Source organism: Diospyros lotus, chromosome 5 (genome assembly GCF_014633365.1).
Source record: "Diospyros lotus cultivar Yz01 chromosome 5, ASM1463336v1, whole genome shotgun sequence".
In the NCBI taxonomy this organism is placed as follows: Eukaryota; Viridiplantae; Streptophyta; class Magnoliopsida; order Ericales; family Ebenaceae; genus Diospyros; species Diospyros lotus.
Window position 1 is genome coordinate 15,600,207 of NC_068342.1, and position 71,164 is coordinate 15,671,370.

Here is a 71,164-nt window from a genome sequence, read left to right on the forward strand (position 1 = left end):
GGCACTCATGTTTGTGCATGCCCATGTACATACAAGTGCATGTCACACGCATAAACAAAAAGCATGAACAAGATTTTGACATCAAACAGTACATAATTTTCCTATGTACCCTAACCCTACAGTTTTTAATACATGAAATGGGCACCAAATTGCTCCTAGGTGAATAATTCCTTAATTGACAAAAAAACATGCCCCCGAGGAAAATCAAAAAATAGGTAATGCAAGTAAAAGCAACAACAAGAAACCAAACGTCTATGAGAAACTACATACCGTAAAAAACAAACAACATTTACATTGAGTAGACTATCCCCTTACATGTATCAATAAACGAATTCATGAACTCAACCAGACCCTCTTACCCCTTTGAATTGAACTAACTACTCAGCAAGGAAGTAAACCGTACAAATACAAGCACATTTGAAACTTTCTTAATTGGTTGTTCAGCTTACTGAAACAAGATCTCAAGCATGTAATTGTATACCTGGGAGGAGCTTGTCCCAGCTAAGCATGTCCTCTAGTATTCCCTCGCACTCCCTCATGTCCTTAAGAAAGCCATGATCAGTTGCCTCCTTAATCATACCTTCCCACTTCTTTTCATCCATGTTGAAGTACTCATCTTTCATCATCCTCTTCATCACAATATCCCTTGCATTATACAAATCATCAATTTCTTCATCAGTCTCATACAATTCCTCAAAATCAGATTCAAATTCTTTGTCTTTAACATCATCTAGTGGCTTCATCCGAAGCTCATCCATCAATTCATCATCAGTTTCCTCATGCTTTCCAGTTAACTTCCTTGCCAAAATTGCTTCCATTATTGATGGGAGTGCCTCTTCATCACCTTTGAAGTACTTCTCTAAACGCATCTTCAGCTCTGGACAAAAAGAAAAGCAACAAATAACTATTTTGATCTCCAAAAACTCACGGGTGAATTTGCATATAATGGAAATTCAATTAAACATAAATCAAGCAGCCTGTATCCAGCATACGAAATAAAAATGCAAATAGAAGGAAGCCATAACCAAGAACCCGTAATATGCACATTTTAAGTATTGCGGGTAACATCCACTACAAAACGATATATTACATGATATATAGAAAAAATAGAATTTTCAGAACAAAGAAAATGTAAGAAAATAAAATACAAATCCAAGATTTACACGTTCATATGCATGTGCATATGCCTTTACTTTACATGCATCAACATGAAAGAAATGTAAACCCAAATTCCGCTTTCTGCAACAGGACTATTCATCTACCTAAAAAAAATATACAGCAAGCTGAAAGTAATGAAACTATTTCGAACGCCGGCCGCAAAAATGCGCATAAGACACTCCTGCTAATTTTATATTTTTCTACAATCAAGGGTTAGAAGACAATTACAGAATTTCTTTTCATTTTCTCTCTTTTCCCGGCATTTTCTTAGGAACCAAACAAGTACCTTTGTTACTGACGTCCTCAACGTTAATGGAGACCTCTTTCTTCTTCTCGGCTTGAGGCGCCAAGCTCGTTTCCTGTTGAAGAGTGCTAGGGCTAGAGTTGGGGTTTTCACCGGAGGAATCGTTTTGGGAACAGAAAAGCCTCGTGAGGGACGAGATTGAAGAAGTGAGAGCTTGGCGGTCGGCATTCGGATTCGGTCTGAAGGTCTGATGAGTGAAGAGATGATTTCTCAGTTGAAGCGCTCGCCTCATTGTGATGACGATAGCTTCTTCTTCTTCTTATTCTTTTACTTCTTCAATTAGGGTTCGAGAGCTTTGAACTCTGCTCTCTTGGTTCTGCAAATCCTGCCATTACAGTGATACTGAAGGTTACTTTTGGTATTTAAATTTCGCCAGCAATAAATTGTATTAAAATAAAAAATAGTTAATTATAAAAAAAATCAAAATTTACTGTATTTATAATTATGTATTCAATTTTTAATTTTTTTAATATTAGATTTAAAATTTTAATTTTTATCAAATATATACTATCATTGTTCTATCGTTAAAAAGAGATTATTAATTTTTATTGTGTCATTCTAAATTAAAATAATATAATTTTAAAAAATAATCGATTGAATAAGATATGCTTAAAATATTATATTACTTCTCTCAATAGCTCTTATTTGTTAAAAATGTTGGATCTAAAAAGATATTTAAGTAATATTAATTAAAAATTTAATATATATATATATAATATTCAAGATTGTTTGATTTTTAAAAAATAATTTTAGCAAAAGATAACCCGTCGCACAAATTTAAAATAAATTGAAAGTTTGGTCTTAATATTAAATAAATTAAAAATTCAATACATAATTGACAACATAGTCAAAGATGAGCCTTTTCGTAATTAACCTAATAAAAAATAATAAATTTTATGTAACAATTTTTAGATTTGGTAAAAAAAAAAAGCATCCAGCACTCCTATATTTGGAAAATAACATCAAGCCTCCCTTATGAGTTTAATGTCGTTAAAAAAACTAAATTACCCTCTACTTTATAATTAAAAGATTATTAAAAAATTATGGTCAAAGCCATACTTCTCTCCCTTTCTTATTTGAATTCAAAATTATCCCCCATTTTCAACTTGAAACCTAAACTATACTAAACTCGAATCGAAACTCAATGGCAATTTTGAGTTTTGATTGAAACCCATGAAGCAAAAAGAAAATTTATCCATGATTGATCGACTTTTTTGACAACAAAAATAAGCAATAGTCGATTTGAATAGTTTAAAATGTGTTATTTGACTATTCACCAAATTATAAATTGGATTAATTTACTCTATCCAAGAGCCTCATCGAGAGACTAATCTAAGGGCACAAAAATAATAAAAACACCCTCATTTAAATTACAAATTTATTTCTCCTACCTCTTCCTTACCCGCCTCCTCTCTCTACCCTTCCATGGCCACCTTTAGCAAACGTCTATCACCGTTGCTTTGGTGAGGTGAAGGCGACAGTCTACGCTTGTTAGAGGCAACCATGGAAAAGATAAGAGAAGTAAATTTGTAATTTGGATGAGGGTATTTTTATTATTTTTGCACCCTTTGATAAGTCTCTCGATAAAGTTGTGGGGTTGTATAACCTAAACCTTATAAATTAAATTACTATGTGTTTAAGTTATCTAAATCATAACTAAGCAATTTAGACAGTTTGAAGAAACGTAACATATAGATAATTAATGTTCATGTATAACATGGAAAAATATAAAGACATATACAATTAATTGTGAATGTACGTGAATAAATGAAAACAGTTAAAAATTATCTAATCATATGTAAGAAATATGTAGTGAAAGTTATCAACAATAACTAGTGTTTATAAAATTTCACGTACATCTATAATCTTATAAGAAGTGAGAGCAAAGAGGAGAGTGAAAAAAAAGAAAGAAAGAAAGAATATGACGTTTAAATGTAAAGACAAAATGGTCAATTTTCGTGGTTAATCAATAATAAAGAGAGATATGTTGTTTTTAGTTGACAAATCGCTAAGCAAAACTAAAAAAAAAATCATCATAAGTCCCAATTGTGGAAATTTGTTGCAATTGAGGCTTTTTAGCTTTTGAGTTAATGAAACGAGTTTAGAGATATTATGACATACAAGTAGAAAGATATAGAAACATTAACAATTGAAAACCTTTTTATTTTGGCTTGAGATCCATCCTTTGATTTAGCTGGGGAAGGGCAGGGTAGCTTACATTTGACTGGGACAAAAGGACATTAAAATCCTTTCATAAATTCAACCCACATATCATTGTTCTAACATCAATGCTTTTAACTTTTAACCCAACTCTTTTCCTCACCTTTTTCTTCTGGCTCACATCACAATAATCACATGCCTCTCTCCTCACCATCCATTCTAACTTCAAGACTTGTTTTTTGAAAGTATTTTCTACTTTATATTTTATAACTCCAAATTAAAAAAAAAAAAATCAATGAAAGAGTTGTCATCAATCCAGTGCCCAAAAACCAAATGATTAACCAACATCTAGACAATAGAATCTTACTTTCAAGCTTTAAGCAAAGGCAGCATCTAGAATGCACAAAACCCTCAATTTAACAAGGAAAGTGGTGTTTCTATACACACCATTACCTTGCTTGGGAAAGTAACTGTTTTCACACTCCAAACTTGTGACCTTCCAACTACAAAAAACAACCTTATTATTACTATCAACACTCACCCTCAAGCTTAGCTAAGAAAAAATAAAGGATCCTATTTCAGGCATAGCCCCAAAAAAAACCAAAAAAAAGAATGAATCCTACTTTAAGAGAAATAAATCCCCAATTCCGATACATAAGAATCATATAAATGGGAAGAACATGCCAAATAAGCCCAACTGTGCCCCTTTCTAGTGACTTTTGTTGCACCACAGCTTCACCCAGGCTTTAAGTAATGCTCAAATTAATGAGAAACTAGTTCAATTAGAAAATACGAAGAACATTTAATGTCTAAATGGATGCTCACTTTGAATATAATCGAAAGTGATCCAGTTTTCCCATCTCTTCTTACCTATCCCCACATTCACCACAGTGCCAAGGGTCAAATTTTCTACTCTGCAGCCAACACCATTTATATATATATTATAACAAAATAATCATCAAATTCTTTTTCTGCCTATTTTCAATTTCTATTTTGATATTTATTATATTTTATTTATTTTTTTTCTTACCCAAAATAAAATATTTGTAGATCATTAATTAAGCCTAGATTTGTGAAAAAACGTGTAATTCTTGAAATTTGTAGATAATTTTTTTTAGTTGAAAAATGCTTGGAGAATATGTAAGCATGGTATATGAAGAGACAAGATTTAATTCATATTATTAATTATTAAATATTAATATAAAAATTTAATTGAAATAAATTATAGAAAAATAATTTTTTTTAAATCTGGAGAAATCTTGAGATATCAGATAATACCATTAGATACCGACTGCCAAGTAATTTTTTTTAAAAAATAAATTTAATTTTTTATTTTATTTAACGTAATTTATCTCTTATTCTCTCTCAATAAAACCACTACTCAAAACTCTAAAACCCTTAATTAGTTTTAAAATCATGCAAAAAAAAAATACAAATTTTACATATGTTTATGTTATTACTTAATTTTGAAAAATAATTAATTGGTAGGTTATGTTAAATTAGTTATTTAGGTAAAATTGAATTATTTTAAATAAGTCGTTTAAGTTATTTTGACAAAATTAATATTTTGTATAGGCTATTTATATTTATCATGTGTTGTCATATTTCTTTTGAAAAATTTATTATGTTTTATATTTTTATCACTGACAGTAGGAATATGTGAAGTCATATATGGATAATTAATTTTGAAAATTTGATTATTATCATTTATATAATTAATTGATTATTTAAATTATCTTTATTTTTTTATATATAGTTTAATTAATTTAAATTTATTTTTTATAATTTTAAATGTTATAATTTTATTTTTTAACATTTTTTTTATTACTTTATTAAAAATTTGACCTGTTTTGAATGTGGTAATTGATTGTCAGAAATATATGAAGTCATGTATAGATAATCAATTTCAAAAATTTGATTATTATTATTTATATAATTAATTAATTATTTAAATTATCTTTATCTTATAAATATTTAATTTAATTTAATTATAATTTTAAATATTATAATTTTAAATATAACTTAATTAATTATTATCTTTTATTTAATTAATTTAACCATATTTTCTTATTTTCAACCAATTAGTTTTAACCGTGTTTCTAGTTTGTCAATGTAAACGAATTTTGTATAACAGTTTAATTATTTGGAAGTTGTCCTAACATTAAAATTTTCAATTAATAGTTATTTTTTAACTTTAAATTTTTTAAGAGAAATATGTAAAATCATGTATAGATAATCAATTTTGAAAATTTGATTATTATTATTTATATAATTAATTGATTATTTAACTTATCTTTATTTTATATATAGTTTAATTTATTTATTTTTTTATAATTTTAAATGTTATAGTTTTATATAATTTTATAGTTTAATGCTATAATTTTATATATAACTCAATTGATTATTATCATTTATTTAATTAATTTAGTCGAGCTTTTGATTTTCAATCAATTAATTTTAATCATGTTTTCAGTTTGCCAATGTGAACAAATTTTTTGTAACAATTTAATTTTTTGGAAATCGTCCTAACATTAAGTTTTCCAGTTAATAGTTATTTTTTAATTTTATTTTTTTTGTTCTTTCAAAAAATTTTGACCTATTTTGAATATGGTAATTAATTGTCAAGATGTGAAATCATATATAGATAATTAATTTTGAAAATTTGATTATTATAATTTATATAATTAATTGATTATTTAAATTATCTTTATTTTATATATATAATTTAATTAATTTAAATTTATTTTTTTTAATTTTAAATGTTATAATTTTATATATAACTTAAATGTTATAATTTTATTTTTAACCTTTTTTTTGTTGATTTTTTAAAAATTTGACCTATTTTGAATGTGATAATTGATTGTCAGAAAGATTATGTGAAGTCATGTACTATTAATTAATTTTGAAAATTTAATTATTATCATTTATATAATTAATTAATTATTTAAATTATCTTTATTTTATATATAATTTAATTAATTTAAATTTATTTTTTTATAATTTTAAATGTTATAATCTTATATATAACTAAATGTTATAATTTTATTTTTAATATTATTTTTTTTTGTTACTTTCTTAAAAATTTAACCTATCTTGAATATGGTAATTGATTAAAAAGAATAATATGTGAAGTCATATATGGATAATCAACTTTGAAATTTTGATTATTATCATTTATATAATTAATTGATTATTTAAATTATTTTTATTTTATATATAACTTAATTAATTAATTTTTTTAATTTTAAATGTTATAATTTTATATATAACTGTCGACGTTCGATTTCGACCAACCGTGATTCGTTTTGGGCCGCGGTGAGTCAATCCAAAAAAATACCGAGAAGGAAGGAAAACCTCCCTCCCCCAAATTCCAAGCGTGTACACCAGACTCTTTTACGTGGTTCGGCCAGAACGATGCCTAGTCCACGGCCGCCGTCTGATTATTCTCTCAGAGTGGCGGTATCTGATTGTTCTTTTTTGTCCCTGCCCCTCATGGTCTCTTTGATTCCCATTTATATTGAGGGGCTTTTATAATTTAGATAATATATAAAAATACAGTGATTGTATAATGGGGGACAAACAGTTCTTATCGCCTTCAGTGGGATTCTCATTACGAGGGGCATGGGCTGTTACAGATAAAGTGATCGGACCCTATCTCTGACTTCTCAGCAGCTTTGCCACTTATGCGAGCTGGAGGTTTTAGGCCAGCGACCTGGATGGGCCAGCGATCTGGAGGATATTTCAGGAGCTCGTTAGTCGATTGCTTGGAGCTCGTTGGGGGATTACTGGGAGCTCGCCATATGCTCGCTTTACGAGCTCCGGATCTTTGGTGGAGGCTGGACTTTCCTTGACGAGGTCGTCCGGGCCTTCTTGGCCTTGGGTGATTGGGCCGGTCTATCGGACCGAGTCTAGCCCATGCGGGGTGATGCGGAAAATACATATAACATAAGCCCCCCAGTTCGTGGCGCGATCTTCACACTGGGAACTGACGCGTGCCAGCTGTTCTTCCATCCCTCCGACTTCTGCCCAATCACTTTAAGTCTCGTCGTTCCACGCAGCACGCTTTGTCGGCAGCGCATTTAATGCGCGCCCCCTTCCTATTTCTGCTCATGATTATGCCCGTGGGACCCACAAGCTGTTGTGCGGCCGCTGGATGCGGAGCATGTGATAAGTCGTCATTTGATCCGACGGTTGGGATGGACCAGGCCGTCAGTATAAATAGTGGGGAGTGTCCACCCGCTTCTTCTTTCACGCTATTTTGAAAACTCCCTCAAACTTTTACCTCCCTGCTTTCTCTTCTCTCTCGAGGCCTCCATTATCGCCGTGCTTTCAGACGTCTGCCGTTTTCGTCCGGTGCTTGGTACAAGTCTCCATCCAGACGTCAGGCGCAGCTTTTAGGTAAGTTTGTCGTGACTTTCTTTTTCTTCTTGTGAGGCCGTCCACCGTCGGTTAGCCGTCGGTGGTTTCTCTGGCTTCGTCGGTCGATGTCGTTCTCATTTTTGGAGAAACAGCACGATTCAGTTTGGCATTTGCTGGGCCTTTGGGTCCAATGACCTTAGGATTAGCTTTTCATGGAACACCGGGCTTGCGGCTGCAGCCCCTCCGCCCTAGGCGGTACCCCTTTTTGCGAAGCACTCGGCCTGGAAGACCTAGGGGACGTTTTAGGGTTTTTCTTCTAGTTTCTTGAGGTCTGGTTCGCGACTTGCGACCTGACTGTTCTCTCTTTTCCTTTGTAGATGTCCGACCAACACCGTGGAAATTCAGGTCAAAAGCGCTGCAATTATATCGTAGGAGAAAACGACACTTCGAGCTCCGAAGATTGTCTCATTATGGAGGGCCAAAATCTTGGGGGTGCGAGCTCGGGGTGCAGGGAGGTCGCCATCCCGACCTCTCGGGAAACCGAGCTGAAGGTTCAAGATCAGATCGCTGGTGGGAGTGCTGATCTTGCGGTCTTCAAGAGATTCTCATCCAAGGCCAAGCCTCACGAGGTGATGACTTGTGCTCAGGAGTTTCGTCTCCCCAGGACCTGCCGAATATACATCCCTGCTTCGAGCTCCCATGCAGCCTACCCGCTAGCCAATTTCATAGCTATTAGCCCCCAACACCTCGAGTCTGGCTTTAGGTTCCCAGTAGCCCCGTACCTTATTGCCCTCTTAAACGACGTCAAGCTCGCCCCCTTCCAACTAACACCGAATTCGTATGCCCAACTCACTTCTTTGGCCGTCTTATTCCTTATAAATAAGCTTCCTCTCCCTTCGCCAAAACTGATAAGATTTTTATTTTCTTTCAAAAATGCCAAGGACGGGCTGTATTACCTGGCGGCTCGTCCTTCCCCGTACAAGGCCGCCCTTCCTCAGGGTAAAGCAAAGGGGAAGTCCAACGTGGGCGATTACAAGTCCAGTTGGTTCTTCGTGTCTTGCCCTTCCCTTTCTCTACTTAGGAATTGTAGCTTCGCACTGACCCCTGGTAAGAGAATATGAGCTCTCATAAATCTTTCCTTTGTTTCGAGAGTGCTTGTTTTAACTTGCTCATGCTTTGATGCAGATTTTGGGGGGAAGAAACCGATTTTATCGGCCGAGGAGACTGATATCCTTGGCAAACTTGTGGCTGCGGAGTCGAGTTCGGAAATTCTTGAACTTTCGGACGAGCTACTTCGCGAATACGAGCTCGCCCCTCCTCTTGGCACCGAGACTATTGAGGGAGATCATTTCAGGGACTTGGGTGCGGAGATTCTCCCTTCCGGCTTGCAGCTCGCTAAGACGAACAGTTCAAGAGGGGAAGCCGACCAAGACGATAATATGGTTGATCTCGAGCTCCTCCAACCGAAGCGTCATAGGGCGAGGTCGAGCACTACGTCCTCCATGACCCCGAGCTATAGCTCGCGGGATGGCAGGTCGGAGCAGCCGCAATCACGCCCTCAGCAATAGCAAACCCAACAGTCGCCGGGGGGGGGCAGCAGGAGCAGCGGCAAAGAACACTGCCCCGTCAGCCCCAACAGCCAAAGCAAGCTCATCTGCAGCTGGGGCATCGGCCCCCTGCCTCCCGAGACCATGGTTCGAGTGGAGCCCGTGGGAAGGAGGTCGCAGTGGAGGTTTGAGACGCTCCTGCCGCCAGCTCGAAACGGAGATCGGACCAGCTGCAACAGGGGGAGGATATCATGGCCAAACGGGTCAGGGTCCGTGAGAAGGAGCTGGCCGTGGAGGACCTGCCAGGAGGGGTCTTTGTTGGTCCCCTCCTGGATTCCGTGCCCGACTTCCTGGGTCCGAACTCGAAGCCCCTCGACGACCCGAAGTTAAAGGGAATCCCCCTTTGTGATTTTGTGGCCCGTCACAGCCCGGTGGTAAGTGGGAATTCTTCGTACCTTGGTTTTTTAGCCTGCTTTTTTAATGAGCTAACATTTCTTCTTTTGCAAACTTCTCTTGCTGCCGTGAAGCTCCGAGCTCAGTACAAAGATTTTGAGGAGCAGCTTCAGTCGGTGAGCATGTCCCGTCAGGCCGAAATAGCGAAGCTTGAGGACGAGAAGAACACCCAAAAGGCCGAAATAACGAAGCTCTCGGACGAGAAGAAAGATCTCCAGGTCGAGCTCCTTGCCACTCAAAAGGAGGTGGAGGGTTGCTTGACGCGTCTGAGGATGGAGGTCCAGAAGAATAAAGATCTCGACGAGAAGCTTCGCAGGTCGAAGAACATGTGGGAGCAAGCCAACTCCGGGCTCACCGGTGAGCTAAATGGAGCGAAGGCGGAGTTGCGGAGGGCTGAGGAGCGACTCAGATCAACCGAGGCGGAGCTTAGGGCGGCAAAGGAGGAGCGGACACGGGCGGATGATCGTGCTGTTCGATGTGAGGAGCTTGCCAAGAGGACCATTGACGATATAAGGGCGGAGGTCGGAGAGCGGATGGACGCGGCGCGTAGGGAGAGCAGATCCGACACCTGCTCGGCATTTCTGTACACCCTTTGGGTGAACCATCCTGAGATGAATTTCTCTTTCTTTGGTGCGCAGGCTGTCGAGGAGGTGGCTCGGTACGCTGCCGAGGCCGCGGAGGATGCTGATGATGCCAGTCCCCTCGACTCGTTTTTGGTCGCAACGCAAGCTCCTCAGGTCGGGGCCGAGCCATTCGGGGTCGCCGCGGCTCAGTCTAGTGAGACTGCCAAGGAGCCTCCTGTGGAGGTTGCCGAGGTTTGTCCAGCCGGGGCTGTCGAGGTTGATCTCCAGCCGACCCTATCTACTGAAGCTCGCCTTGTCGAGGTTGATCCTGTAGAACCAAACGCCCCTCTTAGCTAGGATTCCCACTTGTATTTTTTTTTTTTTTGTAACGTGAGCTTCATCTAATAATAAAAATTGGCATTTTGTGCACGCTGCCTCAGATTTCTTCGCGAACTCAAGTTAACTCTGACGAGGTTTTGGCATGACGATTCTTGAATCAATTTTGATGAGGTGACTTGAAAGTAACTTCTTCATGGTATAACTTGAAAACCATTTCAACAAAGCTCCCGTATTTTTGAAAGATTCACTGATAAGAAACTTTTGAGTATGTAATTTGATAACGAACTGTTCGAACATAGGTCCGGGTAGATCCAGAGTTTTATCAGCTCGTAGACTAACGCTCTTTAACTAGCTCGTTGATGATAGTTGTAATAATCAGCGCGAACACTCATACTTAGGCAATTTCCAGGAAACCCCATTCAGCATATTTTTGACGAAATAACGAGAGCCTTCCCGAGATATTAAAGTCGGATGGCCTTGTGATCTCGTCTAACATGTAGTGGCTGAGAAGCTCATTATAGGGCGTGTGCCTGGTAGGTTGCGAATGGTCTTATTTAGCCAAGTTAAGACAGACCTCAGCTGATAGGGTCCAATACGCAAAATTTGCTAGGATATGAGATTATGCCATGGCCTCGGCCGGCATGTTGAGGCTTTAATAAGTTTTCAATAAATTGGGAGCGAACACTCAGGTAGGTCGCAGACCATGGCTTTAAGCCAAGATAGGAGGACCCCAGCCAGTGAAAGCGCAGCCTGTACCACCAAGTTATATGTTCAGGCGGGTCATAGAGTGACCCCAGCTAACACACCATGGCTTGTTATCTCGTTTGACTTGTACGGCCAGGATATGTGTCCAGCTAGGTCGCGTTACGGCCTCAGCTAACACCCAGTGGCTTCTACAAGTTTTATTTGAACTGAGAGGGAACACCCAGGTAGGTTGCAGACCATGGCTTTAAGCCAAGATAAAAGGACCTTGGCTAGCGAACCCAAGCTCGGGGTTACTTGTGGAAGCGGTTGCTCAGTAGGTTCCAAACCATGACATAAAGTCAAGATGATTGGTTCTCAGCTCGCAAACCACGACCTGAGTGAGGGACCAAGGTGAATGCTCGGTTAAGCCGTTGACCGTAGCGCCGCGGCTAGGTTATTTAGGCCTCAGCTCGCAAACCATGGCTTCTCGACCCCTCGTTACGGGGGCATTCAATCGAATACCAATAAGAATAAAGTGCAATGAAAGTTCATAAATTCTGACTAGAATCATGAAAGTCATTCGTAATGAAAAAGACGGAGCATAAGTAAGAACGATTACATTTATCTGAAGTAAGGACGAAGGTGTTCTGCGTTCCAAGCTCGTGGGAGAGGGAGACCGTCCATGTTTGCCAGATGATATGCTCCGTTATTCAAATTTTCTTTGATGATAAATGGACATTCCCAGTTAGGACCTAAGGTGTCATCGCTTGCCACCCGTGCTCCTGGCAGTACTAGGCGTAGTACCAGATCTCCGACGTTGTAACGTCGGATTCGGACCTTCCTGTTATAGTATCGTGCCACCCTTTGTTGATAAATGGCGATCCTCACGCGAGCTACATCTCTTGATTCCTCGAGCAGGTCCAGATTAGCCGCCAGTAGCTCGTTATTGCGATCTAAGCTGAAGGTGGCCCTTCGGTGGCTGGCCACTTTATTCTCAGCGGGGATCATAGCCTCCGACCCATACGCCATTGAGAATGGGGTTTCTCCAGTGCTGCTTCAGGCTGTTGTCCGATAGGTCCATAGCACTGTTTGCAGTTCATCCACCCAAGCCCCCTTTCTAGCCTCAAGCTTTGTCTTCAGGGTCTGCTTGATTATTTTGTTGACTGCTTCGACCTGCCCATTGGCCTGGGGGTGATCAACGACGGTGAAACTATTTTGAATCCCCATTGACTCGCAGAATTGGATGAATTGCTCGCTGGTGAATTGGGTTCCGTTGTCCGTTACTATTTGCTGCGGCACTCCGAATCTGCAGATTATGTTATCCCATGTAAAAGCTTGTGTCTTCGCACTGGTGATCTGTGCGAGCTCTTTGGCCTCTGCCCATTTGGTGAAGTAGTCAACTGCCACTATGGCATGTTTGCATCCTCCGCGAGCCGTGGGCAGCGGCCCGATTAGATCCATGCCCGAAATGGCAAAGGGCTAAGGGCTGCTCGTCTGCTGCAGGTAAGCCGGTGGAGCTCGCAGAACCTTGGCGAACCTTTGGCACTTCTCGCATTTCTTGACCGTCTCTATGGCATCTTGCTTCACGGTGGGCCAATAAAACCCTTGTCGGAGGGCCTTTTGTGCCAGAGAGAGTGCCCCTGCATGATTACCGCAGTGGCCTGCATGAATTTCTTCTAGCACAGCCTGGCAATCGGTGCCGTCAATGCACCTCAGGAGCGGGGCTGAGAACCCCCTCTTGTACAGTCTTTCATCGTAGATGCAATATCGGGCGGCTTGAGCTCGCAGGCGACGTGCTTCCAGCTTGTCTTCCGGTAGTTTCCCGTCTTGCAGATACTCCAAGATGGGGGTCATCCATGAGTTTTGTGGCACCGTGATCAGTAGCGTTTCATCTCGTTGTTCCGTGCTCGGGGTGGCCAAAAAATCGACAGGTATGTCCCCCAAGAATTCTGCGTCCCGGGCAGTTGCTAGGCGAGCCAGAGCGTCCGCATGAGAGTTCTGGGAACGGGGGATTTGATGCATTTCATATTTTTCGAAAGTGGCTAAAAGTTCGCGTACCTTCTGCAAGTATGCTGCCATCTTCGTGTCTCTGGCCTGGTATTCTCCCCGCACCTGGTTGACAACTAGCTGAGAGTCGCTGAAGATCTCCAAGAATTCAGCTCGTATTTCCTTTGCCAGGCGGAGTCCTGCTAATAAGGCTTCATACTCGGATTCATTATTGGTGGCCAAAAAATCGAACCTCAGGGCGCAGAGGATTTTGTGACCTTCGGGGCTTATTAGCATAACCCCGGCTCCCGCTCCTTGTTCGTTCGATGATCCGTCGACGTATAGTGCACAGGACGGTCCTTTCAGGTTTTCTGGCTCCTCGTCAATTGGCCCAGTAAACTCGGCAATGAAGTCTGCCAACGCTTGACCCTTTATCGCCGTCCTTGGTTTGTACTTTATGTCGAATTGAGCGAGCTCAATAGACCATTTTAGTAAGCGGCCTGAGGTATCTAGTTTTTGGAGGATTTGTTTCAATGGGTATTTGGTCAAGACTTCAATCTCATGAGCTTGAAAATAGGGTCGCAGCTTCCTTGATGCCACTATTAGACAGTAAGCCAATTTTTTGATTGGTGCGTACCTTGTTTCTGCATCGATTAGGCTTTTGGAGACGTAATAAATGGGGTGCTGCACCCCTTCTTCCCCCCGAACGAGGGCTGCGCTGAGAGCCTGTTGGAATACTCATAAGTACAAGGTCAACCTCTCTCCCTCCTTAGGTTTGGCGAGCACTGGGGCCCGTCCCATGTACTCCTTTAGTTGTTGGAATGCGAACTCGCATTCTTCTGTCCATCTGAAGTCTTTCTCCTTTTTTAGAAGCTCGAAGAACGGGGCACACTTGTCAGTTGCCTTTGAAATGAAACGGCTCAGAGCCGCGACCTGACCATTGAGGCTTTGCACCTCCTTCTTTCTTATGGGCGACCTCATGTCAAGCAGAGCCTTAATTTTGTCTGGATTGGCTTCAATGCCTCTGTTGTTTACCATAAACCCAAGAAATTTTCCAGAGGCTACACCGAAGGCGCACTTGAGCGGATTGAGCTTCATCTGATATTTCCTGAGGACTCCAAACGTTTCTCCTAGATCGGAAACGTGGTCCGTCATTTGCTCGAATTTTACCAGCATGTCGTCAACGTATACTTCCATGGTTTTTCCGATCAGTGTTTCGAACATCGTATTGACCAGCCTCTGGTAGGTCGCGCCAGCATTCTTCAATCCAAAGGGCATGACCTTGTAACAATAGAGCCCCCGGTCGGTTATGAACGAGGTGTGCTCTTGGTCCGTGGGGTTCATGGGGATCTGGTTGTAGCCTGAATAGGCATCCATGAAACTGAGGAGGCGGTGACCAGCCGTTGCATCCACGAGCTGATCGATTCTGGGGAGAGGAAAGCTGTCTTTAGGACAGGCCTTGTTCAGGTCGGTGAAGTCGATGCAGGTCCTCCACTTCCTGTTTTTCTTTTTTACTAGGACCGGGTTGGCCACCCAGACCGGATAGTGGGCTTCCTTGATGAAATTATTTGCCAAGAGTTTGTCCACTTCTTCTTTAAGAGCGGTATAACGCTCCGGAGTCATTGGCCTCCTCTTCTAGCGCACTGGCCTGTAGCTTGGATCTACGTTGAGCCTGTGTGACATGACTTCTGGGGCGATTCCTACCATATCTTCGTGGTTCCATGCGAATACATCAAGGTTAACTTTAAGGAAATCTGTAAGTTGGGATTTTACCTCGGGGGCTAGACTCTTGCCTAGCTTGAGGTGCCTTTCCTCGTCTGCCTCGCCGACTGAGATATCTTCGAGCTCTTCCATGGGACCGGTGGGCTTTTCGCAATCGACCTCGCGTGGATCCAGGTCCTCCCATCGGCCGGTTGATCGCGGGCCGACTTTTGCGATGATATTTACTTTCTTTCCCTTTGTTCCCATTTTCAGGGCGTCCTCATAGCAACGTCTTGCGAGGTACTGCTCGCCTCGTACACACCCTACACCGTCGGGGGTCGGGAATTTCACCGTAAGTGACCTGGTTGAAGTGACTAGATCCAGGTCGTTCATCGCCGGCCTTCCGAGTACGACGTTGTATGCTGAGGGGCAGTCAATTATTAGGAATTCTGCCAAAGTAGTGGCCTGGCGGTTCGCATCCCCGATGGTGAGGGGAAGGCTGATCCGACCGACGAGAATCACTGCGTCTCCCGTGAACCCATAGAGTGGCTCTGGGGACGAGCTCAACTGTTCCGGTCCCAAACCCATCTGATCGAAGCATGCTCTGTACATTACATTTACCGAGCTGCCCGTGTCCACCATTATCCTTCGCACTTCGGAGTTGCCGACCTGGGCTCGTATAACGAGTGCGTCGTTGTGCGGCCAATGGACGTCTCTGGCGTCTTCTCCGAGAAAAACATCTTCTCTGGGATTGGGTTACCCCTAAGCCGCTTCGCGGGAACCGGCTGTTCGCCCGATCTTGCTAGCAAGACATGGTTGGCCTCTCGTATGTATTTGTCGCAGGATTTGTGGGAGGATCCAGCGAGGTGGGGCCCGCCATGGATCGTGTAGATGGTTCGTACAGCCGGTGATTGGTCATCATCGGTGGGAGGCTGCTGCTGTACCGGCGGCTGGCTTGGTTGATTAGTCGGCCGCACCACGTAATCTTTCAAGCGACCTCTTCTTATCAGATCTTCGATGGCGTCCCTTAGGGCCCAGCATTCCAAGGTGTTGTGACCCGCCTCGTTGTGGTATGCGCAAAATTTTTCTTTGTTTCGGAATTTGTTTGGGGTTCTTAACGGGTTGGGCTTTCCGAATTCCTCTTTGTTCCTTTCGATGGCGAAGATCCTTTCTTGGGGGTCTAACAGGGCACAGTAGCTGTCAAAGCGCTGTGATCTACGAGGTCGCTCATTTCCCTCTGCCTTCCGAGCTCGCTTGAACACTTCATTGCTCGAGCGCTCCCCCCGAGCTTCTCTTCCGGCGTCTCCGTTGTGCCTTCTCTTATTCTGGCTGGAGCCCCCAGCTTCTTCTCTCGACCCGACGGGTTTCTTCGTCCCGAAGGCGTCTTCCCATCGGATTTCCTTGGAAGCTCGTTCATAGAATTCCCCCAGGTCTTTGACCGGGGTTCGGTAGATGCTCTCGTAGAGCTTTCCGTCTTTTCGGAGGCCGGCAGAGATCGTCGTTAGGATACTTTCATCCGAGGGATCCTCGACGTTGCTCACCTCGCGCCTGAACCTGGCGATGTAATCCCTCAGTGGCTAGTTTGCTTTCTGGAATACGGTGGCGAGGTGGCAAGGTGGCGCGAGCTGCCTCCTTAGAGCCCTGTATTGGTTAAGGAACCTCTGTTGGCACTCTTCCCAGCTGTTGATGCTACGAGGCGGAAGGCTCCTGAACCAAGCTCGGGGGATGTCTCCTAAGATTGCTGGGAAGACGCGACATTTAGCCAGCGAGCTGGTTGTATGTAGATCCATTTGCACGTTGTACGCATCTAGGTAATCATAGGGGTCGCTGTCCCCATTATATTGTGGCATGCTCGGGACCTTAAACCTCCGGGGCAGGGGTTCGAGCTCAATCTCTCTGGTGAATGGCGTCATATCCCCACGGCCATTATTCTGGCTGCGGACTCCTTGTCGTTCTTCCAGCTGTCGCACCCTTTGATACAGCTCTTCCACAGTTGAGTCCGGTCCTACTGATTGCTGGGCTTGCGATCGCCTGCTTCTTTCTCGGACTGGGGAGCGGTGAATTGGGGACGAATAGTTATCCCCGATATCCTCTTCCGCGGGTGGGTGTCTCTCCTCCCGCGGTTGGCGGACCCTGCGAGGCGACGCCGGTGGGTCGTGGACTGCCCGTGCTTGAGCTTGGGCCAGAATTCTGACCGCGTCAGCGAGTTGCATTACCGTATTCTCCAATGCTTCCTGGCGCTGCTGCCAGTCCCGGATCGTCCCTGTCCCAGTGATTTGGACAGTAGGCTGGACAGGGACCCGTGGTGGTATGCTGGGAGCGTCTCCGGCGGGCGGCGGCAAAGGAGTATCGGCTGTCGGGGCAACGGGTCCTCCATTTGGTGGTAAGTCTCGTGGTCGGTCGTGGTGATTTCCAGGTGGGTCGACCGCCGCCTCGGAACTTCTAGTATTCCTTCCTCTAGCCATGGCTATTGATCAGAGCGGCCCCTTCCTCTAGCGCCAAAATGTCGACGTTCGATTTCGGCCGACCGTGATTCGTTTTGGGCCGCGGTGAGTCAATCCAAAAAAATACCGAGAAGGAAGGAAAACCTCTCTCCCCCAAATTCCAAGCGTGTACACCAGACTCTTTTACGTGGTTCGGCCAGAACGATGCCTAGTCCACGGCCGCCGTCTGATTATTCTCTCAGAGTTGCGGTATCTGATTGTTCTTTTTTGTCTCTGCCTCTCATGGTCTCTTTGATTCCCATTTATATTGAGGGGCTTTTACAATTTAGATAATATATAAAAATACAGTGATTGTATAATGGGGGACAAACAGTTCTTATCGCCTTCAGTGGGATTCTCATTACGAGGGGCATAGGCTGTTACAGATAAAGTGATCGGACCCTACCTCTGACTTCTCAGCAGCTTTGCCACTTATGCGAGCTGGAGGTTTTAGGCCAGCGACCTGGATGGGCCAGCGATCTGGAGGATATTTCAGGAGCTCGTTAGTCGATTGCTTGGAGCTCGTTGGGGGATTACCGGGAGCTCGCCATATGCTCGCTTTACGAGCTCCGGATCTTTGGTGGAGGCTGGACTTTCCTTGACGAGGTCGTCCGGGCCTTCTTGGCCTTGGGTGATTGGGCCGGTCTATCGGACCGAGTCTGGCCCATGCGGGGTGATGCGGGAAATACATATAACAATAACTTAAATGTTATAATTTTATTTTTTAACTTTATTTGCAAACGTAGTGAAATTTTTAGTGTAATTAAGTTGATAATTAACCTTAATTTGATCTCTAAGTGCACATGTATGCTAGAAGCAAGTCAAGTTAGTATAGTGCTTAAGGTTTGCAATGTGTTAAGAATAACTATGTGCTAAAACACGTTATAACGTGTTATGCCTACCTTTCTTAATAGCAAGAGTTTGATTTTCATTGAAAGATTGAAAAAATCAAAATTGAGGACGAAAATGTGTTTCATCATTTTTCAGAATTTAATATCTATATTTGTAACATAAGTTTGGGGTTCCTAATATGTATGACGTAAGTACTAATTAATGACATTATATTCTAGATTTCTTCATCTAATAATAAAGTTACTGCGTTATTGAAGTCGAGTTGTGAGTTATACATACATTGAAAAACTATAAAGGGTGTTTTGCCAAAAGAATTTTCCTTGGCAATTTGTTAACTAATACAACTAAGAAAATTCAATCGATGATCAAGAAGGAGGATAACTGAAAAAAGTTTTTTTTTCAAATTACAATTTTTTAATTTTTTTTTTTGTTATGACCTATTCCTATAAAATTTTTGAGGTTGTTTTGTTAATTGCTACTAAATTTTATTTGTTAGCTTTTGTTATAATTTCTTATACAAGGTAAACTTGGTTCACTAATTTTTTATTTCTAAATATTTTGGTTGTTGTTGAATTTATATCTAAGCAATTTGTTTGATCTACATGTTTTTTGTTTTCTTTTATTATTTAGTTTTTTTCTTTCTTTTTTTTACTGATTCACACTAATGTATTTGCTCATTTTTTATATTCTTTCACTTCTCTTTATTTGTATATTTTTTTTAGTCCACTAATTTATAGTGGATGTTTAGCGTTCCTACATTCTTACCTGCATTCTTTTTTTTTTTTTCACTGCACAAATTATTTTTTTCAGCACAAGAATTTATCATAATTAAGCTATAGTTTAATAACATACACGATATTGAAATCATAATGAACGAGAAATATTTTCAATCAAATAATTAATAAAATGAATCAAGAAATCATCATTTATACTGAGTAATCAACTACCTTGTTACTGAGAGTTCAGAATAAGACATGCCACATTTTTAGTATTTCGTGCATCAAAGTGAAAATAGTGTGTTAGAAACGGTAGACGTTAACCTCACTCTAACAAGTCACAAATACTATAGACGTTGAATACAATCTTTTATTAAAGACACACATATGTGTTAATAGAAATATCATAATAAAAGCATAAAAAAGGTTAGAAAATAAAAAAAAGTCAGACAAAAAGAGGCATACATATTCCGGAATAATTGAATAACTAATTTTGTTGTATGTTTGTTCATTTCTCATGATTGCAACATAATTATTTTATTTATTTTCTACTTATTTATTATGATATTAATTTGTTATAATTACCGAATTATGTAACTTTCGCTTTAACGATTATTTTCTTTCTTGCAATATCCATGCATCGCACGGGTGATGCACTAATTTTTTTTATTCAGTCTGAAAACCACTGGACATTATGCATCAAGTAAAAATGCCCCCACAAATAATTTTAGCTGAGACAGGGATGTTGATGTAGAGAAATTGGTTTGAATGTGCAAGAGAAGTATTGGTAATACGTGCATTATCAAAAAAGCACACCAAAAGCATATCTACAAGCCCAAAAATAAAATAATTAAACTTTAATTCACAATTAGATGAGATGGAAAAAAAATTACTTAAATAAGCTTAATACTTGTGGGAACAATGGCAGAACCTTTTCCAGAGCCAATTCCTGAAACACCAAAGAGCTCAAGAAATCAGTGGTTTACTGATTTGTAAATGTAGCAGCTCATATTACTGGACCACACACTATTTGCTCTTGAGAGTAGCCAAATCCATCAATATATCTATATAACAATAAGTAAAACAAAAGAGCACACAAGTGTTAAAAACACATTCCCTTTCATGCTTTGAAAAGCCTACTCTCAAGAACAAACTTACATAACAGTAACAATGATAATGATGAAAAGCATTTTTAGTGCAAGAAAATTTTGGGTCCACCCTGTTTTAGGTCCTCTTGCACCTAATAGCAGGAAATAAAATGCAAATAGATAGAAGAACACCTTCCGAGGAGGAAAGTAGTGAAAATGATGGTCCATAGCTGAGGTAGCAGATGTTGCACACTTTTTCAACCTCGACTCTGTAGAGCAAATCAAGAATTAACCCAACATGGAATGGTAACTTGCACTGCATTCCCAGGACAAGAGTAACAGGGGGCATAGCTTGGCATTTCTCTTTTAAATCTCCTCTTTCCTTCTCAACAGACTGCCACAACATGGCAGTAAGGCAACCTTCATTTCAGCTTCTGTCTGGGGAAGCTTGGGACTTCTCTATAAGGAACTCAATTTTCTGGTATCGGGAAGGCAATAGATGTCATTTGAAGTTATTATGCAAGATAATTAAAAAAAAAAAAAGGTTCTAACTAGTTAGAATTCAGAAACATGATTTAGTTATAAATTATGCCTCCAGTAAATCTAGGATAGTTTTGCAGTGTTTAATACAATGAGCAACCATTGCATTTGTTGTATAGGAATTGAAGTGATTTTTCTCCTCCTTTACTCTTCATATGTTCACTTTACTCTGTCTTTTGAACTAATGGTGTATTGGCATTTCTAATGATTGAATACAAATTCTAAGGTACTTATGCTATGCAATGAGGAAGACAAAAATTACATTGTCTGATACAACTAGAGAAGTCAATAGAGTCGGGTTAGGGTCGGGTTAGGCCTGGCTCATTTGCTGGGGGACTCAGCTCATGAGCCAGCCTAATCAAGTTGAGCCAGGCTGACCTGTGAGCCTTAATAGGTCGAGCCCAAGGGGCCACCCTGTTTTTCTTAGTAGTTATATAAATATATTTTTAAAATGCTTTCCAACTCCACTTTTAAACATTATTTTACATTTTGAACTTCAAATTTTCAAATGTTATACAGGTGTAACTATGAAATTTAAATAGGGAGACTAAGAGACTTATTAAACAGAAAAAATACATATTAAGATTATAGATGTATAGACATATAACAGGTAATAAATATATATTTTAATATTAGATCATTTAAATTTTAAAACAGTGATAATTTTATATATTATGTTATATTAATATCAATATTACAAATAATGATATTTATATGATTTTTTTTACATTTTTTTAACTTTTGAACTTATTAATCTCATATTCTTATGATTTTTTTCATTATACAATTTTGTAATTTATTCTAACAATAGTAATTTTTTGAGTCTTCGACAAATTAAATAATAAAATTGCAATATTTATATGATTTCTAAAATTTTTAAAAAAATCAAAATTTGTTTGAGCCCAACAAGTTCTTGCAAGTCCCTTAGACCAGTAGGGTCAAGCTGGACCACAAGCCCAGAATTGCTGGGCTCAGCTTGGCCTGATATAATGAGGTGGGCCAAGCCCAGTTCATATGGTATAGGGGCCTGGCCCGTTTGACATCCCTAGGTACAAGAGGGAAAATTTGTCAGTTTGGGATGAGGTTCCATACATGGTTATATTTATTTTGTGCAGAAAGGAAAGTTACCTTTACTGATTTGTTAACTTCTTCAAGTCTATGCAGCATTTCTGCAGGCAGTGTCCCTCTTGGCTCAACAGAAACTTTGTGCGGGGAGCCCACAATCTGCCTCATGCAACAAAGCATCTAATTATCAATAATATGACTTGGGGAAAGAATTGTAATTATGTTCTATTCAAGTTAACTGGAATATGTTTTTAGGGGGGAAAATTCATCATCAGAAGATACAGGCTAATATGGTGTGCAAAAGTCCAATTCCAAGCCCTAAATCTCATCATCAGGTCACATCACAACCTCAAGATGTCTCAGGCATCTCATGTTTGATAGGTGCTACTATAATCTTATTACAGATAGCTTCACTGTAAGTTCTTCCTTTTCCTTATATGTCCACACATCTACCATCACATCCCAGCTCAACTACACTCAAATTTTGTACATGTCGATACTTTTTTTTTTTTTTTTGCTAGGTAAAAAAACATGTCAATTCTTAAGTGTCCAATATTTCAAATAGAACTGATCTTACAACCATCCAATAAAACTTCCCTTTTAGCTATTTGATAATACTTCGCCCAGATATTAGATATACACACATATATATAACGTATCATCATGACATTAAGTCATGACATTAAGAAGAATTTCCATTAGAGGGTGGGTATCATGCACTAGTTTGCAAAGCATACATTGGAGGAAGTGACATCTTTCAAGCCAAAACCACTCCTTTGTCATATTCTCCTCTTTCCAAAAGTTCTATTCTTTTTTTATTTTTGTTAAACCATTGATCTCATATAAAAGTTTAAGCCATTAAAGAGATGGACAACTTTATCATTTATTTTTGAAACACTTGAATATGTGCTGTTTTCCCCAATGTTCTCAAAACCCCTAATGAAAAAGTCACAAGTTGAGTTTTATACCAGGGATGGTGGTTTAGGCCAAATTTAGAGTATATTAATGGGGCTCCGACTGACAACGATGGAGCTAAATGGTCCCAAAGACACAAAGCTAAGCACCATCTACATCAGTCACCACTAGCCCACTTAAACTTCACTAATCCTCTTTTCTTTGACATATGTGCATAAATGAAAATGATTGTGGGCATTAACTTCCACTTTTGGGATGCCCCTCTCTTCTGACCTCTAACTCTGATCATCTTCATAAGGTCCTGCACCACTGCTATCCTAACTCATTCAATTATGACACGTGTCTATCAAACTCTTACTCATTAACAAAATGTTATAAATTATAACTTTTATCTAGATGCCTTAAATATAATGATTTTAATCTTTTGCTTATATCAACCCTTTGAATTCTACTTCATTCAATTTAAGTAAGGGAAGCAATTTCTTCCTCACACCCAAACTGAGTTTGACTATCACACTCTAGCTCTCTTTCTCTAGCACAATTTCATCAATAGAGTATTAACTATGCTCTTTATTTGTTTAATTCCTTTTACAAATTACTTTTATAGGGTAATTTCATGATCATTAGATTCCATTTTGTTTTGACAAGCTTGAGAACAATTATATCATTCTTATTGTTACCTTCCAAGATTGGGATGGTGATCTCAAGACTGTTGGATTCTCAGCTGAAGAACCCATACGGGTAATACTCTCGCTTTCAATGATTTGAGCAGTAGGTCTCCAGGATCTACCAATATCTTGTATGACTTTTGAAGCTTCAGTTACAATGATCTGAAAACATGCAATCAACAATTTAGTATCTTCATATAGTGACACAGCAAGACAACCCATTGTGTGGAAGTAAGGCTTGTAATTGTTGTTGTTGTTATCCGGTGATGGCACAATAATAGGAGTTTGTAGCCAGATCAAGACACCTTAAGAAAGAAATTCCCAGCCTGATGTTATTTTGTCAAATTACTCCCCAATATATAATCTTTTTTTGTTTTTGCACCCTAAGATATGATTTAGTCATGTGTCTATGATGTGCAAGTTGGTTTCGCAATATCAACTATGTGTTAGAACACCATATCAATTATCTTCTATCACTGCCATATCATGAAACTTTTTCATATAAAGATGGTGTTAGAACTTTATCTCATCATTCCCTTGCTAGAGGGTTGCTTCAGGAAGGGCATTTGGTGTAAAATTTTGCCACATTCTTCTTTTGCATGGATTTGTACTGTTAACATGACATTATGGGTGTTGTGCCACCAACCCTAACTTGCTTGCAATAAGGTATCATTGATGATGATGCTCCCTAACATATGCTTTATGTTACACTAGTTGGAAGCATACCCATGATGATGCTCCCTAAATCTGGTAGGTAACTAGAGTTTGATCAAACCAGCTACGCCCCCACCCCCACACCTTCATGCCTATTTAATTTAAAAGCTACATGTAATTATGTCAAAATGTACAGGGAAACATTCAATCATTTTATATTCAGCGGTGAAAGACAGTGCCCATTTAAGTTGTGAGCAAATGTAGCAAATGCAATCTGTTTGGTTAAGATTTCCAGTATGAAATTTGAGTTCAACAAAAAGGAAAATGTGAGTAATAAATTCCTGGGAGAAGTAAGCACCTTAATCTGTTATAACAATACAAGTTAAGCAGATCTATTAAACAACTTCTATATTCTGTTTCTACGGTTTCTCTATGCCAGTAAATTGTTATATACAAGTCATATGGGTGAACAAAATAATATTATCTAATTATTCTGATTTCTGAAGATAAAATTAGTTGTTGAGCTTGTAGGTGGAGATGCTGAATGAAGAAGGGCAGGCCCTGTTTAGTGACAGAAAACATTTACTAATTTTCCACCTCAAATTTTCTACTTCATTTCCAGTTTTCTTTCCTATAGAAAATTTAGAGAACATGTTCAATTGTTAAATATGGAGAAATATTTTATCATCCTAAAAACTAAAAAATGTGTTCGAAATGATCATAGAAAATAAATGTCCAATTGCTATATAATGCAATATCTTATTATTATAATATTAAAAAAATTACATCTTAATATTATATTATTAAAATATTAACAAATATGCTATTATCACGATTATAAAATTAACACTTTCAGTACACTATTTATGATATTGCCATAATATTATAACTTCAATGATAACAGTTTATTAGCAATATGATTATATTAAAACTATGAATAAATATTGACAATCTTATAAGATTAACATTACCACTACAATATAATTGGAAATCATTAGTGATATTTATTATAAATTTTAATTATTTTTAAAATTAAATTATAATACTGATATTGCTATTAATATTTTTACTATTTATAATACTAATATGGTGGATATTCTTAATATTATGAAATTATTGATTATTAGTCAAATTTTCAATTATTATATTATATTATCACAAATAATTTACTATTATATTGTTGACATTTCTATATTATAACATTATCCATTATTATCAAATTTTTAAATTCATACTTCTATTGTTTATAGTGATGTTAATACAAGTACTGTACACATTGATCTTGGTTAGGGTGGAAACTCACATTTTCTATTTGGAAAACACCCACCCTTCCTTTTTTTCTTTTGAAGAAAATATTTGAAAAATATCGTAAAAAGTTGTTTTCTCATAGAGAGAGCATTCCCAGTGCACAAGGCTCCTACTTTCTGAGAGGGTCGGGCTAGAGTCATATTTGTATGCAACATTCCTTTTGCTTTTTTGCAAAGAAACTGTTACCCCAAATCAAACTCATGACCTTCCATTCGCAAATGAAATGAGTAACCTTTTTGCAATGAGGACAAACCATAGGGGTGGTTGATGTAATTTACTTAACTGTTAATTATGTGGCAAATATGTTGGATTTTAAATTTTCCCTAGTTTGTTTAAGCCAAATTCATAACATGAAAAGATAACAGTAGAGTGAAAGTTGAATAGATGAAATATAAGTTAGTAAAATTATAGGTGTAGATGATGCTAGGGTAAAATTAAAATATCGTCATACCAAGAAAAGATCAATTTAGATTTCTTAGATCAATCTTACAAAAAGATGGGAAGATTAATGAGAATGTTACCATAGAATTTAAGGCATGATGGTTAAAATGGAGAAGTGCATCCAAATCCAATAAGATTCCATTAAAGCTAAAAGAAAATATTTATAAGACAACTATAAGACTAGCTTTGTTGCATGGCACATAATGTTCAGCAATCAAGTAACAACATAAGCAAAACATGAGTGTAAAGGAATGAGGATGCTAATAAGGTCTGAGTGGCTCTTACTGAAGATTAGATATGTGAGACACAATTAAAAGATGGTTTGGTCATATGAAAAGAAGATCAATAGAGACTTATGTGAGGAGAATTAATGAAATTGAACATGTATTTAGCAAAAGAGGTAGAGGAAGACCAAGAAAAATTTGGTGGGAGACACTTAGGTGTAATGTTAGTTATAAGGGCCAAGATAAGGCCATAGGTAAAAATGACCAAACAGCTAGAATTTATCCAGCCGATCCCATATGGTGAAATAAAGGCTTGGTATATTGTTATTGTTGTAGTTTAAGCCAAATTCATGTAGCCAACCCCACATAATTGGATTACAACTTGATATGTTGTTGTTGCCATTGTTGTTGTTGTAGTTTAAGCCGAAAACTCCACTTCTAATAGTGAATGCTAAACCGTACCGCATGCTATGACACAAGAAAAAGTACATTGCTTTCCACAGTAGTTGTTCCCTCAAGATTAGACCACAAAGATTTTATGGTTTAATCAGAGAGAAAGAGATGCAAAGCAATTTACCTTCCTCAGATGTCCAGGGTTAGAAACCCCTTGCACCTGCAATTCATCTACAGGTGCTGCTTTTCCATGTGCAATATATTCAATTCTGAAGGTGTGAATTCCAAATACCGACTGCAAACAGCCTACAAAGATCATAAAAATTCTATAAGGAATTGGGTCTGCAAGCTGTATCTTACTGTCTTACATGCAAATAGAGAAGGCTAGGACAAATCAATTTGTGCATGCTTTTCATGTGAAACTTGCAGAAGCTTTGATCTAAACAACTCATTGATGGCTTTTCCTTAGACTATGTTCCATAATCTGTCACTAGAATGAATTGTAGAAGGCCCAACTTCGGATAGCAATTTGAGTAAATACCTCAACTCAGCTCATCCACTCAAATGAGTTGCACAAAAGTAGACATGCTTGTCATGTGAAACTTGACTGATTTTTTATATAATCAATTTGGGATAAACAACAACAGAGAAATAGAAATAAATGCTATATTATAAAAACAATTGACCAATATCCAATTAGTACCTTGTTCAATGATAATATCGAGCACCTTTGACAGAGGCACCTGCTTTTCTATTGTGACTACTCCCCAAAAGGGTATATGGGAAGGTCTTGACACCTAGAAGAAAAACCAAAATAATAAAAATTAGTTTGAAAAATGCTTTTAACCTTTCAAGATTAGGAAAACAAGGATGATCAACACTACCTTGTAAACTATTTCATTAGGAGTAATATGTAGTTTACGAGATAAAATATCCTTCCGAAGCACATATCTTTTGAAGGGCAAATACAGCAGCATGATGATTCCTATTCCCCAAGCTAATACAAGTAAAATAGACATTGAAAGCCATATAATAGTGTCATACTGCACATTTTTTGCAGCTAGTTCTTTAAAAGAGGCTGTGTACAGTATCTGCTCGGAAGTATCAGAATCCTGATCTTCAACCTCACTAAGCACTGATACAGGATCTGGGAGCAGCAAATCCTTTGATGAACCAAGTTCTGGCAACAGATCCGAACGGCCTGTCAGCATCCTATGAGTTCAACAACAGCGTATCAAAAGTTAACAAAAACCAAGATGTGACTTCAATATATTGATATTGAACCTTGATTTTCAGAAAATATAAAAAAGACAAAAAAATGCTATAGAAAATGGTGCCTCTATCATTTTAAAATCCAAGCTTCTACAAATATGGGATCCCGAAATCAATCCAAAAACAAAAACTTCGTGGGACCCATGTGCTCTGTTAGACTAGGGAGAAAATGTTGTCACATCCCTAGGGCTTGGCTAGGGTTTAGAAAGGAATTTGGTAAGAATTCGGGAAGAGAGAGCAGAAAGGAAGGGACAGAGAGCAGGAACAGAGATAATTGAAGGAGAAGAGAAGAAGAACCGTGGGAGAGTTAGGAGAATTAAGAGAGAGAAACTTAGAATTCCAATTCATTCATTCATTCATCAACATAACCCCCATCCTCCTACAAGCAGCCTTTTATAGGCATCACAAGCAACTAACTGAAAGCATATTCTAGAAACAGCACCATGTGCACTTCAACAGAATTAATAGCATCTCCTAGCAAACAATTGTAACTAATTACAGTATTGCCCCTCTAATTCCCCTTGGGTCGTGACAAATGTGAGACAATACAGGTTGAGAAAACAATAGAAGGTGAGAGGTCTAAAATAGATCTTCAAAGTAACCAGTTTCCGTAACCCGTAAAATTTAGTGACCTACTGCAAGTTATCCAGTATGATCAGGACGGGCATTCACATTTTCCAAACTATGTTATCAACGTCTTGTGACAGCAAAAGCACGACTGCCCCACGGACAACATCACTCATGAAAATACACATTTGCACGGCGTGTTGACATGGCAACTATACTGAAACACGGAATTATCAGATCCAATGTTTCGTTTGGCAGGTAGCTTCTCATTCTCGAGTAGAATAAATCTAGAACTTCCATCAGGAAAACCCTAACGGTGTTTTTACTCTTGAATTGAGAGTATAAACAGAGTATGTTCGAGAATTTCATTGCTTCCATTTTCCCACGCTTTCTCACCTACCAAACAGATGCTAATCGGTAATAGACTTTAAATTTGAGGGTACTTACCTGGAAATTTCTCTAAACAGCGGGAGGCCGGGCAGTTGGATCGGAGTTCAGGGGTTTAGGGTTCGCATTTGAGATTTTTAGCGTCCAAAAGGCGCGTTGGGAACTAGGAGAAGACAACTGGAATTTCTCTCTTTGGCGAGGGGGCAAGTAGAAGTAGAACGATACTTCCTGTTTTAGGGGTTAAACACATTTTATGAACAATTAATGTGCAATTGATGTCCCAGTCACTAATCCAATGTATCATTAAGCTAATTACACCCTTAGGGTTTATTTGTTTTGTAAAACAAATAATTAATTTTAGAAATCAGTCTTTTAAATTTAGCTAAATTGCACTTATTATTATTGTCTTTTGAAAAATAGTACCAGTTCGCATGTTGCTACCAAAGCAAATAGAATAGTCATTTTACTTTTGTGAGAGATTTGTTACAAGAGAAATTTTTAAATTTATGAAATTCATAATTCTTAATAATGTTCTTGAAAATATTTGATTTCTATAATTTATGTAATTCTATATTTGATTAGTTTTAAATATTTCAAGCAATGTTGGGTATTCTGTTTTGAAAATAAAATGTTATTTGTATATCATTGTGTACATTTTGAATTACACAATAATGTTAAAATATCTAAAATACCTATCACCTAAAGCGGTGAGGTGAGGCGATGAGACGTCGTGAAGCGGTGAGGTACATAACTAAAATATCCCTCACTAAAGGTGGTGAGGCGGTAGGCGATGCGATGAGGAGCGAGGGATATTTTTGTCATCTGTGTGCATTGTATAGTCCAAAATGTACATAAATGATGTACAAATAGCATGGTCATTTTTGAAAATCTTAGGCCTTATTCTCTTTATTGTTCTCAACCTGTTTTGAATTTTCAATTTCTTCAAAACACTGAAAACGCATTCTCTTTTCTTTTTTCAAAAACGCAGTTTAAAAAATAAGAAAAAAATTTTATAAAGAAAACTCATTGTTTTCGGTCAAAACTAACTGAAAACACCCAAAATATTGAAAACGCGAAAAACATCAACCACCCCCACCACCCGCACAGACCCACATCTCTCATTTCTCTCTTATATCTTCTTTCTATTCTGTTATCCTTTTCTGGCCTTCGACAACCACTGCTAGCGTCGTTAACCGCACCCCCCTCACCACCTATGAAGCACGGAAATGGCTCGGAGGCGCCGTTTCGGTGTTTCCGAACCATTTCCTGTTTCGAAAACAGGAAAAATGGCCCGAAACATTTTTCAAGCCGTTTTGTAATTATTTAAAACTTCTGGGCCATTTCATAATTTAAAATACATAGCTGGAAACGCGTTTCCAACAAGCTGCCCAGCAATTTCATCTTCGATTTCTTCAAGCAATTTCTTCTTCCAGCGTTATTCCTTTGAATTGATTCTCTCTCTATGTATATTTATGTATGTATATATATATATATGCAAGTTAACACTGTATGTAACATATATATATATATGTAAAATTATATTTATCATTATATATATATGTCTTTACATATATATTTCTATATATATTTTTAATACATTATAAAATTTATGTTTATTATTTATATTTAATTTTTTTATTTTAAATTATATTTATAAAAAAAAACCCTATATTTTTTAAATTTACAATTTACTCTACGTTTCCGTTTCCTACTTTTTTAGAAAAATGTTATTTTTTGTGTTTCCGTTTCCGTGCAATCTAGACCACCATCGTGACCAATGTCGTCGACCCGCCCCTTACCGCCATCGCGACCAGTGTTGTCGACCCACCCCCACTACCACAACAACCACCTTTATCGACTGCGCCCCCACAGCCATCGTGACCATCACCGTCGATCGCACCCCCCACCGCCACCGCGACCATTGCGGTCAATTGCCCCCAACTAGTTGCTAGTTTTGTCTATTGTCTTATCTGTTTTCTTACTAGATCTAAGGGGATTTGGCCATTGAATTTTGTTGATTTTTAGGTATGTTGGTCGATAGGCCTTTGGGGGTTAGGTGGTTGGCTCTGATTGATGGTGGTTGCCAACGATGGAGCCAACACCGAAGAAAATGCAAGGCGTCAAAGAAGAAGAAAAGAGAAAAAAAGAAAAGGAATTAAAAAAAAAAGGACAAAAATAAAAGATGAGAAAAAATAATTAAAAATTTTATTATCAAATTTTAAAAATAAAATTATATATTTGTTTAAAATTTTAAAAATAAAGTATATTTATATTATAATTAAAAATATAAAATAACATATGTTATATTATTAAGTGTATAATTTAATATAAATTATTATTAAGATGTATATTAATAATTTATTATTTTATTTTAATAATATAATTTCATTAAAAATAGTTAATTTTATTGTTTAATAATTAATTTTATTAAATAAAATATCTTAATAACTGTTACGGGTATTTTCTGTTCTATCCCTTATGGGCTATACTCAATTCAGCAGGTTGGCCCAATCGCATAAGGTCCAATAGATTTCGAGCTGAGCTTATCGAAGCGAGCTCACACATTACTAGAGCTCAAGCTCAGATCGCAAGGCGAAGCGAGCTCCCATAAATGCCTCTAGCTCGCTGGTCTATCCGAGTGAGCTCCCAGTTACACTTTGAGCGAGCTCCCAGCGACTCTTACAGCTCGTCGGCCTGTCGATCAGCTTGTATAAAGAGAATGTCATACGCCAAAGAATATTAGTCGGTTGGGGGCAGACCCAACCTGGCCTCAGTCTCTCGACCCATCTGATTGGCTCATGTCAGTCCCATCCTGACCCTTTATGGCAACATCATTACAATAGGGTTTAGGTTTTCGCACGTTCACCTTAGATTCTATCCTCATTAATGACAAATCCCGTCAACATTAATGAGAGTTCCATGGCACCTTACACTGCATGGGTGTTCCCGTCGATGCTAAGTATTCTGTCCCATCACCTGCAGACATATAACACATGCAGGAAGACATATTCTCCTCCCATATATCCACCAGCTCTTCCGAGAGCCCTGGTATGGTTTTCTTCTGCTAACTTACTAATACTTTGCATCTTTACTTACTCGTACACTGACTTGAGCATCGGAGTACTTTGCAGGAACTGACCGGTAGGTCAACAAATCGAACCATATAGCCCATTCTCTCCCTCTTGGATTCATTACACCAGTGCGGGCTAATGAATCACGGTCGGCCAATTCCGAACGTCAACAATAACAAAAAAAATAATAATTTTTCAAAATTTCAAAATAAACGCATTTTCTAATTTTCTGTTTCGAAAAATAGTTTTTTAGTATGACAAAAAAAACACATTTTCAAAAATCTCAAAATAGACACTTAAAACTAAAAATAAATTCAAAACTCAAAACTGAAACACTAAAAGAGAACACCGCCTTACATTCCTATATTTGGTTTAAATACAACATTCCTAGGAATCCATGTTATTTTTCAAAAATTATCCTTATTTAATTTTTTGTTTAAAAATAATAAATTTCTTATAGTATATAAAATATTAAGACCCACAATCTCTTTAAATCACTTAAAAAAAATCTCTTTAAAAAATCAAAAAACGTCATTTTTTTTACACATTATGTATATATGTGTATATATAATATATATGTTTGTATGAATATCTACTTTAATTATTTCTAAATAATTTTATATACAAAATATTCAATTACTATTGCTAATAAAGCTTAGGACACATGAATGTCAATATATGTGAAAATGCAAATAGTAGGTATAATTGAAATAACGAAAACTACATGGTTGTCTACTTTTACTTTACTACTTTGGTGGTTCTTTCTATTCTAGAACACAATATTGTTTGTATATGAAGTAGTAAACGTTGCATTACATAAATCATTAGTTCAACTGTTGCCAGTACATTAATCATAGAATAATCTTGAAACTTTACAATGAGAAGCCAAATGGAGAATGCCAAGTGTAATTTGATCGATTATTGGCAATGGCACCTCTTGAAACATTATATATACATACTAAATAGCAATAGTTGGATATTACCAAGAATAAAAATAATTTAAGACACAAAATTTTATAAAAGGTTCAACAAGAACCCAAACAAGTTCATAAGAGAAATTTTAAAGAACTATAATGACTTGACAAGATAAAAACCAAAGTACTTGAGCATTCACAAGTGTTAATATCAATTTAAAATTTGCTGCATAGGTAGTCACATAAATTCACAAACCAAAATAAAATCCAAGTACTAAAGTTTTCACATCAATTTAAATATCAAGATTTTCAACCAATATCTAAGCCACTAGCATCTCTTTGTGTTTAGGATCTACCTACATAAAAAAGTCAATTATATTGTTACCCTTACATATAGTCATACCAGTAGTCATACCAGTTTGAACCCTCTCGAGTAGTCAATTTTTCAATCTTCATAAGCTCTTCAAAAATTGACATTATCCTATTACTTCCATTAGATTTATGCTTAAAACAGTAAATTAACTCCTTAATTTTCTCATTAGTGCTCTCATAAACATGACCGAGCCTCTTCATAGTCTCATATACCACTTCAATTATTGAATAATCATGCCTTTCTCTCTTTTTACCTTGTTAGCAGAATTTAACCCGTTATGATATCCCCCAACCTCTTTAGCACTATTGTCATTAGTGAATGTTTGTTGGGTTTTCTCAACAAAGTCCATATTCTCCATACTCAATTTTAGTAACATTAGTTTATTTGTCCATTGCTTCCATAGCATCTGATGGATCTTTCACATCAACTCCATTAACTACATCCTTATCAAAAACTATACCCAATACATCAAATTAAGGGAATGGCGTATTATAAAGCCCTTTAGCATAAATATGGGTCTGCAAAATAAAATTATTTGATAGATAAATCTATATTGATGAAAAAAATAAATACAAATCTATTGCTATGTTTTACCTTTATTCCTTCTTTGTATATTTCTTTCTCAACTACAATCAATTTGTCTTTATCATTCGAGCCAAATCCACTAAGACCCCTAGGCCCTATCATTTCACAAATTGCATTATAGTACTTCTTTAATTGTTTAATCCTTGACCCAATATGAGGGTTAGCTTTCAAAGTATAACCAAGCATTTTCTCAAGCATCATTTTCTCCAAATGAGTAGCAAATATAGGCTTGAATCCATTGTCGCCTTTCCAAGATGACCTAACTTCAACTAAACACTCAACAAGTATTGCATCATCTTCTGATGTCCACTGATGGTTGGTACGTTTTATTATAGATTGACTATTGTTTGTCCTATAGTAAAGGAAAAAAAAGTTAAATATATATAAAGAAAAAGGCATAGACAAAAAGACAACAACTAGATAACATAGGTGTTACAATTGTGACCCGAAATTCAAATTTAACTAAGATTGAGACTTCTAATTTGACTGTAATTATGATTTCGAATTTGATTGTGATTATAATATTGTCAAATTTGATTTTATGTGAGATTTATCTCATTTGAAATAATATTCTCATGAATCATCTCATGACCAGGATATAATTTCTTATGTACATTTATCGATGATCTTAGGTCTATAAATAGGTGTCTAATGCTTTGAAATTAGTTACATCTATATCATTTTTGTATTACTAATATTTGATTAATGATATTTTGCTTTTTCTACCCTTAGTTTTTCCTGATTTAGGTTTTTCACGTTAAATTATGTGTTCATGTGTGGTTGATTGGTTTAATTGTGGTTTGTTGTCTATCTAATTTCGTAACAATAGGCAAAACAAACCAAATCATACAAAATAATAATAATAAAATTATGAATACATATTATTACATCTTAATGAAAATAAAAGATCTAATTGTCACCATTACAACAAAATTAAGAAATCACTTAAAATTGTTAATTATTACAAACTAACATAAATGAAACATGGAATTTTGAATATTTCAAACACGTCTCCTCCAAGTGTTAAATATTTGTTGTGCAAGTTCATCCATCCAACGTGTTCAACCATCAGATGTCTCTACATAAGTTATCCTATAAGCTTCTAGAATATCTTCATTTTCTTTTATGTCAAATATACGATCTTTTAAAGGGTCAATTGTCACCTCTCTTTTGATATGATTATGAAGGAAGCAACATGCAGTTATAATCCTACATTGTGTTCTAATAGGATAGAATGACTTAGCTTTTAAAATTTTTCAATATCCCAAAACATCTTTTTATGACATTCCTATCAGACGAGTGTTTCATATTAAAAAATTTCTATGGTGTTGCAGGTTGTGCCCTATATCTCCACTAACTAAGATGATAGCTTTGCCCTCTATAAAGTGCAAGGAACCCTTCCCTATTCATGTACCCAACATCACATAAGTAATAATAACCTAAAAAATACTTACCAACACTTATAAACCATATAAACAATTAATTTTTTTTAACCAAACTCCAAGCAAGACGTAAATAAATTGTAAATCTTGAGAACAAACTGTTGAGTTACATAGATCTTATCATATGCGCAGCGGAAATTAAAATTTAATTTGGAGGTATCCCGTTTTTCAGAAATTATGGTTTAATAAAACGAAGGCATAAACGAAAAATACCTCTTTGATGAAATCTTATTTCACCGTTAGATTTCCCGCCGTATAATCCTCCAAGTGTAGGATGCCGAGTCGGTCCACCCGAAATCACTTCTATTCAAGAATATCAAAGAGAGAAGATAAGTAGAAGAAATTTTTCACAAAAATTTCTAACTTACCTCTTGGATTCAAGAACACTTCTCCAAATTCTCTCTACATTCAAGTGAATCAAGAAGACACTTATAAGAGAAAATAAGAGTTTGGAGCTATTTATAGTTCCAATTAAAAACTATTCTTCATTAAATGGGTTGGGCTTCTCAAGCCCATTCCATTTAATGCAATTGGACCAAGCCCAATCCAATGGAATTTATTTGAATCCAATAGTGCCATTGGGCCAAGCCTAATGTACTAGCAAAAGGCCCAACCCAATCTATGATTAAATAATTACATTCATAATATAATTATTTAATTACTCTTATTTATCCAATAAATAAATGCACTATAATTAGTAATTATAAAATTACTAATTTATTTATTTTCTCTTTGAAAGTAATTTCTTTTTGGGTGGGACTTTCTGGGTCCACAAATAAATTGGCAACAAGAATAATCAACAATTAATTCTCGTAAATCATGAGTGACATCTAGCAATATATCATGATTACCCAATTTATTGTGAAGCGGGTATTGTGAACCTTTTACTACGTTACCATACAATACGGTCCTTCTATCATCCTATATCCCGACAAGATATGAGATCATGGTCAGTAGGTCGAATCTCTTAATCTTGTCATATGACCAAATCCAAAATCAATCTTGACAAATTATGACACAACCCGTATGGAACAAATTCCATCGTCATATTACCTCGGCCAAGGATTTATCGTCAAGTGATTACTGGATCGCATAGGATATCTTCCTCATAAATCTCGAGGTGATAGATTCCATGTCTAATGCACACATACCTCATGTATCACTGAATCAGGCACATAGATACGTATGATTATCCTTGATTAGAACAACCACATGATATCGTTGATATCCTAATCCACCAATACACAGATATCCATGTCATCTCAGGTCTAAGGACTAGTTGTAAAATCGCAGCTAACATTAAATCATTGACCCGTGAGAAATAACCCATGTGATTTAATGTTAACAGTCCCGTTCAGTGAACTCATTCTTGTAACGAGCACCCACTTATCTTCCTTCTATAGCTCATACAGAATGGCACGAGACTCACCAACCTTATCTTTCAGTATCTCATACTGAAACAAGGAGGAAGACAATGTGCTGGCCTTTACGAGTTGCTATCATCCATGATAGGAATTCTATGGCCAGGAACATGTTTATAGTATAACAAATTGTGGATTATCCGTAACTCGTAAACGAGCAATAATCGAATACGCATTTGGCATCTTATTATGCTGCCGCTGTAACTCTTGACTCATAGTAAGCAAGATGTAACTCTTAGCAACAAGATCATCATCTTGCCACTTATTGAGTGTATCTTGTTCCTCCTGAGTAATATGTTCAACAGTTGGCTTAGGGATAGGCATCTTCTCATTTCTCCCTTGAAATTTCTGAAAATTTACCGTTTTGACCTCTCTCGGGCATTTTTAGAAAATTACACTTAGGCCCGATTGATTTATTTGACCTCAAATCCACTCGATTCAACCTGAAACCACTTAAGGGTTGTTCTATACATCGAATACTAGTCCTTGACACTCTCCGTTGACTTTTTGGATGTCGTTTACAGCAATTCGGTAATACGACCTAATTGGCAGCTGTATTTTTGCTGTACCGAAAACTGTTCCCGATCTCATTTTTTTCATCACTAAAAATCATAATTTTAATTGCTCGTCGATACTATACCATTTTCCTTGGCTATCTAGGGTCCGAGGTACTCCCTCTGATTAATTCGGTCGTCCAAAGCTGTGTTAGTGTGCCCTATAGTCTTATTTTTCCCAAAATTCCAATTATGCCCTTCATCAAATATCATTTTTATCCTCAAGATTATTCTCGGGTGTTACAGTTATACTATCTCATTCATTTTATTTTTTTTTTATCATTTTCCCTCTTTCCTATAAAGATCAATGACAATATTCTATCTCTCTCTCACTCTCTTTAGATGCACACACACATATGCATATATACATCAAGAAACAAAAAATGGGCTCCATACTTATAGGTTTTTTTTCCATATCATCAATTGTCGACAATGACAAAGAAATCCCATCATCATTCGTCTTTATGCTCGTCTATTGGTATCTCACTCTATATCTTTTTATATATACATATATCTAGTGTCTCTATTTATCTCATTCTATATCACTATTTATCTCGGAATTGGTAAGTAAAGACAAAACTACGACGACAACACCAATGGTGGAGACAACATATTGATAGCAATTCTTGTGATAAGTTACTCTATCTATATTCCTCTTTACCTAACCAAATTTTAACACAAGGTTTGAATTGAATCCAGAAACAATTGATATGAGTTTGCTTTTGAATGTGAACCCTTCGTGGGTTTGAATCCCAATTTGAAATTGGTTTTGACTTTGTTTGATTATTTGAATTTAATAATCTTGTTAAATCATTACTTATTTATAGACATATCAAAAAAATTATCTTTCAAAATAATTGTAACAATATTGTATAGTCAATTTAAAACCCTAATATATATGCATATCACATTCATGTCAAGCAACTTAGTTACAAAAAATAACAAACTGTTAAGCCGGAATTAAATTACCCTTCATGAAAAAGAAATAAGAAAATTTTACATTGATACAAGGTAAGATAAATTTTTTTAATAGATTTTAATATAGGGTAATTGGTTTGAATAGAATTTACAAGTTCAATTACATTAGTTTTGGTTGTATCTAATCACAATAAGAGTTTTAGTTGTATTTAATCACGATAAGAGTTAAAGCTTATTTAGTAGGATAAGAGTGATATTTTTTTTATTATAATAAGAGCACTTGTATTATTTAGAAACAAAGATTCACTAATGTTGAATTGTTCATGAACGTTGTATGTGTATATATATATATATATATATAAAATATGAAATACTTATGATATTATGAAATTATTATTTGCAATTAATAAATTATATAAATATAATAATAACACACATAGTAGAATAAAAATAACATTTATTGATTTATACACACATACCCATAACAAACCAATTGAATTCATCAAATGCCCATCAAACTCTTTAAGTCTCAAATTGGAGTAATGATATTTAATTATAATCGCAAAATTTATATGATACTCATAATAATCTAAAAAAAGGAAAATTATCATCCATGCGCTGCAAAATGTATCTGAAGTAGAGAGGACTACTGGAGGGAAGAGGGCCCAACCGGGTTCGAACCGGTGACCTCTTGATCTGCAGTCAAATGCTCTACCACTGAGCTATGGACCCTTGGTGCCCACCTTTCCCGTAACAAAATTATTCATTCAGTTTGCAGTAAATACTTAGTCATCCTTGTCAGTTCTTCTGTTCGACTCGCTTCGGTGCTTCCCTTTGATGGCTGGGCGAGGAAAAATGAACCCCAAAATCGACAAACTCGTGAGGAGGACGACTATGGTGGCCACTGTTACTGCTTCCTATTTCCTTCTCACTGCCGACTATGGTCCCGAACCCAATGCTCTTGACCCTGTAAGTACCATCCACGACATCTCTACGTTTTTTGTATGTCTTCATCACTATCTATGCTCTTCTCCTGTTTCTTTTCTTCTTTGTTTAAGTTCTTGATGTAACATTCTCTGATTTCTTGCAATTGTAGTGGGAAATTTACACGCTGAAAATACGTCATTTTCCCTTTTGATTTATTTATTTTTTCTGTCAATAAGGGGCTATTGCTTGATTGGTTGTGTTTATTGCCCGTTTTCTGAGGTTTTGGTTTGATGTTGGGTTTATGGGCATTGTTACTGATGAAACTGTGAAGATGGCTGGATTGCCACACCACTTCTTGCCCCAAATTTCTTGGTTGCCAGTGTTACCCTAACGTTCCAAGTTTGGTTGGGAATGACTTCTCTCTGAAACTGTGCGTGGTTAATGTTTAGGCGTGTATAAACCATGTTGGTTCTATACAAATGTGTAGGGTTCTCCAAATTGTCTATGGATTGGTTCTGGAAAATATAAGTCAAGGAAAAATTGCTTGAGGGGTGACAAGAGGTCTAAACCGAAAGAATGACCTGCTGAGACCAAAAGTCCAGAGACTAATCGTGAATTTTCTTGGGTTCTAAATGAGTTTATGAAATTCCCCAAAATTAGGGAAGATGCAGTATTAGAGTTATTTGAATAGCAGGACCTCTTGATGGATGAGTGACAAGGTTTCAATGGCTTATTACATAACTTATTTTGGGAACCTGTTCTGGCCAAGGGAATGGTGATTAGAATCTGGATATTGATGGTTTCACGTGGGTTGCTGGAGCTTTGCATGAATTGCATTGGTATAGTCGTCTTCTGTCCTTAAGACAAATAAAAGCAATTTCTCCATTAAACACTGAAACAACCAGAATCAACCTAGAGAAGGCAATCCAGTTATATCTGTTTTACCGAGCAGGTAGTAAGTGTGTTGAAGCTAAAAATACTTCCTCTATTACAAGTTGAGCCATTTGGAGCATCTTATCACTTATCACGAGTTGCAGGCCAGGATATGTATATCTGGGTAAAGATTGCAGGCGTCGGGCTGCACTTTCAGTTTTTAGGGCTACTGGTATCAGGGAATAATCATTTTGTAATGGCTGCTTGACTGCATCATGTGTTGTCTTCAAAAAGGAAATGGAGTTTGGCTATATTTCATTTTCATCTGTATCAGATTTGGTTATATTTCAGCTAAGCTAATTCAGAACTGCACTCATCTGTTATGTTCCCTAGTTTGTGATCTAGTTATGGGTCTATGGAGTATGGACAGAGAAATCTAGTTGAGGATTAGAATGTTTTTGTGATCTTCTTCCTTTATAATTGGTGAGGGGATATTTTACATAAGGGCGAATTTACTCCACTACCTTTAGAGACTACCAACTCGGGGATGCGTGTGCTAGTACGCAATCGCCACGTGTCTATCTCAGGAAGCGCCACGTGTCTTCCGAATCTCCGTCCTAGATTTGATTTCGACGAGAGAGACCCAGTCAATCGAGATTCTCTCCAACATCCTCTTTCGAAGGTTATCTTATCTCTTTGGAATAAGCTTTACGCCATCTATAAATAGAGATCAACTTCTATAAGTATGAGCATCTAATTACTGAGTGACTTTTCATTTCGGGTATTTTCTTCTACTGACTTGAGCGTCGGAGTCCTCCCGGGGGATTAAAGTCTCTTTCTTGTAGGTACTTGGTTCAAGGCAGACCTCAGTGATCGGTCCAGTATCATCATTTAGCGCCCACCATGGGGCCGGTTGCTTTATCTGCTCTTGTTCGTCGAGTACCTCGGACGAGCTCACGTTCCCCTCGTTATGGCAACAAGAAGAAATCCACCGCGAACTGCTGGTACCCAACCCGTCCCAGATTAGAGTCAAAACCACCCACCCAAGGGCAGCCTCGTAGGGGGTCATCCCCCAAATCTCTCGCCATCACAAGATCGTGTCGTCCAGTTGGAGGGACAGGTCCAACATTTGACGGAATTGCTCAACAATTTTTTGACCCAACAACAACCTTTAGAGGTGAGACAAGGGGATCACTCCAACCATGATAGTTAGCACCAGGGGAATTGCCACTCTAGTCATAGAGAATTCCAAGAAGGCGGATCCCCCCGTGGTAGGAAGGAGTCCCATCAGGACGAGAGAAGGAGTGGACCCTCTAGGCGTGGCGAGTATGGAGGGCCGGGCTCAGAGGAGGAGGAGTTCTCTGGTCCCAATTATGCTCGGGCCGGAGGGGCCCAGCAGGAAAAACGTTTGCGGCATTTGGAGAAGGAGGTTGTAGAGTTGAGGCGGAGGGAGGAAGAGCCACATGACATTGTTCCCAATCAACCCCCAAGTCAGGAGATCATGACAATTATACCATCCGAGCGCCTTCGAATCCCAGCCATTAAGCCATATGGAGGCACAACCGACCCTGTTGACCACCTGAATCTCTTCGCCTCTCACATGATGGTCTAGGTGGCACTTGATGCTATGTGGTGTAGAGTTTTCCCGGCCACTTTGGAAGGGCATGCATGGGCCTGGTATTCAAGTCTTGCACACCACCAAGAAGCCGAGGCCGTGCGCCTCGGCCTCGCTTTGCCGCTCCTCGCCCTAACGCGGTTGATGCGACCCTTTTTTTTACCTCTCATGGCTCTAATTGGTTTGTCTTTATGTGCAAGCTTCTCACAGGGTACAAGAGACTTCAGACGGCGTCTTCGGTTCAACAGGGGACGGACCGGCTCTTTCCTTAAGCGTTCTTCTGTGCATTTTTCCCTTCATCTCTTGAATTCTTCTAATCAGCTGCTATTCTATTGCCTATTTTCTCTTATTTTTTGTGGTTTTTCGTTATCTTTCTTCCCCATGTCTCATCGTTTCGGTAAGTCGGTCCCCATGACCTCCTTTAGCAACTCGGACGGGAATAGTTTGGACTCTTCTAGCTCTTCTAGTTCTTCCTCTTCTCAGTTTAGTATGCAAATAGGAGAAGCCGATACCTCACGGCCCCATTCTGATGCCTTTTCTTTTGATAATGACATTGACATAGAACTAGATGTTGATTGTAGATGTCTCTCTCATGACCTAACCCATGCTCATTCTACCTTGACTGATGACGAGATCTCCGAACTCGTAAAAAAATATCATCTCCCTGTCAAGGGCTTTTGGTATGTTGCATCTTCCAATCTTAGAGCCCATCAATCCCCTCCTAGTGGTTTGGCTATCTATTCTTTTGAAGCCGGGTGCTGATTTCCCTTTGAAGATAGCCTAGCTGAGATCTTTCGCCTCGTAGGGTTATGTCCCTCTCAATTAGTGCCTAATGGGTGGAGGAACTTAGTTGCCTTTGTTATATGTTGTCGGGAAAAATGTATCGTCCCTAAAGCTGAGCTTTTCTTGAAGCTATTTCGCCTTGTATGCGTTGACAAATTCGAATTTCGCTATTCCCTTATGGCCTACCCTGGTTGTAAGTTTCTTGTTAATAACCCGTCTTCCTTGAAGGGTTGGAAGAACCGGTTTTTCTTTATGGGTTTTTCCTCTATTTCTATGGGTGTGCCATCCGCCTGGCGTCGATCTCCCTTTACGAGTTGCTCACGCGAAATGTCCCCATTAGAGAGGAGGGATGTTGAGCTTTTGATGGGTCTGGAGCATGTTAGCACCACCATATTAATTAATGAGCAAACTTTGTTTCTTGGGGGTGTGTGTCAATACCCATGCCCAGCAACCGACATTCCTTTAAGTTGATTTTTTCAATCATCTTGTTTCGCTTCATGTCTCTAATTTATGTGTGCTTTCTCATCTTGATACCCATTTTATTTTGTTATGCTTTTTAGCCAAGATGATTGACGATGCAGAGCTATGGGGGACTGATAAGCAAATCGCTGAAGAGGCTAAACGGGCCAAGAAGAATGCGAAGAGGCATACCAAAACTCCTGTCTCCCACCTCGGCATAAAAAATCGAAGGCCTCTGGGTCCCGGTTTGCTGTGCCTTTGCCCAGACCTGAGATAGGGGACTCTCAAGACACCGAGCACTTTTCTGACATGATTCAAGAGGAGGAGGCCTCCATCCCCGCCTGGGCTCTTCACCAGCCGAACTAGAATGTCCATGAGTCAAACCACAACAGTGAGCCTTGGGTGGCGACTTAGGTTATCTACCGACTCTAGCGGACATGAAGGGAGCCGCGGATCTGACTTCGGAGACCTTGGAGTCTTGCTATTGCCAGGGCTTAGTTCAGGTTAGTCTCTCGGCCTCTTGAGACGAAAAACTTTCTGCCCCCATATTCTAATTTTTTGCTGTTTGAATATAGAGTATTTTCGCTCAAAACGAGCTGCAGAGGCGAATGATGAGGAACTTTTGGAAAATGCTTGAATTGGATAATGTCCTCGCTGACTGCCATAGGACCATCAAGTAGAGGGATGAGGATCTGAGGACTTAACATCAACGAGCAGTGGAGCTAGATGCACGTCTATAAGGGCTCGAGATTAGCCGCCATACAATGGAGGAAGAGTTGGGACGCTCTCAGGAGTGCATCCGGGGGCTAGATGAGAGATATGCAGACCCCACCCAGCTTCTCGAGGTGAAAGGATATATCAGACGGAAGTTGTAAGGTGTCTGGAAGAGAGGCTTCCTTTGCTGCAAGGAGGAAGTGCTTCCTTTGTTGCAAGGAGGAAGTGCAAAAAGCTTGCCCTGATTTCGACTTTTCCCCCCGTCAAAGGATGACGTGATCGCTAAGCTCCGCCGAGCATCATCTTCCCAAGCCTCTGCCATCGAATCAGAGGAGTCCGATGAAGAAGCCCACTTGATAGTTTTATCTTCGTATGTATTTTCTTGTCTTGAGCTCAAGTTGTACTAGACGCTTGTCACTTTGTTGAATAAAGCGCCTCAAAGATATGTTTTTGTAATAGTCCGAGTTGGGTGGTCTCTGTTATCTGATTTCTTGCACCCCCACCGTAACTCTCATGTTTGCACGGCGGAGGGTACTGTTCTACTTGGTTCTTTTTTATTAGGGGTGGTCCCCTGGGGTTACATCTGTCCCTATTTTATTTTTAGCCCTTATTAACTCTGATATGGAGGTGAGACCTTAGGAGTCTCTTCCGAGACCCCTTAGGTCGGCTTCTTTGGAGGTCGTTTCCACCCCCCTTAGCCTTTCTTTCCTTTTTATTTAGGGGTAGTCCCCTGGGACCATATCTAACCCATTGCTTCCTTAGTCTTTGCTATCTTTGGTGATGACGAAAGGATTCAGAAATCCCTTTTGAGGCTTCTGAGGTTAGGGGGAACACTTTCTCCCCCTTCGCTTTTCATTCCCTCTTTTTTTTTGTGGGGGTTATCACAACGATATTCTGTAGAAAAAAATCTACACATATAAAAAGAACATAATGAGATTTTATTTAGAAAATACATAGCTCCAACATCTTTGGGGGTATCCCATTATTGATAAAATTTCCTCAAGTTCTGAATATTTCAAATATTCTTTATAGGAGTGTCGTCCATGGTCTTGAGCCGGTACGCCCCAGGGCTGAGGGTCTCGATAACCCGATAGGGGCCTTCCCAAGTGGCGACAATTTGTTAGAATCTCGGGGGTTGCTAATACTTGCTCGTCGAAGGACTAGATTGCTAGGTAGGTGATGATGAGTTAATTTTTCTAAATTTTAATGAATTATATCCCTATTTTTATCTTATATTAATGTTTAATTTGAATAATTATGCACATTATGTACTATTGTCAGGATGATATGAAAAAATTGACTTTTGTTGCGTAATTGAAGATGTTAAAGAGTCAATTGGATGGCTAACGTTATTACTCAAGATCTAATGCAATTGGGTTAACTATTAAATGGAATCCAACCAAAGAAGGCCCAAGCATTTTAATTCCAATGAAGGCCCAAGCATTTTAATTTTAAAGAAGGCCCAAATCCAACATAAAGAAGACCCAAAACCCAACTTGTAAAAATCTATTTTTATTTTTAGTTTTGAATATTTGTTTTATGAGTGCTACTTTAGGTGTGTATTTTAGCTAGAATCCATTTAATTTTAGGTGTGTGAGTGCCTATTAGATAAAATTATGTTTAGTTGTATAATTAAAATTGTGTGGTTTGTATTGCATCTTGTGGGCTATAAATAACTTACTTGGTTGCACTTGTAAATGGCTATTATTATTATTTTTGAATCAAAGTTTAGTTATTTTTCTTAGAGTTTCTATTTGATAATTGTTCTTGTTATCTCTTCTTTTCTCTCTTATTTTCTTTTGTAATCGTATTTCTTTTCTTTCTTCTATTGAATTTTCATGTCATTTATTGTTACTTTATTATTTACTGCCTAAATGGTCGATTAATTTATGCCTTTAAATTTCTGCAATTTTAATTCACGTCTTTTTATTATCCACTGCCTAAATGGCCGGTTAATTTCTGTCTTTAATTCCTGTAATTTAAATTCTGTCATTTAAATTACACCATGTAAATTCCTGTCAATTAATTTTCAAATGAAGATGAGTAGCTAAATCTAATCTTGGGTTAAGGGAAGGACAGTGTCTAACGCCAATGATTTTCAAAGAAAACTGCATTTTAAATGAGTGATATTAATTTAAATTTCAATATGAGTGTGTATTATTAATTGAGAAATCACTATGTTTGGATTTGAGTGTAAGCCTAACTTAGAGTTTTCATGCCACGTATGAGAGTTACTAGAACTGGAAACGCTGTCATACCCAAACTTGGATGATTAATTTAGTTGTTTTGTGTATTAATTGCAATCGGATTTATGGTAGTTGCTTAAACTAGAATCTCACATATCATGTATGGGGATTGTCAATTCATCCAAATGTGTGTGTGTGATATTCTTTTTCTTTTGCCATAAATAAATCTCTCAGTGGACGAGCTGGATTCATCCAGAAAATACAAATTTAAATTTGAACTACAACTAAACTTGTACACTGATGAGTATAAACCTCTCACTAAAATAAGAAAAAAATATAAAAGTTTTATTTTGTTTTAATTGCAGGGTGAGAGTGCAGTCAAATTTTGGCACCGTTGCCGGGGAGATTGAGGCAAAAATAGAAAGAAAAAAAAAATAATAAGAATAAGTATCTCCTAAAAAATTTGGTACCTCTATTTCTTTTTACTTTATTTTTGTTTGTGCATGGTGTATGATACTTTTGTTAGGTAGAATTGTAGAATATCAAAATTCGCTTTATAGCCCTATTGACTCTCTATCTACCATTGAACTATCACTGACACAATCACTCATGTCTCAACACAACGAGAACATGCCCCCTGCACCTGGGAGTGATCATGGTGATCAAGATTCTTTTGAACTTGATACATGTAGGCCTTTTAGGGAATATCTCCACCCTCCTAGGCAAACTACACCATCTTGCATAGTGTTTCTGGTTAATCATCATAGATTCAATCTTAAACTTGGCACTATCCAACTATTGCCCACTTTTCATGGGATGGACTCTGAAAATCCTTACACTCACATGAAGGAGTTTGAGGAAGTTTGTGGAACTTGTATGGAACAAACTGTCAATGAGGATGTGGTTAGATTAAAGCTCTTTCCATTCTCATTAAAAGATAATGCGAAGATGTGGTTAAACACGCTTACGCCTTGATCTATTGGAACGTGGAGAGAAATGCAAATCACATTCTTAAAATAATATTTTCCAGCAAATAGAACTGCAAATCTCCAAAGGCAAATGATGAATTTTTCCTACAAACCCAATGAAAACTTTGCTCAAGCATGAGAACGATTCAAGGACCTTCTCAATGCCTGTCCACATCACGCTTTCGAGCAGTGGAGAGTGTTTAGTTTCTTTCATGATGCTTTGTCTCCCAATCTTAAGATGATAGTGTCAACCATGTGCAATGGGGAATTCTTCAACAAATCGCCTGATGAGGCATTTCATTTCTTTGACACTTTAGCAGAAAATACTAGAAATTGGGAAGTTCAGCCACTATCAGCCAATGATTCAAGAGACTATCCACAGCCCAGGGGTAAACATCAGCTGAATGAGAGTGATGATTTGAATGCCAGGTTAGCTGCATTAACCCGGAAGATTGAAACTTTAGAGATCAAGAAAGCCCAGACTGTTAATGAAATTGAGGTTAGGTGTGCTATGTGTGAGACTTCAAACCACAAGACAGAGGATTTTCCTACATTACCTGCTTTTAAGGAGGTATTGTATGGTCAAACTGGAAACACACACTCACACAACAATGAAGGAAGGCAATATTCAAACTAGAATCAATGGGAGAATTTTCATTTCGGGGGTCACCATACGAACTTCAATTCTTATCATCCCAACCTCCGCCATCATCCTAATTTCTCATGGTGATTCTACAGCCCAGTTGCCATTCCCTTCACAACCTCCACAATTTCAGGCTAATCAAGGGTCTACAACCAACACATACCAACCTCCTCATAGGAGATCTTTAGAAGACACTCTCAATCAATTCATGTAAGGCCAAATGGGAACAAATGCACAAGTGACCAAATTTCAAGAGCAAACCAATAGAGCCATAGAAGACATTAGAAGTCAATTGACCAAGTTGACCCAAACATTGAGTGTAAGAGAATCTGGACGATTTCCTTCCCAACCCAATCCGAATCCCGTAGGTCAAACTCATCAGGTAGAAGCCTCATCCAGTGAAAATAAAAGTCATGAGCAAGTGCAAGCAGTAAAGAAATAGTTAAGAAACCTGAAGACCCTAGGATGTCATACTGTACTGTGCAAGAAGAAGAAATAGCCGATCACAGTGATTTGGTTATCAAAACAACCTTGGAGGAAGAACAAGTACCAAGCAAAAAAGAGGACAATGGCAAAAATGTTGTAGAGGAAACTCAATTCAAGCCCAAACCTCCTTTTCCTCAGAGATTGATCAGGATAAAGAAGGATCAACAAAATGCGGACATACACGAAGTGTTCAAGCAAGTGAGAATCAACATTCCGTTGTTGGATGCAATCAAACAAATACCTTCATATGCAAAATTTTTGAAAGATCTGTGCACTGTCAAAAGAAAAATAAATGTGCATGAAAAGGCATTCCTGATCGAACAAGTCAGCGCCATTCTCCAATTGAAAACTCCTCCCAAATACAAAGACCCAGGCTGTCCAACCATTACATGCATCATAGGAAGTCAAAAGGTTGATTGGACACTCTTGGATTTAGGAGTTAGTGTCAATTTGTTGCCATACAGTGTGTATCAACAGTTGGAATTAAGTGAGCTCAAACCCACTAGAGTGACCTTTCAGCTGGCTGATTGATCAGTCAAAGTTCCATGAGGAATTGTGGAGGATGTTTTAGTATAAATCGATAAGTTCTACTTTCCGGTGGACTTCATCGTTTCGGACACCCAACCACATCAGGGGCCTCAGCCTCCTGTGCCAGTCATCTTAGGTCGACCATTCCTTGCCACATCAAATGCCATCATCAACTGTAGGAATGGAATCTTGAAATTGTCATTTGAAAATATGACTTTGAAAACAAATATTTTTAGGGTTTCTAAACAACCTGACGTGGAGAATGAGACTGAAGAAGGTGATCTGATACAGACATTGAGTGAGGAGTACATTAGCTGTGAATTTGCTCAGGAAAATTTTAAGTTGGAGGAATTTGTGGAGTAGCAAGATTGCTCTCGAGAGGAAACTGAATCTGTCTTATCCATAGCCTACGGTAACCCAAAACCAGAACCTCTCGGATCTTCACCAAGTAAACCTCTACCATCATCAAGCTGCTCACCCGCACTTGAAAGAAAACCATTGCCAAATTTTTCTAGGTTGGACTATAGCAGACCTGCATGGCATTAGTCTCTTAATTTGCACCCACAAAATTTTTTTGGAAGAAGATGCAAAGCCGGTGAGACAGATGTAGAGAAGGTTAAACTCAAACATGAAGGAAGTGGTTAGGGGGGAGGTGTTGAAACTCTTAGATGCTGGCATCATCTACCTTATATTTGATTCCAAATAGATTAGTCCAACTCAAGTCGTACCTAAAAAGTCAGGAGTCACTGTGATAGCAAGCGAGAACAATGAGTTCATTCCTACACGCATCTAGATTGGATGACGTATGTGCATAGATTATAGGAAGTTCAACTCCGTGATTAGGAAGGATCATTTTCCGCTCTTATTTTTGGATCAGGTGTTAGAGAGAATAGCGGGACATGCCTTCTACTGCTTCTTAGATGGGTATTCTGGGTACAATTAGATTGAAATTGCCTTAGAGGATTAGAAGAAAACCACGTTCATGTGTCCATTCGGGACATTTGCTTACAGACGAATGCCATTTGGTTTGTGCAATGTCCCTGCAACCTTTCAAAGATGCATGATGAGTATTTTCAGTGAATTGGTTGAGAATGTGGTAGAAGTATTTATGGATGACTTCTCAGTGTACGGAGACAGTTTTGAGAGCTGTCTAGAAAATTTGGAGAAAATTCTCGTCCGGTGCAAAGAAACGAATTTAGTGCTAAATTGGGAAAAGTGTCATTTCATGGTTACTCAAGGAAGTGTCCTAGGACATATTGTTTCTTCCAGGGGTATTGAGGTTGATCAGTCCAAGGTTGAGTCAATTCAAAAATTATCCGCTCTAAGGAACGTAAGGGAGGTTAGGTATTTTCTTGGCCATGTTGGTTTTTATAGGTGCTTTATTGCTTCATTTAGTGCCATAGTCAGACCTTTATGCCGCCTCCTAGCCTTAAACATACCTTTTGAGTGGACCGGTGAGTGTCAAGTTGCTTTTGAGAAGTTGAAGAAATCACTCGTTTCTGCACCTATCATTCAGTTCCCTGATTGGTCCTTTCCGTTTGAACTTATGTGCGATGCTAGTGATTACGCAGTAGGAGCTGTGTTAGGGTAGATGAATGATAAGAAACCTCATGTGATATACTATGCCAGCAAAACTCTTAACGAGGCACAAAAGAATTACACCACCACAGAGAAAGAGTTACTAGCAGTTGTCTTTGCCCTGAACAAATTCCGATCTTACCTCGTAGGGTCACTAGTGATAATTTTTACCGATCACGCTACTCTGAAGTATTTGTTCACAAAGCAAGATGCAAAACCCCATCTCCTCCGATGGATCTTACTTTTGCAAGAATTTCACATTGAAATAAGAGATAAAAAAGGGGTAGAAAATGTTGTGGCTGACCACTTGGCGCCTCATTTTTCAACATTTGGTAGTGTGCCTCTTTTTTTATAGGGCAGCGTGATTACATTGCCCGAGAAAAATGACTACCACTAGCGTCAATTCTGTCTCCCTCTTTTCTCTCTCAAATATTTATATATATGTATTTAATTTTTTTATTATATATTCTTATTGTTATATTTTTTTAAATTTTATTATACTATTTATTATTATTATTATTTAATTTTTTATTTTTTATTTATTATTATTTATATATATATATTTTTTAGGGGCCTAATAAAATCATATATACCACACAAGACAATATTATCGAGTCAAACAAAATTACTTACAAAATGGATTAAATTAAAATACCAATAAATTCTTAAGTACACCTTATCCCCCAATTTGAATTGCGCATTATCCTCAATCGGCAATAAAAGGATAAAAGATAGGCATACCTAGTGGTTTTCAATGCATGAACTCGTATGCAAAAATTTTGTTTAGACTGCACACAGAAAAACATTATTTGAGTCAAAGTTAATTAAGTAATGCAGAAAATGAACAATTTATATATATATATATATATTTAATGTCCCAGATCCAGAGACATCCATTTAACCTAAATGGAAAGGTGGTCTTTTAACGTCAGATTCCCAGACGATACGAAACTTTCCTTACTCATCAGATGATGGTGGATCATCCAAATCCACAATTCCTTCATTCTCCTCAATACTACCCTGGTATAATTTCAACCTATGACCATTGACTATAAGACGTTGTCCTGACACTGGATTTTCTATCTCAAAGGCTCTATATTCTGAGATGGACTTGATTACAAAGGGGCTGACCTATTGAGACTTCAATTTTCCTGGGAATAGATGCAATTGAGAATCGTACAAGAGTACCTGTTGCCCTACCTGAAAGCTTTTCCAAATGATGTGCTGATCATGCAACTATTTCATGCGAAACTAGGCCAATCGTGCATTTTCAAATGCTTCATTCCGAATTTCCTCGAGCTCATTCAATTGGAGCTTCCTAGAGAGGCCTGCTTCAATTAGATTCTTGTTGATATTTTGAATTGCCCAATATGCTTTATACTCAATTTTCACTGACAGATGACAAGATTTACCGTATACTAGGCTATAGGGAAATATTCCTAAAATCGTTTTGTAAGCTGTCATGTACACTCAAAGAACGTCTACTAGTCTTAAGAACCAATCCTTACGATTAGCAGCAACAGTCTTTTCTAATATGTGCTTAATCTTCTTATTGGCTAACTCGGCTTAACCATTGGTTTGGGGATGGTATGGTGTTGCGATCTTGTGCAGTACATCGTATTTCTTCATTAGGGAGATTAAGAGCTAAATCAGTAGTCAAGAGCTAAATCAGTTTGAGAGCCCAATCCATGATTCCTTTCCAGATGAACAATTATTTCAAATAAGTAGTCAATTTATATCACTTATCCTTCCATGGTATGCTGACATAGCAAATTATCTAGTCACTAGACAGATTTCAGATCACTGGTCTAGGCTAGACAAACAAATTTTTTTTCGGAAGGTGGTGACATTCTTTTGGGATGACCTGTACTTGTTCAAATATTGTCCTTACCAAATCATCTATAGATGCATACCCGATCATGAGTAACAGAGTGTCATTAATTTCTATCACATTTTTGCATGTGGAGGGCATTTTTCTGTCAAAAAAACAGTTGCAAAAAATTTTCAGAGTGGATTTTATTGGCCAACACTGTTCAAGGATGTATACAAGTTCTGTTCAAGTTGCGATCGATGTCAAATGTTAGGAAGTCTGTCGAGGAGAAACATGATGCCATTACATCTGATCCAAGAGTTAGAAGGTTTTGACTGTTGGGGTATGGATTTTATGGGCCCATTTGTCAATTTATTTGGTCATGAATACATCTTATTTGCTGTCGACTATGTGTCCAAATGGATCGAAGCGATCCCGGCTAGAACAAATGACCATAGGATTTTAGTGAAATTTTTAAAAGAAAACATATTCAGTCGATTTGGGATGCCACGAGCGATCATCAGTGATGGGGGTTCCTATTTTTGTAATAAAGTTGTGGCAGGACAAGTGGTTAGCCACAACATTTTCTACCCCCTTTTTATCTCTTATTTCAATGTGAAATTCTTGCAAAAGTAAGATTTATCGGAGGAGACGGGGTTTTACATTTTGCTTTGTGAACAAATACTTCAGAGCAGCGTGATCGGTAAAAATGATCACTAGTGACCCTACGAGGTAAGATCGGAACTTGTTCAAGGCAAAGATAACTGCTAGTAACTCTTTCTTTGTGGTAGTGTAATTCTTTTGTACCTCGTTAAGAGTTTTGCTAGCATAGTATATCACATGAGGTTTCTTATGCTTCCTTTGTCCTAACACAGCTCTTACTGTGTAATCACTAGCATCGCACATAAGTTCAAACGGAAATAGCCAATCAGGGGACTGAATGATAGGTGCAGAAACGAGTGATTTCTTCAACTTCTCAAAAGTAACTTGACACTCACCGGCTAACTCAAAAGGTATGTCTAAGGCTAGGAGGCGACATAAAGGTCTGGCTATGGCACTGAATAAAGTAATAAAGCGCCTATAAAAATCAACATGGCCAAGAAAAGACCTAACCTTTCTCACGTTCCTTGGAGTGGGTAATTTTTGAATTGACTCAACCTTGGATTGATTAACCTCAATATCCCTGAAAGAAACAATGTCTTAGGACACTTCCTTGAGTAACCATGAAATGACACTTTTCCCAATTTAGCACTAAATTCGTTTCTTTGCACCGGATGAGAATTTTCTCCAAATTTTCTAGACAGCTCTCAAAATTGTCTCTGTATACTGAGAAGTCATCCATAAAGACTTTTACCACATTCTCAACCAATTCACTGAAAATACTCATCATGCATTTTTGAAAGGTTGCAGGGGCATTGCATAGACCAAATAACATTCATCTGTAAGTAAATGTCTCGAATGGACACGTGAACGTGGTTTTCTCTTAATCCTCTAAGGCAATTTCAATCTGATTGTACCCATAATACCCATCTAAGAAGCAGTAGAAGGCATGTCCCTCTATTCTCTCTAACACCTGTTCCAAAAATGGGAGTGAAAAATGATCCTTCCTAGTCACGGAGTTGAGCTTCCTATAATCTATGCACATACGTCATCCAGTCTGGATGCGAGTAGGAATGAGCTCATTGTTCTCGTTTGCTATCACAGTGACTTCTGACTTTTTAGGTACGACTTGAGTTGGACTAATTCTTTTGGAATCAGATATAGGGTAGATGATGCCAACATCTATGAGCTTCAACACCTCCCTCCTAACCACTTCCTTCATGTTTGGGTTTAACTTTCTCTGCATCTGTCTCACCGGCTTTGCATCTTCTTCCAAAAAAAATTTGTGGGTGCAAATTAAGAGACTAATGCCATGCAGGTCTGCTATAGTCCAACCTAGAATTTTCTTGTGTGCTTTTAACAGATTCAACAATTGCTCATCCTGTTGAGGATTCAGACTTAATGAGATCACCACCGGCAAAGATTATTCTTCACCTAGGAATACATAGTTAAGGTTGTTTGGCAATGGTTCCTTTTAGGTGCGGGTGAGCAGTTTGATGATGGTAGAGGTTTACTTGGTGAAGATCCGAGAGGTTCTGGTTTTGGGTTACCGTAGGCTATGGATAAGATAGATTCAGTTTCCTCTCGAGAGAAATCTTGCTGCTCCACAAATTCCTCCAACTCAAAATTTTCCTGAGCAAATTCACGGTTAATGTACTCTTCACTCAATGTCTGTATCAGATCACCTTCTTCAATCTCATTCTCCACGTCAGGTTATTTGGAAACTCTAAAAATGTTTGTTTCGAAAGTCATATTTCCAAATGACAAATTTAAGATTCCATTCCTACAGTTGATGATGGCATTTGATGTGGCAAAGAATGGTTGACCTAAGATGACTGGCACAGGAGGCTGAGGCCCCTGATGTGGCTGGGTATCCGAAACGATGAAGTCCACAAAAAAGTAGAACTTATCGATTTCTACTAGAATATCCTCCACAATTTCTCGTGGAACTTTGACTGATCGATCAGTCAGCTGAAGGGTCACTCTAGTGGGTTTGAGCTCACCTAATCTCAACTGTTGATACACACTGTATGGCAACAAATTGACACTAGCTCTTAAATCCAAGAGTGCTCGATCAACCTTTTGATTTCCTATGATGCATGTAATGGTTGGACAGCTTGAATATTTGTATTTGGGAGGAGTTTTCGATTGGAGAATGGCGCTGACTTGTTCGGTCATGAATGCCTTTTCATGCACATTGGATAGCAAGGACTAAGGAAAAGCAATGGGTCAGATATGGTCCCAGGGGACCACCCCTAAATAAAAAGGAAAGAAAGGTTAAGGGGGGTGGAAACGACCCCCAAAGAAGCCGACCTAAGGGGTCTCGGAAGAGACTCCTAAGGCCTCACCTCCATACCAGAGTTAATAAGGGCTAAAAATAAAATAGGGACATATGTGACCCCAGGGGACTACCCCTAATAAAAAGGAACCAAGTAGAATAGTACCCTTCGTCGTGCCAACATGAGAGTTACGGTGGGGGTGCAAGAAATCAGATAACAGAGACCACCCAGCTCGGACTATTACAAAAACATATCTTTGAGGCGCTTTATTCAACAAAGTGATAAGGGTCTAGTACAACTCGAGCTCAAGACAAGAAAATACATATGAAGATAAAACTAGCAACTAGGCTTCTTCTTCGAACTTCTCTGATTTGATGGCGGAGGCTTGGGAAGATGATGCTTGGCTGAGCTCAGCGATCACGTCATCCATGGATTTGACGGGAGAAAAGTCGAAGTCAGGGCAAGCTTTTTGCATTTCCTCCTTGCAGCGAATGAAGCCTCTCTTCTAGACACCTTGCAGCTCCCATTTGATATATCCTTTCACCTCGGGGAGTTGGGTGGGGTTTGCATATCTCTCATTTAGCTCCCGGATGCGCTCCTGAGAGCGTCCCAACTTTTCCTCCATTGTATGGCGGCTAATCTCGAGCCTTTATAGACATGCCTTTAGCTCTGTTGCTCGTTGATGTTGAGCCCTCAGATCCTCATCCCTCTGCTCGATGGTCCTATGGCAGTCGGCGATGGCATTATCCAGTTCAAGCATTTTTCGAGAGTTCCTCGTCATTCGACTCTGCAGCTCGTTTTGAGTGACAATACTCTATATTCAAATAGCAAAAAAATAGAATATGAGGGCATAAAGTTTTTCGTGTCAAAGGGTCGAGAGACTAACCTGAACTAAGCCCTGACAGTAGCAAGACTCTAAGATCTTTGAAGTCAGATCCGTGACCCCCTCCATGTCCGCTAGAGTCAGTAGGCCCTGGATAAGTTGAGTCGCCACCCAAGCCTCACTGTTGTGGTTTGACTCATAGACATTCCAGTTCGGCCGGTGAAAAGCTCAGGTGAGGATGGAGGCCTCCTTCTCTTGGATCATGTCAGAAAGGTGCTCGGTGCCTTGAGAGTTCCCTGCCTCGGGTCTGGGCAAAGGCGCAGCAGAGCGGGACCCAGAGGCCTTCGATTTTTTATGCCGAGGTGGGAGACGAGAGTCTTTGGTATGCCTTTTTGCATTCTTCTTGGCCCGTTTAGTCTCTTCAGCAGCTTTTGCTTATCAGTTCCCCATAGCTCTGCATCGTCAATCATCTTAGCTAAAAAGCATAACAAAATAAAATGGGTATTAGGATGAGGAATCACACATAAATTAGAGACATGAAGCGAAACAAGAGGATTGAAAAAATCAACCTAAGGGAATGTCGGCTACTGGGCATGGGTATCGACACACACTCCCAAGAAACAAAGTTTGCTCATTAATTAATCTGGCGGTGCTGACGTGCTCCAGACCCATCAAAAGCTCAGCATCCCTCATCTTTAATGGGGACATTTTGCTCGAGTAACTCGTAAAGGGAGATCGACGCCAAGCGGGTGGCACACCCATAGAAATAGAGGAAAAACCCATAAAGAAAAATCTGTTCTTCCAACCCTTCAAGGAAGACGGGTTATCTACAACAAACTTACAACCAGGGTAGGCCGTGAAGGAATAGCGAAATTCAGATTTGTCAACGCATACAAGGCGAAATAATTTCAAGAAGAGCTCAGCCTTAGGGACGATACATTTTTCCCGACAACATATAACAAAGGCGACTAAGCTCCTTCACCCATTGGGCACTAGTTGAGAAGGGACATAACCCTACGAGGCGAAAGATCTTAACTAGGTTATCTTCAAAGGGAAATCGGTACCCGGCTTCAAGAGAATAGATAACCAAACCACTAGGAGGGGATTGATGGGCTCTAAGATTGGAAGGTGCAGCATACCAAAAGCCCTTGAGTAAGGAGATGATATTTTTTGACGAGTTCGGAGATCTCGTTCTCGGTCAAGGTAGAATGAGCATGGGTTAGGTCATGAGGGAGACCGCTACAATCGACCTTTATCTCTATGTCAATGTCATTATCGAAAGAGCTAGACTGAGAAGAGTCCGAACTATTTGCATACTAGATTGAGAAGAGGAAGAGCTAGAGGAGCTAGAAGAGTTCGAACTATTCTCGTCCGAGTTGTTAAAGGAGGTCATGGGGACTGACTTATCGAAACGACGAGACATGGGGAAGAGAGTCGACGAAAAACCACAAAAATAAGAAAAAAGAGGCAAGAGAATACCGGCTGATTAGAAGAATTCTAGAAATGAAGGGAAAAATGCACGGGATAACGCTTAAGGAAAGAACCGGTCCGTCCCCTATTGAACTGAAGACGCCATCCGGAGTCTCTTGTACCTTGTGAGAAGCTTGCACATAAAGACAAGCCAATTAGAGGTAGGAGTGGTAAAAAAAAAAAAAAAAGGTCACATCAGCCGCGCCCTTGGGTGCTAAGACGCTCGGGTGAGGCGCGGCCTCGGCCAATGAGGCCAAGGCGCGCGGACTTGGCCAGCGGGTCCTAGGCGCACGGTCTCAGCCAGCGCGGCCTCAACCAACAACAAAAAAAATCCCTATTATCTCTTACTCTACTCCAAGAAAGCCTCTACTCCAAGAATGCTCATAATGAGGGGATCATATCTTTCCCCTTTTTATAGAGTTTTATTGGAGGGATAGGAAGTGTGAGAGGACATTGAGTAACTTGGGAAGCGAGCCCAATATTTGAGATAGCTAACCATTTTTTTGGCAGAGCTCTTTTTTGCAGGAAAGCAGAAAATCTTGAACGACTACTTCTTCAGCTGCCCGAGCTGCTCACCCGATCAGCTCAAGGAGTTGGGGGGGCAAGTGGTGAGGGGATATTTTACATAAGGGCGAATTTACTCTACTACCCTTAGAGACTATCAACTTGGGGACGCGTGTGCTAGTACGCGACCGCCACGTGTTTATCTCAGGAATCGTCACGTGTCCTCCGGATCTCTATCCCAGACTTGATTTGGATAAAAGAGACCCGGTCAACTGAGATTCTCTCCAACGTCCTCTTTTAAAGGTTCTTTTATCTCTTTGGAGTAAGATTTACGCCATCTATAAATAGAGATCAACTTCTACAGGTATGGGCATCTGACTACTAAGTGACTTTCTATTTCGGGTATTTTCTTCTACTGACTTGAGCGTCGGAGTCCTCCCGGGGGATTAAAGCCCCGCCCTTGCAGGTACTTGGTTCAAGGCAGACCTCGGTGATCGGTCCAGTATCATCATTTGGTGCCCACCATGGGGCCGGTTGCTTTATCTAGAACAACTGAAAAATAGAACTAACATATTGGAACTGAAGAATGAAACTAACAATCAGCTTATCATCAAGCTACCCTTTTCTTGTGGCTGGCCGCTGAATGGAATCACTCTGATTTGGCTATGATCGTTAACGAACTGATGGAGCATTCAAAAAATGATCTCATATAATTTTTAGTGGTCTCCTTTATTGTTGCTAATCAAAAATAAATGTTTAGGCTTCCAAGCATGCAAATGTAGGTACGAGTTTAATGGAACTTGGCAGTTGTTGTTGGAAATAATGGAAGGTCTGGTTGATACCGGTTAATCTGTCATCTCATGCCTTAGCAGCAATGACAATGGGCAAAATGGTCATCTTTTCTTTTTCATTCAATTCCTCTGCATCAAATGCAATTAATTGTTATTGCTCTCCAATTTCAAAGGCGAAGGGCTTATTTAAGAGTCAATGTCACCAAGGATTTCTGTTTGCTTCTCGATATTGTTAAGAATTCACTAAAACTGAGGCATGCCTTAATGTGGCAGCAAGGCCTTTCACTAATGGAATTGGATGAGCTATGCCTTATTTAAGTCAATTCTTACGTGAGATAAGGTGAGACCTACAAATTATTTTTGGGTGCATACTTCTGTTAGGAGATATCACTTGCTACTTACCAAAGAAAGAGAGATCACTTGCTAAGAGTGATCTACTCTCGTGTCTAGTTGTATATATCATTTGTCAATTTCTGATATGGTCTGCTATAAGTGCCTCCAAAGCAAATGTTCCGCATCTACAAGATATATCAAATATGAACAAGAAGTAGAGTTGTTTAGCTGGTCCATTGTAGCTTCTTAAGGCCGCTTACAAAAAATGACCCTCTCCCAATCCTTGCAAACCAGGGAATGTTGTGCACAAGGGATGTCCCTTTTTTCATCTTATATTTTATATTTTGTTTTTAATTTACAAAGAAATATGATTCAAGTGGGGATACTACTAGTCTACCACAATGTAAAGAATTCTTTTTGAAATTTCTCTTCAGTTCAGTCCAAAACTCATGATATTAGGACAACTTTGACTATTTTTGATTTAGTTGGATTCCTTGTATTAGTGGGTTATCCCTGACAATATCTTGCATTTCTACCGTCCAATGTTAAAATTTGGACTGACCTCTATGTATTGTCATGCTATGAGTAATCATGTTCACCAGGATTATCCTTTTTTGAATCGGGGCCTAATGTGTGGAAGCTTTCAGATGCTGAGTAGCTTTGCTGGTATCAAATGATAAACCATTTTGTGGGAGCTATCTGAGAATGACAATGACATTTTAGGCATGACAAAACTTTATCAAGATCCTTGCAAACGTCTCACAAGAAACATAATTTATTATGAATTTTTATGTTTCTAGGAGCCAGCCAACATGTTTTCTGGTGCACTACAGTTGGAACACTGTACCTACTGCGTTCTATCTTCCTGTTTGTTTTTCATAAGAAAATGACATTTCTAGGAGCATCTTGTGGAGACGTTCATTCAATATGTTATTTCATGAGAAGTACCACAAAGGACAGATGATAGGGTCTTCCTGTGTTGCCGCTTGACAGGAATTATACTCAAGCATCATGAGATTGCCCATTACTGCATTCCTTCTAAGTCCTCTTCTGGTATCGGAGGTATGGGCGGAAAAGGGTGCCAACACTTGGGGGCTCCTCCTCCTTCACAAGGGTGTCAAAAGACCCATAACCACAACCAGTAATACAATCCAATGGACCAAATACTGTACGATGAGCTATCAGTTCTACTGAATCCCAGTGTGGCTAGAATCAGTGCTCTGACTCAACCCTTCTGAAATCATCTTCTCCATTCTAATTCCCCAACATGTAAAGAATTCTATGGCTTTGCCCAGTTACCATTCTAACCTCTTTCTACTTGGCAAAAGAGAAAAAAAAAAAAATGAAACATTTTTTTATGCTTCCATCGCAAAGTGTTGACTTCTGTGGCAAGTAACCTCTCTTGGTTCAAAAGTCACTGTTATTGACACCAGACATGAAATTGAATGTTATAGGTAAGATTCGATGTGAATATAGTGGAGATAGAGGTTGAACTTGGATTATGATTTGTGGGCTAATGAGAAAATGAGTAAGAGCTGATTGAGGTGTCGGCTACTCTCACATGCTTTGCTAGTCGTGTGAATTTGTCCAAATTTATTTCTTTCAATCTTAGTAACTTGAATTTTTGTACATGCATGTGTTTGTAGAGGTTCAAAATACAAAAATTCTGTTCTACCAAATATAATTGACAATTCATGGCAGATTAAAAATGCAATACTGTCAGCAGAGCAATCCGTGAAGGAGTTCATTTTCCGACCAGAGAAAGGAGGATCTCAAGAAAATGAGAAGGAAAAGACCGGCTCAAGCAATGCAAAGGACCATCCATAGCCTTGCAGAGAGGACCGGTACAAATCATGGTTTGTAGGAAATCTCTTCTTGTAATGTCTGTCTCCTCTTGGAAAGAATTTTGGGTTATGCTTACTGACTGTTCTTCTTCACTTGAGCTTTATAAATCTGGTGAATGTGCTTGCTGTAGTTTTTCTCTTGAGTCTGAAACATAGATTTGAATTAAGTGCATGTACATGGTTTGTGAACTTGCTTTATATTTAATTTCCAGTGTTTTTAACTTTGTCAACCTTGCTCCTCCATTCTTCATACCCCTGTCCCCGGTGCAAGATACCAAGCAGAGTTCAATCTTGAACGAAGCCAAACAATTGTCCAGCAGAACCTTGAGATGTGCTAACTCATGGTCCATTTGAATTTGTTGGAAATATGATCGTTTTTGTTTTGTGTTTAGTTTTGTCTTCTGTCGAAAAATAAGTATAAAAACTGAACATCTTATTTGATGATGATGTTTTGTCTTCGAATCCTAAAAACCAAAGTGATTTGATAAAGGTTTTGTTACAGAGAAGAGGTTTAAAATAATGAGTTTGGAGATTATGTTTATTTTGTGAGAAAAACATGAATAGGGGGTTATGGAGAGAGAATTATTGAAAATAGAATCTAATTTACTTATTAGTAAAGTAGGAGATTTTACTTTATTAAAATTTATTCTTTAATTTCATATTAAGCCAATTGGGCTTTAAAATTAGATTTTCATAAACTTTAAAAACATTTGAACAGAATAAAAATGAATAGTATATGCAGTTCTATTTTTAATAATTCGATTTAATTCAATTCAATTGTAATAAATTTTGTAATCACTTAAAATGAATTAACAACGAGCATTGGTATTTATCATATAATAATTACTTATATAAAAAAAAATACACTGTTTACAAAATTGACTTTTGCTCTCCGAAAATGCAAGTTTGAACATGTCATGCATATTTTTTTTTGGTTTTTATTGTAGATTAATAAAAAGAAAACTTGAAAATGTTACAAAATTAATGGGCAAAAAAGATCAAGAATAAAACAAAGCTTGAGGGCCAATTGGGTGTTTTTTAAAACTTTTATTAATTTTGAAACATGCATACAAGCTGATATAAAGAGACTTTATCTCTTTGAAAAATGTTGCGGTGAATGAAGATAATAATGATTGATAGAAAAGTTAGATTAAATGGAGGTGGATTAAGTTTTTTCACCAATTTTTTAGAATAAGTTTGATTGAAATAATGTAAAAAATATTGCTATAAATAAATAGAGAAAACAGTACGCATAATATATAGTGATTTAGTCTTAACTGCGTAATCTACTACCTTGATCCACGATCGAGGATTTTTCAACTACACCTACAGTGCATTCTATTACCTTGTAGTTTTAGCAGACTCACTATCAACATTTATACTTGACTTTTTACAAATGGCTAAGGCACAACCATAACCTTTTCACATGACAAGGTTTAACCTTTACACTTGGCTTTTCAAATAGGTTAAACCAGAACCAATATCTTTTGAAGGCTAAGGCGTAATCTTTTTACATTGACTTTTCAAATAGACTAAGTTAGAACCACTACCTTTTGAAGGCTAAGGCATAATCTTTAGCAAGTTCACAATTAATTTGTGAAAGAATATTTCAAGAGAATGATGAATGAAATAGTAAGTACAAATGCTCTTCTCTTGAATGAGAGAGTTACAAGATTTGAAATGAAACTCACTCTCAAACAATTTCTCACATAAAGATATTAGAATGAATAGCTCATGAGAAGCAAAATTATAGAGTAAGAAGAAATCTTGAAGCTCGTTGAAGTAGTATATCGCATATGTTGTTTAGATGTAACCTTTTTCAAGTGGACTCTTATTCTATGTATAGATTTCTTACACTTAATGTTAGCTGATATGACATATTTCAAAATGAATGATCCATTTTGTCTCACAACTATCACTTTTTATCTTTAATAACATTTATTAATTCATACAAGAAAACTCATGTTATCTGAGTAGTATTTAATGATTTGAAAAGTAAAACTGTCAAGTATTGAATGCGCATAACAACTATAAAATTTAAATTTAGATGACAGTTACTTGATTGAATGAAAATGATACTCAACTAATGAAATTATCTCAATCGATTGAATAAAGTAGGTAATCGATTAACTCACAAGCCTAAGAGAGCACATAATAAATACTCAACTACCAAGATAAGCTTGCTCAACTAATGGAAATGTATACTTGAGTACAAATACTTCATACTTGATTAAATTTGAAGCGCACAAACTTAGCCATATTCAATCGAAGCTTTACTTGACTAACTTATCAAAACATTTGATTGAGTTTAAAAGATATATAAAGCATGGATAACTCACTCGATTGATAGATCCTTAATAGTCGATTGAAATATATATTTTGAAAATGTATAATCGACTAATTTAAAAATCTCATAGAAGAATACTCGAATGATTTTTCAAATAAGAAATAATTATGTAAAGCTCTTAACCAACATATGCTTGATTGATCTAGTATATTAGTTGATTATAGTATAAGCTTTACTTCATTCAATATATATATGCTCAAATTTTGATGCTCTTGTAGCTCAAATTTTGATACTCTTATAGGTACATGGTTAATCTCAAGACATACTCGAGAATAAGAAGGATTTATCAATAATTATATAAAGTGTCAAACTTGATTGAAACTTTTAGAAGAACATACATGTATAACACATATTCGAGTTGGAACTTTGCAATAATTGATTGAATCACTTCAACACTCAATTGATCATGAAGACAACATTGAGCAATATTTTTAAGAAGATTTTTATATTTAGTCGATTTTTGAAAAATCGCTTCTTAAAAGCTTATCATGTTTGATTGATATATGAACATACTTTATCATTTGGAAATACATACGTATATGAGTAAGAATTTTTAACTCAAAAATGTTTTAGAAATCATCAATAAACCAAATTTACTAAAAAATAGATTTTTTAAAATTATTTTCTCCATAAATCAAAACACAAATTTCTGAACAATGATAAACATTTTATGATTTCAAAATTGATGTTTCAAGATAAACCATTTAAACTTTTGATATAAAAACAATACTTGAATCATAAAATCCATATGCATAACATATAAAAGTTGAAAGCATTTAGAAACATGAATTAAACACCAAACACAATATTTATAGTGGTTCAGTCAAAATGCCTACATCTACTATCTTGACTTTTCATCAATGATTTAAACAATCCACTAAATAGATAGTTTTTTAAAGGGTTAATTATACCCCTTACACAACTTTTTTGGGCTCAATTGGAACCTCAATTTTTACAGATTAAACTAAAAGCTCAACTTTTGCAAGTTAAGTTGAAACCTTCACTTTTAGAGGTTGAGCATTAACCTTTACTTTTATGGACAAAGCAATCACTTTACTTAACTTTTCATGGGATGAGGCATAATCCTTACAATCACTTTGTTGAATGAAAAATGTGAAAGGAAAGCTCACAACAAAGAATGACCATCAACGAATAAGAATTATAGCTCACAATTTCTAGTATCAAGGATTTTCATGAATGCTCCACTAAGTAACAATTTGAGCAGCTTTTAAAGAATACCAGTTAGGATAAATCACTCAAACAACCATATCATTAGCACAAATTGGGTTGGCTAATAGCCACATTATCTTGCGCATACCTTGGTCTATATATAATGACTTTGAGTCCTAAATTTGAACTTAAATAACTTGCACACTCAATAACTCTCTGACTTGATTGATAATAGTCAAATTAGTTCAAACACACACACATACACACACATATATATATATATAAAGGTTAAGTGGACATTTGTTAAAATGAGCAAGATAAGGTGGTATCAAGATAAGATTGGGATGCTTTCCGGATCAAGACATGGAATGATCAAGATAAGGCCGGGAAGCATTCCATGATTTCTATCAGACTGTTTGTTAAATTTTTTAGAATCCACTGATAATTGTATTTTTTCTTTCCATGTATTTGTTAATACATATGATAAGCACCAAGATAAGGGTTTTTTTTTACCAAAATATCCCTATTATCAAATTTATGATTAAAATATTTATATGAATTGTCAAAAAAATTAAGATTAAAATTAAAAATAATATTTTATTTTTCAAATTCATGTCCAAAAATAAATTTAAAAAGAGTTGAAAAGAGTTAAATAAAATATATATAGAGAGAGAAATTTAAAATTTAAAAATCAATGAAATGAATAATGTCATTTAAATTTTAAAAATTGTCAAAACATATAATAATTTAAAAATATATTAAAAAATATTAATTATAAGAGTTAAATAAATAAGGTTTTTTAATAAATTTAAATCTTTAAAATACACTAAATGACATTAATTATCTTACAAGGGGCAGATAAGTAATTCAGCCTTATCTGGAAAGAGCAAGATAAATTTATCTGAGGGAGGAGGTCGGATAAATTTATCTTAAAAGGGGGAGATAAGAGGTCACGCGAGGCCTTTTCCGAAAATGGTCAGATAAGGTTAACAAATACGTTGGAAATACCAAACATTCGGAATGCTTTCCATATCTAACATTTTCTCTCTTTTATCTTGGTTAACAAACACCCCCTAAGTATTTTTCACAACATATGTAAACATATTTTTCATTTTATTTTTGTGAGAAAGCAATCAAACAACATTAAATGTATGAAAAAAAAGCTAAAACAGTTGAAATTGTGTACTTTCGTCAATCTTTGTAACGGTTATAGTTTTAGATTTTAGTACATAAATACTCGAGTGAAAAATAAGGTTACTCGATTGGATTAGCACATACTCAAGTGGAATTTAGAGATAGTTGATTTAACACAAACTTTCTTGACTACACAAATTACTAGTTTGAATACAGGGACCCACTTTCTATTCAAGCAAATTCACGTGACTAAGTCTTATAGATACTCGATTGCATAATAACAATACTCGAATATGAAACATTACACAATCAATTAGCATATCACGCTTTAGATGAAGATACTTGATTGACCATTCTTGGTATTCAATTGACTCATGTTATTATTCGAGTCTTAAATACCTAATAGTTAATTTGAAAAATGAGATACAAAGAAATGTTCTCTGTTTTTCATAAAGTATTCGACTATGTTATAAGTTTACTTGACTAAGAAGCAAGATACTTGATTGAGTATAAACCTTAATCGATTACTTTCAAAGTCTAGAGACTTAACACATTGCAGCCGGTCCTATACTCGATTGCTAGATCATTTTAATCGATTGAAGATTCAAGCAGAGAGTCTTGATATTTTAACTTACTTTCTCAATTAATTGGATAATATGTTTACTCGATTGATACCTTAATTAATCGAATACATTTTAAATCACTTGATTTAAGATTGATAGAGAGATATTTGAGTAAAACATGCATACACTCGATTAATCCTTATGATATTTGAGAGATACTCAATTGCAGTAAGTCCAAACACTTGTCTACTTGATTGCTAATATATGGATACTCAAGTGATGGTTTGAAATTGGTTTAAGTCTAACTTTCGCATTACATTCACTTGATTACTAGAAACCTTTACTCGAGTGGAATACATACGCGACTTAACATGTGAGGCTTCACTCGGATATTGATTTGATATTAAATAAAGTTTTGCTCTATTATTTTATCATCTACGTCATCATCAAAACATGTCAAAATATTAACTCAACAAATAGCAACAAAAAATTCCTAAAGACTATGCTAAAGATAAGACACGTGCAGCAACAAACTTAACAAATGTTAGATACTCAAAATAAAAAATAAACTCATTCAATGATCCCTCCCTTAAACTAAAAGTTTACTAGTAGTCAGTTTAATAACAACAATTTAATTTAGTGTAAAAACACCGAGCAATTTCCTTAGCTTTTGAAATATTAATAACTTGAGGGGTTTGGTAAAAATGTCAGCTATTTGATCTTCACTCCTGTAATACATGAGATTAATGTGACTCCTTCCTTCTTGAGGTTCCTTAAGAAATGAAATTTCACATCTATGTGCTTGCTCCTATTATGTAGAACAAGATTTTTGAAAGTTTGATCATTGAATTGTTATCATAGTAGATGGAAGTAGGTATGACTTGTTTGAAATGAAGCTCCTCAAGAATTCTCCATAGCTAGATTGCTTGACAAGCACATGCTGTTGCAGCTACAAATTCAGTTTTCGTGGTTGAAAAAGTTACTATTGATTACTTTTTTGATGACCATGAAACTGTTGTTCTCCCCATCATAAAGACATAACCAGATGTTTTCTTTTTGTCATCTACATCTCTAGTTTAGTCACAATTTGTGAAACTAACCAAATCTAATTCATGACCATTCTTATAAAATAGTCCACACTTGATAGTCTTCTTTAAGTATCTAATAATTATTTTCGTAGCGAAGAGATTCATCTCCTCTAGACACTCCATGAATCTACCAATGAGACTAACAACATGCATGATATCTGGCCTTGTTGCACTTAAGTACATTAAACTTCCAACAATTTAGTTGTAAAAAGTGTTGTCAATCTTTTTACCTTTAGGGTCTTTAACAAGCTTTATGTCTGTTTCAGTAGGTGATTTGACAAAATTGCAATCCTTCATATGAAACTTGTCAAAATTTCTTGCGTATGCTTCTTCTGAGAAATAAAGATGCTAGCGGTAGATTGAATAACTTCTATGCCAATATAATAATGCATTATATATAATCAAACATTTTAAACTTAGACATCATGGACTTCTTAAATTTATCAAACATAACCTTATCATTTCCAGTGTAGATTAAATCATCCACATATAAGTAGGCAATGAGCATTTTCCCATCATCTTTTAATTTGATTAAAAGTGTATGTTCATAAGGGCATTTTTGAAAACATCCAATCTTTACATAACCAGAAGGTTGATCAATAAATAGTTGCTTTTGCAAGTCACCATGTAAGAAGGTTGACTTAGCGTCAAGTTGATAAATAGGCTATGAATTCTTTGCTGTCAAACCGATCACCAATCTAATTGAGTCATGCCTTGCAAACAAAGCAAATACCTCTTTGTAATTGATGCCAAACTCTTGTTTGTAGCCCTTGTTGGAATACATGTATGACAATGTAGATAAATTTAAATTTTTTTTGCATATCAAATATACGCAGTAGAATACATAAATACACACACCATACATAACTTAAATATTTAAATAACACGTTTTTTCATCATATGAAATATAATAAATCACATATCTATAGCTTGATGTTAGGTGGGGGTGTAGAAACTGTTTCTACATTGAGGCCGAATCCTCCTCATTGCGTGGAGGGCATAGTTTACCTAGCAAGTAAGCTACCCGGTACCACGTCGAGGTCCTTGTCTCGTGTTAGTTTGAGGATGTTGATTCACCAGCACCTGTGTGTCTCCATGGACAATCCAAAATTTTCCCGCACTTAACAATTACGCTGCTTCCAGAGACCATTGTTTGCACTGCTGTCATTTTTCATAGATGCTAAAGCTAAAGTAGAAGAAGACAAAGAGCAAGCCAAGCTAACATCACCCTTTGCAATTCCTCTCAAAGTCAGCCTTCAATTGCCACCATCCCTTCCAATTTTGCGCCACATGTAAGGCACTAACTATGGCTGAGACAACATTGGGAGTCGACTAGCAACTTCAGAGAGTCGACTGATAACCTTAGGGAGTCAACTCCCACAACAATCAACTGTCTAAATGAAGCAATTGACTCTAAATGTTATTTCAAATACGAAACTGCAATCGACTAATTAACTTTTAACAAACTGAGTCATTAACACTTAATGACACATTCAAAAACCATCATTAACTATTAATGATATCCAAGATATAACAAGTGCATAATGCCAATACCGGATGCCACACTATATGGTGTGTGACTTTCTAAGTTCACTACCTACTAGCAATCATATAATGCCAAAACCCTTTTGACGTTGGCCAAAATATATTGACTTATCACGAGAATCTTTCTATGTTCTGATGATATTTTGAAAGGTCATGGAAAAGGCCTAGCAATGGTTCAACACAATATAATAGGCAATGAAGTCAAACTTCAAGTGAGGCCATTATAGTTGACGATTAATGTGTAATACAATCATTCTGTCAGTTATCATCTTGATCGAGTGAGAGTTATGGTATGATAAACTCACAAACTCAGTAATTATTTGTTCAATCTTATCAGCATGACTAGATGACACATTAGGAAACACTTTCCTGATTAATCATATTGCTTTAGCCAAGGACTTTCTCGTCATACTAACAGTAGACCACATAAGATGTTCACATCACCAAAATGAGAGTGACAGATCCTATATCCTTGAACACTTGCCTCCATGCACTAGTAATACAGAACCACATAGATGAACGTCCCTACCTCGCAATTGGATGGTTCGGCATTATAAAATTCCTCACATTGATACACAAGATAACCGTGTCAGTTCAAGTCTAAGGATCAGTTACAAATCACAACTTGATGATAAGATCATTATCCACAATGCTATGTGATCAGTTATCGGTAGTCACATTCAGTGCGTTGTTCCCAACAACCACCCACGAGTTTGCTAGAGACATCCCTATGTCATATGGTATGTGACTCATTACCCTTAATCATTAGTATCTCATACTAATCAAGGTAGTAAATATCGTGCCAATCTATACTTGACTAATCAGAGTCCTTATCCAATTAATCAAAGAACTAAGAATATTTAAGAAATACCATCACTAGAAAGTCTCGTCATATATTCTTAACAAGTTTAAGAATAAGACTCTCAAGTAGGAAATCTAGGGATTCATTCATATAACAAAAGTAGAGATTAATGAATGATGATAAACTTGCATTTTTATTAAAGATATATAAAGATACATTATATGTATTATTAATATACATGTCAGACGTCATCTAAATATTGCATTAGGGTACATCACTAACGGCCTTTAACAACTAAATGCACTTTGTATTTATCAATTTCACCATTCTCTCTCAATTTAGTTTTGTACACAGAGTTCACAGTAATGGTCTTCTTCATGTTTGGAAGTTTAGTTATCTGCCAATATTATTTCTTTCAATGGTTGTAATTTCATCATCCATTGTTTTCCTCCATTTTGATTGTTTGGGTACTTCTTCAAAGATTACAGGATCACAATCAGAAAACAAGGCAAAATATGTACGTGGATCCTCCAATCGGTCAATTCCTGTTACCTTATAGTCAAACATCTATCCAAACTTTTTTTTTACTCATTGTGACCTTTGTTTTATTGTAGCTAGAGGTGAGTTTTGAACTACATCATCAAACTCATCTTGAGCAATAGCTGGTTATTGCAAATTTTATGGCTCTTGTACAACATTTTCTCTATCAAAATATGTAGGAATGTGTTGTCTATCTCCATCTTTATTCTACTCCTAGATTCTTTCTTCATCACACACGACATCTCGGCTAATGACTATCTTCTTGGTACTAGGATTATACAACTTGTAAATTTTGGACTAGTCATTAATGCCAAGAAAGATACATTTTTCTCCTTTGTCATCTAACATTTTCTTTTTCCCATTTAATATGACATAAGCAATACACCTGAAAATTCTAAAGTGGCTTACATCCAGCCTCTTTCCATTCCATGCTTTTTTTGGTGTCATGTTTTGAACTTCTAGAGTTAGGCTTCTATTTAGAATGTGCATGCTCCAATTGACAACTTTAGGAAAAAAATTCTTTGGAACTTTGCTCTTCATCAAGAGACTTCTCACCATGTTCAATATTATTTAGTTCTTTCTTTCACATACACCATTTTGTTGTGGATTGTAGGCTGTTATTAGTTGTCATTTGATGACATGCTATTCACAAAAAAATTCAACTTCATGAGTTATATTCCCCTTTACTATTTGTACGTAGCATTTGTATTGGACTTTCTGCTTCTTTCTCAACCATTAATTTATAGCTTTTGAAAGCTATTGGAGCTTTAGACTTTTCTTGTAACAAGTACACCTAGGTTTTCCAACTAAAATTATCAATGAAAATAATAATATATTGTTCATGGGAGACAAGATTAATTGGTTCATCAATGTTGGAGTGTACAATCTCTAAGAACTTTATTGCTCTTTATGTTTTTCCCTTTGGAAATGGATCTCAATGTTGTTTGCTAATAACACATTCTTCACAAACATTTGAGGGACTTGTAAAACTTGGAAGACCAAGTATCATGTTCTTTTGATGAAGTGTCCTCAAACCACCAAAATTTAGATAACCATAGTGAAAATGTCATAGCCAAGTCTCATCTTTTAGCTTTGCTGAGAAACATGATGGAGTGGAGTTCTGAAGATGAAAAGAAAACATTCGATTTGTTATCATGTTAACTCGGGGAATTAATGTAACACCCCGCTTTTCTCTTACCGGGGCATGTCACTATGCTGGGGCCCAAATTATACATAAATTATTTTTTTCTTTCTTTCTCGATGCATAACTTAACCTTAAGTATCGAATTCCAAACAAAACTCCCAGCAAATCATTAAAAATGCAGAAGCGATAATCAAAACCTGATATGGTACATAATAAAATCACTTTATTTATAACATAAGAATCCGTACCATAGTTAACATCATATCCTCAATATTGAGATACATAATTACATGGAGATTCCATAATGTTCTAACAAGGCTAATCATCGATAAAGTATCAGCTAAAATATATCCCAGTCAGCTTGCTGAATCCATCGACCACGCCATCACGTGTCGTTTCATCTCAACCTGTTCATTGCCTAAGTTGTAAGTCTAAACTGGAACGTGGAATGTTCCAGGGGCATAACCCATTAGAAGATGAAACTTCTAGTGAGGGTCCAAAACATATATACT

At 37.4% G+C, this 71,164-nt stretch overlaps 3 protein-coding genes, 1 non-coding gene and 1 pseudogene across 5 annotated transcripts in view; 1 reads left to right on the forward strand and 4 right to left on the reverse strand.

Annotated features, from left to right (window-relative positions):
• The window catches only part of LOC127801593 (uncharacterized), a 17,868-nt gene extending 16,081 nt beyond the window's left edge, over nucleotides 1–1,787 (reverse strand). The window contains exons 1-2 of the mRNA XM_052336841.1: nucleotides 1,445–1,787; nucleotides 482–877 (exon numbers count right to left, since the gene is read on the reverse strand). Of these exons, the coding sequence (XP_052192801.1) occupies nucleotides 482–877; nucleotides 1,445–1,694 (646 nt within the window). The 5' untranslated portion in view covers nucleotides 1,695–1,787. The remainder of the gene's footprint in view (nucleotides 1–481; nucleotides 878–1,444) is intronic.
• An 18,561-nt stretch (nucleotides 1,788–20,348) lies between these two features.
• Nucleotides 20,349–29,065, reverse strand: LOC127801594 (uncharacterized). Of its 2 annotated transcripts, none has more exons than XM_052336843.1 (7): nucleotides 28,888–29,060; nucleotides 27,486–27,813; nucleotides 27,305–27,398; nucleotides 26,786–26,907; nucleotides 23,594–23,743; nucleotides 22,062–22,157; nucleotides 20,349–20,871 (listed from the first exon to the last, which is right to left on the reverse strand). In XM_052336843.1, the coding sequence occupies exons 2-7, from the start codon at nucleotides 27,810–27,812 to the stop codon at nucleotides 20,821–20,823; spliced, it is 840 nt and encodes a 279-aa protein (XP_052192803.1). In that variant the 5' UTR covers nucleotide 27,813; nucleotides 28,888–29,060; the 3' UTR covers nucleotides 20,349–20,820. The 2 variants fall into 2 exon arrangements, with proteins under 2 accessions (XP_052192803.1, XP_052192802.1); XM_052336842.1 differs by lacking the exon at nucleotides 20,349–20,871 and adding an exon at nucleotides 20,878–21,978 and having other exon boundaries at nucleotides 28,888–29,065.
• A 9,700-nt stretch (nucleotides 29,066–38,765) lies between these two features.
• On the reverse strand, nucleotides 38,766–38,837 carry TRNAC-GCA (transfer RNA cysteine (anticodon GCA)). Its single transcript has one exon. It is a non-coding gene; the product is annotated as a tRNA-Cys (tRNA).
• A 48-nt stretch (nucleotides 38,838–38,885) lies between these two features.
• On the forward strand, nucleotides 38,886–60,549 carry LOC127802682 (uncharacterized). Its single transcript, XM_052338639.1, has 2 exons — nucleotides 38,886–39,074; nucleotides 60,177–60,549. The coding sequence occupies exons 1-2, from the start codon at nucleotides 38,943–38,945 to the stop codon at nucleotides 60,300–60,302; spliced, it is 258 nt and encodes an 85-aa protein (XP_052194599.1). The 5' UTR covers nucleotides 38,886–38,942; the 3' UTR covers nucleotides 60,303–60,549.
• On the reverse strand, nucleotides 46,714–46,813 carry LOC127802914 (small nucleolar RNA R71; annotated as a pseudogene).
• Nucleotides 60,550–71,164: the final 10,615 nt, after the last annotated feature.

Bases quoted from the DNA above. Each gene is read 5' to 3' on its own strand.
- LOC127801594 (XM_052336842.1), bottom strand. From the start codon at position 27,812: ATGCTGACAGGCCGTTCGGATCTGTTGCCAGAACTTGGTTCATCAAAG. The intron at 27,399-27,485 runs GTAGTGTTGATC...TTTTTCTTCTAG, and splicing joins CTAATGAAATAGTTTACAAG to GTGTCAAGACCTTCCCATAT. The intron at 22,158-23,593 runs GTAACAATAAGA...TGCATGAGGCAG, and splicing joins CACCATCCCAATCTTGGAAG to ATTGTGGGCTCCCCGCACAA.
- LOC127802682 (XM_052338639.1), top strand. From the start codon at position 38,943: ATGGCTGGGCGAGGAAAAATGAACCCCAAAATCGACAAACTCGTGAGG. The intron at 39,075-60,176 runs GTAAGTACCATC...AATTCATGGCAG, and splicing joins AACCCAATGCTCTTGACCCT to ATTAAAAATGCAATACTGTC.